General features: G+C 37.6%; 1 protein-coding gene across 4 annotated transcripts; it reads left to right on the top strand.

Annotated features, from left to right (window-relative positions):
- Positions 1 to 22186: 22186 nt before the first annotated feature.
- Positions 22187 to 71549, top strand: LOC119143050 (splicing factor SWAP). 4 transcript variants are annotated; one of them, XM_037376835.1, is made up of 19 exons: positions 22187 to 22748; positions 25226 to 25395; positions 25918 to 26055; positions 28141 to 28226; positions 32206 to 32431; positions 32893 to 33008; positions 33854 to 33989; positions 36593 to 36830; positions 37165 to 37296; positions 37672 to 37765; positions 40001 to 40178; positions 42724 to 42957; positions 44363 to 44553; positions 56246 to 56511; positions 62572 to 62712; positions 64050 to 64175; positions 68044 to 68214; positions 68799 to 68871; positions 71125 to 71549. In XM_037376835.1, exons 1-19 carry the CDS (start codon positions 22489 to 22491, stop codon positions 71188 to 71190), a joined length of 3042 nt encoding a protein of 1013 aa, XP_037232732.1. In that variant the 5' UTR covers positions 22187 to 22488; the 3' UTR covers positions 71191 to 71549. The 4 variants fall into 4 exon arrangements, with proteins under 4 accessions (XP_037232732.1, XP_037232741.1, XP_037232749.1 ...); XM_037376852.1 differs by having other exon boundaries at positions 22631 to 24851; positions 25226 to 25348; XM_037376863.1 differs by having other exon boundaries at positions 22636 to 22748; positions 24715 to 25348.
- The last annotated feature ends 540 nt before the right edge of the window (positions 71550 to 72089 follow it).

Genomic DNA, 72089 nt, shown 5'->3' with positions numbered 1-72089 from the left:
TTTGCTTCTGCTATTTTGGGGACCTGTACTATACAGTATTGCACCACCCCAACCTGGCTGGAGTTACTTCAGCGATCTCTACCAATGATGCATTGGCTGTGCTTATACCAGCTAGTCCAGGTGACCTTCAAGCCCAGACCCATCTGTCAGCTACCTCCTGAAAGCCTCAGACTTTAATCACCAGTCATACAATGGCCCACCTCTTCAGAAGTGTTACTGAATATTAGAATTTAAAGCCAAGCCTGTCCCTGTTGATTTTCAAAGCCAAGCCTGTCCCTGTTGATTTTCAAGTCTTGCCCCTTCCAGAGTGGCACTGCAAAAATGAACCAAGGGAGTCTTTCAGTTATCTCCCTCCCTTTGGCTTTCTGCTTCCTTGCCCTGCCCCCCCCCCCCTTTTTTTTTGTAATTTAAAGAAGTAGCCTTATTTCTATAGTCTTTCTACTGAGAAAATCCACACAGCTGTGTGAATTTAACACAGATCTCAAGATAAGACACAAATAAGGAGAGGACTATTCAGATGGCTCAGGTGATCCTACATACTCATTGTCCAAATCTGTTGTAAAGGCACTCTGTGCTTCTAGATGCCATCCAGTGGAAAAGCATCTGTCAGTAAGGGCAGGACTGTTAATACTTCGATTCGTCTCTTAGTCTACTTCACAGTAGCTTCTCCCCAGTGAATAGACTCAGGTAAAGCTTATAAAGTCCTTTGAATATACAAATGCTAAGTATCACAATTACATTTTTAGTGGACCTGATCTATTTCCCTCATAATGGCAAGAAATAATGGAGTGACTCAGCTGCTACATTCTCCCTTCCACGTCTTCACACACCCATTCTTTTTTTTTTTTATTTTTTAGAAGCATTGCCCTGGCATAGGGCACAAAGACTTAGCCATCAAAACTGAACCATAGTGATTATAACACAAACGCTGCTCCAAAGCTGAAAGCATTAATCACTCCTGCAAATAAATGACTGTATTTACTAACACTTTTATCTGAGCTGAGACAAAACACTTGTAAAATAGCCCTTTGTTTGCACCTCAAACTAAAGGGCAAAATGTTACTGTGGGTCTGCAATTTGTCATCTAGAAACATAATGAGCATCTGAGGGAACAGGCATGGTCCTGATTCTGCTGCTTTTATTACAAAGCACGCTGCAATATCAACCAGCTCTCCTGTTTTCTCAGCTGCTCTTACTTTTTAAATTGTGACTTTTAAAGTTACAGTCCTAGGAGGATAGGGAAGGTAAGTCAACACTACTGAGGTACAGCATAGCAACATGAGCAGTTTATTATAACACAAAATAGGCAAGTGAGAAGGAGAGTAGAGATATCACCTAATTAACAGCACATGAAGTTCTAAATCCAACTGACCTTTCATATGTACAAGATGCAAGAAACAAATAGGTTTTGGGGGTGTGGGGAATAGGACTCCAGCTATAGGGATCATAATATTTATTTGTTGATCTCATCTTGCTATTTCTGTTGTTATTGTAAGAACAGTTATTCCAAGAACGTAATTCAAGTGTTCATTGATTTTTTTCAACTCAGAGAAATTTATTTATGCTGCACTCAAACATGATGTCTTTCCTTTTGCTGTTGAAAATCACTCCATACTTTGACCAAGAACAAGCTATGAAGCCAAAGGGTAGCATGAGAGGAAATTCACTTTACAGAAAAAAAGCTACAAAACTTAATGCTACAAAACCTAAGTGATTTTTTTTTATGCCACTTTTCTAGGTCTTTTTCATTTGAGTACTACATATGGATGGGAACAGCTCAGCTGATAATTACTCTATACATAACAGAGGCACATAAAAGCACAGCAGATCTACCACTGACTCTGGGGGAGCTGAGAATTTAAGTGTCTTCATGCAATTTCAGTTTTGTTCATATTTATGTTAGTCCGTGACACTCTGTGTGCCTGTTCAATAGCTTCCCCCTCCACAGCTAGTAATAGGCTAGGTATACAAACCTAGCTAAATCAAGTTACTATAAGACAGGAAAATTAATAGTTTTAAAATTCAATTAATTTCTGTCTATATTTTAAGATTTTGCTGCCAGGTTTTAACATATTGTTTCCTGAATGCTGACAAGCAGAACAACTTGTATTGATTTGCAGTAGTCACCCTCCGCATGACATCACTGACAGATTAATTAAACGGGATGCTAATTTTTTTCCCATGTGGTCACCCTTAATGAGATTAAATACCCTTTATATTTTCAAGCCATTTATCTGGAAGGAAATTGAGACTGGATTGTCATCACATCAAGGTCATTTAACCTCATACACAGTAGAAAGAAAAAAAAACCCCGAGTACTTCTGAAAGAGAGGTCATCAACTGATGTTATGTAGAAAGTATATTACTCAAGGAATTTTTGTGAGGTATTTTATTTGCAATCCTTTGCCATTTGAGTTATCCAGAGGTGCTTTATACTACACACACTCAGGACAACTCATTTCCTATTTGGAATAAGAATTCAGGTCCCACTTAAGTCAATGGGAATTTTGCCATCAACTTTCATGACATCAGGATTTGGTTCTTACTATATATAACTCTGATAACTTCAAAGCGCTCCAAAATACTGGCATGAATTATCACTGACTTCTGCCCCTGTTGTAGAATTGCTAATAATCAGGCTGAAGGTGTAAAAGCAGCAACAGAGATAGACACTACAATTGTGAAAGGTGTCAGTAGCACTGCACCATTATGGATACTGGTTCATCCACGTTATTGTAGTCATCTGCATGAGTTTCCAGATTAATCCATTTTCTCTAATTTAAGTCATCTAATATGTATCCTGCAAGCATAGAACTATATTTTGTTGCAGATGAACATGCTGCTATAATCAGCCTGTTTTCAAGAAATTCATACAGATTTCTGACCCCTAGTCCTGTCATTTAGTCACAGATTATGCCATGTTTTTAGTTGCAATATGCAAGCATCTATACAGTTCCTTAGCAGTACAGACTAATGGAAGTGGGTATGTGTGCCTGTGTTCATGGCTAGAGATTATGTATTATTCTATCCTTCAGAAAAGCGTTGTAAACTCAATCCTACAAATCATAGAGTTCAGTATGTGCCTCATTTTAAGTAAACTCACAATAATGTCAAGCTTGCCTAATGCTCACACGTGTATGTTTCAGGATGAAGGATAGTAAGTAGACTAGCTTTTAGATTTATCTGGTTTGGGAGTATCCCAAAACTAGATAATAGAGAGAAAATAAGTAGGTTCTCAATAGATTTGCAAATTTCCCACCTGTTATTAGAAGCAGCACTACCTTGCTCAGCAGAGAACTCCCCTGCCCTTTGAAGATCAAGCAAAAAATCTCTCACAAGCTCTGGTGCTTCTGTTCCTCCACTGATGCATTGAAAATGAAGTGCATAAATTAACTGATAGCTTTTAATTTCTTTCCCTGATTACAAATCACAGCAGCTGTATAGTGGAAGAATAACAGGCTTCCTTCTTGCCCCCACCCCCCACACGCACCCCCCGCCAATGGAGGAAAATCCTAGGCTTGTTTGGTGCATATTTTTGTGCTTTTTTTCTTATGACACTACTACTTTCTGCAGACAAGAGCTGGTTTTGTTGTATTGTTTTAGCTAAGGAGAATAAGGCAATATAGTAAATAAGAGATAATCTGATACATCTGTCCCGCATTTATTAGTTACGGCTAACATAGGCAAGAATAGGCCTGGACCTCGGTGCTGTTAGGCTGGAAGTTGTACAGCATCTAGCTCTTTTGACCTGAAGACCTGCAGAGATGACATTCCTCAGTACTGCCCAAGGAACAAGAAGCCTATAAGGCAAAAAACTGTCTCATAAGACCTATCCCTGACCCGTTGTCTAAGCAAGATAATGACTAGAATAAGTAATGACTACTTGGGAAAGACACAAACAATCTGTTCTTCACAACCAACACTTACTTGGTAAAGCAGTTGTAACTAATCTGATCTGCCTATCAGTGGATGAACTGGAGAGCCCTTGACTCAAAGGTGTTCCCTACACAGAATTTGACTGGCACACAAAAAATTCAAGACACCACGATGGTTTGAAATAGGGTAATAACTAGACCCAAAATTTACGTGAAAGAGGACACCCAGGTCCAGCTCTGTGGTCAAGCTTGTGACTAGCCTTTCACTGCACTAAAAGACCAGGCCAAAATTGATGAAAGAACTATTTACTTTAAAAAAATATGTAAATATCTGTAATGAAAAACAAGATGTCAAAAGACTTTAAAACAGAGGGTGTTAATCACCCTACGAATAGTTGACAAGACACGGCCTTGTAAGCAGGAATAGGGTTGACAAGACACGGCCTTGTAAGCAGGAATAGGATGACACCCTAAATATATCCAGCTAGGAAATAACAAGATAAGCTAAAGAACCAAACGGCCAATTAGGCCAAACAGAAAACTACTTGAACTATGTGTGAACTATCCTAACTAATATATTAGAAGACCCACCCTTAGGCAGAGGAAAGCCCCCTACTAACAAAGCCCTTTCCCCAAAGAACACGTGCAGTGAAAACAAACAATACTATATCTTTAAATGAAGACAAGGCTCGCAAGAACCAGTGAGAATAAGGGTGACTAAACTTAGCTGTAAAAGAACTGATAATAGTTGATCCAAGTCTATAAAATGTTTTACCACGTGTGAACTGGCATGCTAGCTTTGTGGATTTACCACCTAGTACCCATCTCTTTGCAGACATGCAATAACAAACATCTCTGCTCTGTGTGTGGATCGGCTCTTGCACACCGAGTGAAGAACTCAGTTTGGGGATAACAAAATGATGGCAAAACACTTTTGTGTATAATTTTGCTTTGACCAGGATCCCAGTTTTATCACTCAGCTTCAGCTCACAGTTACATTAATACTTTCTGTGGGTTTTCTTTAGAAAATTTGGTATTTCACATATTCTTGAACTTAATAGTAACCAATGTAGCTTAGTTTAAAAAACTTCCTAGGGCAAAACCTTTACATGGATTCCACTGAGGGAGAGCTAGCTTTGAATAGTTTAGAAATTTGGGCATGAGCTCAAATACTGGACTAGGACTGAAAATCTGTAGCTGATCCTCAGTTTTGCTATACTCTTTGTCCATTGCCAAACACATTCTTCTGACAAGGGAAAACAACAAAAGTCTCCTTTCTTCTGGTTAGACCCTGCCCTGTTTCTGCAGAACAAGAACTCTTTTCAGTTGGTGCATCACTAATAGTAAGTAGGTGGGAGTTATCCAAGACAATATATTTATTTGCCTTTTTCTGTTTTCATGGTACAATGAGATTTCTCTGTACAAAGCATCAGTACCTTTTTTACAAGGGCTTAATCCCCACAAGTTGTGCAGTATCAATGAAACAAAGCTTAGAGGAAATTATATGCTTCAGCTATTGGCAAATTTGGGTTTTATAGAAGACTACAACATTTTCATAAGCATCTTAAACCATACATTATTCCTATATGAAGAACAAAACAGCACATGACCAAAGATACATCTGGCCATGCAGTATGGCTGCTACTATCTATCATTTAAATAGATGAGAAAAGTTGCCAGTAAGTGCTGCCAACTGCAGCTCCAATAAACAATATTTCTCTCAACAGAAAGCCAGCGCCATGTGCTGATTTATAGTAAATGTGCCATTCTTTCCCTGTGCTATCAGCACTGAAGACAATAACAAGTAGCTCAGAGCGCAAGAATACATTTTTATAAAAACAAAGCAATGGGTGTTGGCACTGCGCCTTATCTGCTATATATGAGCGCAGAAGCATTTGAATTGCCCCAGTGGACACCCTAAGATCCTTCATTACATTTATGTTGTTGGTCTCTTGAGCACGGCTTTGAGAATGAAGGCAAATAAATAGTCAGTTAATAGCGTTCTGTGATATATTTGACACATTCAGATCTATGGATGCAAAAGTCAAATCAAAGGCTATGAAGAGGTAGCAGAGGTTATGCCCTATTACAGAGGCGTGTCATACATACATGCTGAATTAGTCTAAACACACAACCAGGAGAAGTTAAGAGTTGAGCAAATGCTCTGGTTCACAGGTAAATCTGTAAAAATTCCTTATGCATCTTCTGCATGCCTGCCACTCAATTACCACCACTCATAAAGGGAAAAGGAGTCTCTAGAACAGTAAGATCCCTCTTCATCATTAACAGCTGATGAGAAACATCCTGATTTGGATACTGCATTAGCTTACACAAGTGCGAAGCTGCAATGTTCCCATCTCCCATCATGTTCAAAATGTTTTCACAGTAGGTTATTAGCCTGGTAGCTGTACTAACACTATTTCTGCATGGTGTGCAATATGTACATTGCTCAGCCTCCCCAAAATGCTCTTCAATGCTAATTTCCGTATACACAATACCATCCTGGGGCCCATCGCAATTTGCCATTCACATTTTACTCAAATTTAATATGAAACATGCTCTTCATTCAGAAACTTGCGTCTGCCTAACACCACAACTCCTTAACACCGCTCCCAGCCCCCCGGGAGGCAGTCATGCTCCATCCTAAGTCAGTTACCCAGAAGGTCTAATCAAATGGCTTTTCAAATGGAAAAGTATCACTCTTAGACCAAGTGCAATTATTTACATTTGACTAAAGCTTAGTGGGTTTTTTGCTGAAGTTAATCTTCCAAAAAGATACTTAAGCTTAGTTCAAAGGCATTTCAGGGCAGAGAACTATGGATTTATTGCAGCAGTTGTGATGTATGTCTAATCTTTTTTAATTGGCATATGTCTGGCTTCAGTTTCCATCTGCTGATTCTCACAAAAACACTATTTGGGACCTAACATTTCTTTTCCCATGAAAATACTACTTCCTTGTAATTGAAACTGCTCACAATCTTTTTAATAACTACGTACACTAAAAATTGAAAAGCTCAGCTCATTTCCAGTTATACTTGCAATCCTGGCTAAGCACATTTCCAAACCACCCTCCTGCCCCAAACGGGGATTATACAAAAACGTTTTGTTTTCCTTTAATTTCCCAAAACAATAAGGTTTCAACTGGTGCTTGGAAGCATTCACTGCAACCATCCAACATCTACTTTTGTGACTGGAAATAGAAGTGCACTAACTGCGGAGTGTCTGACTGACCAGATCTTGCCTAGAGCCGATAGTTATCCTTACAAGTCATGACAGGGTTGGTGCTCCTTGGCAGCAATTACTGCTCTGGCAGACACTGGTGAAAATTTCAGGGAAATCTTCAATTTTTTTTCTGTGTTTAAAGCTACCCAGAGACAAAGACAGAGTGCTTTCAAAATAGCTACTGATTAATCTACTTTTTTTCACTGACAAACATCCAGGAAGCGTAAGAGCACAGTAAATGTGTTTTGAAAAGATATTTTGTCCTACAAATTCCCACAGAGAGAAGAGGGCAGAACGCTACAGACCACCCACCAGACAGGACCACTTTCAGCAATCTGGTAGGTGCTGAACACAAGCATGTGTGAGGTCAGGTCTCAAGGCATAAGCAGCAGCTCCCGGTGGTGGGGCATGTAAACCCACTTACGTCTCAAAGCTCTGTATTATGAGCCTGTGCTTCCATAGCTGACAGTAAAAAGGAGGCTTTCAGAAAGACAAGGAAGAACAATTTTCACATATTGCATTTAAAAGGGAGTATTCCTCAACAACAGAAGCTTTTAACATCATAGTGCCAAGAGAGAGGTTCTGCCTTTTTGGTTAAGGCTTTTATACTGCTGAAACATGAACAAGCATTTAATTACAGGACAGTTCTAAACTAACATGTTAAGGAGAAACTTAAATGAAATTCAGTTCCATAAATCCAAAATCAGAAAAGGCCACAACTGGCTAATATGCTACTACTTCTTCCTAGTTAGGAACTTTTACCTAGTGTTTTAAGATTTTTTTTAAAGCAGAAAATTGACTACAATATGCATAAATTAAAATATAATAATGAAAAATTTGCTGTACAAATGTTAATTTGTTTGAAAACACAGTTGGTCCTTAAATTTACATATAATGGAAAACACAACAAATAACTAATTAATTACAGGGACACACATTGGTTTGGGACCTTACCCAGCTAACAGATCTGGGCAGAGAAACACAGGATCCTCTAAGTGAACAGTAAAATGCTGTAAATTAAGTTACTTTCCTGCTATTTTCTGTGCATTTCTTGGGCTGTTTTTGGGGGGGTTGTTTGTTTCTTTGGTGTTTCGGGTTGTTTTTTTTTTTCTGGTTTGGGTTTTTTGTATTTGTGTTTGTTGTTTTTAACTTGTGGTGCAATCCTGAGAGCTGGATGCTCCAGTTACAGGGAAGCTGGATCAAACTAGTGCTTTGCCTGCCCTCTTAAGCATCAACGATCAGCCAACAGTCAAGGCAGACTAACCCTCTAAGTTAGCAGCTTTCTCCACATTTGAAAAAGGAGCTGTTGATTTCAGAAGAAAAATGTTTCAGACATTTCTAGTTATCTAAGGGCTGGAGAAAAGGATATGAAGAACCTACATAGCCCAGAAATCAAGCAGGCTGCTCAGAACTCCACCAAACAGAAAAACAATGGCAAGCTCTTTCATACTTAACCTTGTGACACAGAGAAAATGTTTCTTTAATAGCTTTTCTCCTTCTGCAGTAAAAGTTAAGAACTCATTCTAGAAAGGTGAGTGGGTGCTACTTAAGAGCTTTACTTTATTTTTTAACAGTTAAAAAGAAATCTAAGTAGTAACTGATTCCTTGATACAGAGAAAACACCTTGCTAGCAGTATTTTCTTTATGCTGAAGACTAGTGTTACCCTTTGTTACACAGAAACTGGCTCTTATAAAAGTCGACTAACTTTCACCTGGGAAACAAAGAAAGAAAGAGAGGGGGGGAAAAGCCTTATCTTTAATTTTATCTACAGCTTTTGCCTTTTTTCTGATATTATCTGAGAAAAAAAATACATTTTGAGTCTTCTCTTATTGAAGCTGACAAAATACTTCTCAGACGTAGGCTTTTGGCAAATGCAGCTGAGAAGGACTTGGGCAATCAAACATAACTTGGAAAGTTATCAAAAAAGGACAATAGGTTGAGAATTCTTTTTAAATGGTAGAGTTTACTAGACAAATTTGGCCCTTTTTTGGGGTTTCTGCTATTAAATTGAAAGCAAAGCAAAGGCCTTTTCAATGGCCTTTATTGACCAAGGCTAAAATGAAGAAATACTGACTTCTGTAAGTAATCCCACATGAAGTACTAAATTACAGCAGCATTTCTCTAACATAATGGTTTGAGAGAAAAAAAAAAAAAAAAAACGGTTAACAGTTGGCAGCTACTTTACACAGCTTCCCATTTTTCTGGAGATCCAGCCAAGCTTTCCTCCTCTTCATGCAGGGGATTAAAGCCATCATGTTAGAAAGCATGTTTTACCAAAAACTTAGGAAGAAACAAACATTCTTAGGATTTCTATGCTAAACACAGAAGGAAAACAGAGTATTTATTTCACATGGGAAATATAGATAATCAATATGAAAGTTAAACTTTTTTTTTTAGCTAATTACTGAGCAGTGTCCCAGGGAACTTTAAAAAGGACAAGGCATTGTATTGCATGAAATACAGGGAAATTTTCAGAAGCATCTTAGAGATTCAGACTTACAGGTTAATTTTCAAATTCCATATGCTTTCTCCTCTTCCCAAAAATCTAACTTCTGCCCTTTTTTACTCAGGAAAGAGGAGCAAAAATCCCACAGTACAATGTGCAATGTATGTATTAATTCAGTTTGGCTGCTAACAGGCCATTTGCTGAGAAGGCATAAATAAAGTCTCAGGAATATTGCACCTTGCTGTCCAGACCAGCAGAACTTTCTGAGCACAGAGTATGTGAAAAATTGCATAGGAGAACTAAATTATACTTTTGAACACATAAGAAACTATGATAGAGGATAATTCCTTTTCCTCAGTCTTAGAAGACAGATTTTTCCTTCTAACATTACTGCACTGAACACAAAACCATCAGTACCATTGATCTTCACATTAGCTTGCGCTGTTAGCCCTGAATATTGTCCAGCATCACATTATTCTGTAATAGTTCTAAATGTGCAATATATTCCAATTACAGGATTTCACTGAGCTGTTCAGTCCTCCTGACATCACTAAGCTCCGCTGCTCTTTTCTTGAAGTCAGCTGAAAGAATTATCATGGAGTTTATTTTCCCTTTAGCCCGGTGTGGAGCATGGGCACATGATAAAAGGCTCACAGGATATTCAGGCAATTTTGCCAACAGGTGTTTTTCAAAGGCTTCTAATAGCAAGAATGGATGATGCTTACAGCAAAACTTTTTAGCACTTTCAAACACCACTGCCAAATTCGAAGTTGTACTTTTTCCAAAAACTAGGGTTATTACTACCCAAGAAAAATTGTTAATAATTAAAAAAAAAAAAAACACTTGCCAAAACATGTCACATGCCCCAATCTAAACCATTTTCTCTTCTAAAGCATTTTCTCTGGTAATAAAGTTTCAGACTGAAAATTTACACAGGAGAGGAAAATTTAAGAGGAGAGGAAAACCCCAACACTTAAAGTTGATAGTGTCACCGTTTTCAAAGCTGGAAATTATTTTTCAGGATAAACTTTTAGGCAGGCTTAAAAGAGCTACAAGGCCAATTTAACGTCTTTTTTTATTGTTTTGGAATTTTGGCCAGATCTGAAGTTTTTATACTCATATACTCATATGAAGTATTTATACTCATATTGTACTCAGGCTTCTCCCAGAAATACTGCAATAACATCAGAGATTTTTGCCTGAGGAAGGAGCCAGGTAAAAATGCCAGAATAATTGCCCACAAAATAATTAAATCCCACACTGCAGTCTCACACTAAGTAGTCACACTTTGTTGGTTCAATACACTGAATCATTTGGGAATTTTATTTTTATTTATTGTGAGTAGGCTTCATTACATCTGAGTAAGATATGTTCTTACAGGAACAAGTGGGTTGGACTGGATTTATAGTAGAACGACACAGTCCAGCAGAGGAAAGATGTATTTTAAGACTACTTCTTTTTTTTTTTTTTTGGTCAGTAAACTGCTTATAAAGAAAGACTAAGATCAGATGCCATGTGGAACTGATGTTGGAGGAGGGATGAAAAGATTATAATTTTCTGTGTCTTGTGAGATGATCAGGCCTCAAAGAAAGAATAAACTTAACCAGACTTCAAAAAAACTGTTAGAGCAGATTATCACACAAAAGAAAGGCACAGAGCAGTCATTGCTGGCATTACATTTCAGGCGGCCTGAATTTTAAGACTGAAGATAGAAAAAAGTCTTCCTATGGGATAACAAAACCTATTTTTTTGCTGAGTATAAACCTTTGAAAAACACTAATAAAATTACCAATAAAAACAACGAAGAAATGAACTTTGGGGAAGTTACATGAAGAACAGGTTGTTGTGGGGAGAAAGGAAACTGCTTTTTCACTAGCCTGCCATGACAGAAGTGTCCCAGGAGAACGTCAGCCTTAAGTAATCCTGCCAAGAGTATGCGTTTGGGAAAGGTTTGTGTGGCCAGATCCTGCCTAAGCTCTGTGAAGTGGTTTCTTAGATAAAGTGTTTCTGCAGACAACTATCCATTTGAGAACACAATGGTATTTGCTTCTTGCATTTCTGAAACACTGTGTTAGACCTGCTCAAGCTTATTGCAGTAACAGTGCCCACAGAAAACAGCACTCAAGTGTTACAAGTATTTCTGACGTGGCTGAAAGTCTCAGTTTCTTTTAATGATCACTGTTTCTTTTTCCAAATGAACTGGCAGCAACTAGGTAGGAACTAGAGAGTCATCTATAGATTTTTTTTTGTAATTGTGAGGACTAAAACTGCAAACAACACACTCCATTCCTAGAACATATTCCAAAACCACAGTGACATTTTTCAGATACAATTAGGCCGATAATTAATTAATATAACATGATCCAGAAAGAAATATTATGAAGACAGCAGGTTGTTAGGAGCCACCCAGAAGATAATCAACTGAAAAACTAAAGTGTCTGTGCCCTGCTGCAGTACAAAGATGATCCCACCCCATCTCTGTTAAATCCTGTGGCTTTTTTGAGGTTCCTTCAGCTTTGCTAAGATGACACTAAGTCTGACAGCATTAAGGTCTTTTTTCCAGTGTGGGTTCACTGGTGTCTGAGCTCAAAATGCAGAATTTACTTCTGGAGGAGTTCTAGGATTTCTCTAACCCTGATTTTCTGCTTACACAAACTGATATAAACTTATGTTTGAGACATCTACTCTGCTGTCAAAGTTCTCCTACAAAGGCTTTCAAAGCTTTTCAGTCAGCCTCTGTGTTTGAAAAGAAAGTATTTTCTAACTCTTGTTTTCAGCTCAATGTTTGAACTTGCTTAAAGTCTGCATCTAGAAGTTCTGTGCTGTGCATGGTTCGTGGCTCTAATCCTCAGTTCAATCCAGGTGGCCTCGATCATTGAACTGAGATCAATGCCACCTGGAGTTCATTTAGCTCAAACATGGTCATTTCCCTAGTCTCCACACTTGAACAGAAGTCTAACACAAGTCAAATAGTCAATAATTAATACAGGGTAATACATGACAACCTTCCTCTACCACTCCTTGACCAGAAATTCAAGAAAGTAAGTGCTCTTCATTCTCCCATTGCTAACAGGGCAGTAACACCCTCATGTACATGCGGGTACACACACACAGAGCTATTTAAAATTAGAAGCTTTTCATTGATCCACTTCTTGGCAGAAGAGTACAAGTGTGATTCACACAGCTGTATTATTGTCTGTCTTGTTCAATGAAATTATCACTAGTCTTTTGAAGATTGTCATCTCATCTGCTGAGAAGCACGAGTTCCCAGGAAATGCAACAGGGGAAAGAGTAACAAACTACATTGAAAAGATGGCAAAAAATGAGGACCCTTCAGCAGTGGCAGCTTCCTGCATGACATGTAATTTAAAGAGCCTTCATTATCAAGAGCAATGCAACCCAAGCCAAAATGCTGAAAAGCAAGTCAAACAGTGGCTAGAGAGGACAACTTAAAACTGAACTAAATCATATTCTAGTTTTACAGCAGCATTGTCCCTACTCTCTACCCATCGCTGCCTGCATCCCTGAAGGAGAGACAGATCCTCTTGAAATTAGTGGGATGATCTATTCCTCACACTGAGTACATGTCAGTGGAAGAGATGTACAGATTCACAGGGTCATCCAGATTAGAAAGGACCTTGGGAGCGGTCATCGTTCCAACCTCCTCTTCAAAGCAGATTCACTATGAAGTCAGCCCAGGCTACTCAAGGCTTATGCCAAATCCTTGGGCTGGGTACTGTATGTCTTTTTTTTAAATGTTAAAATCTTCTGAAGACAATTCCCCTTCTAGAAACCGAATTTGTGGAAACTGCATGAAGTGAAGCTTGAAGAAATCAACTTGCCTTTAAAGTGTCCTGAAAAATAAGAACTTTGCTATGAAATATCAACCCCGAGCCTCAGCAGGGAGTTCATTACTCCAGATTTAGGGAATACTGTATGTGGCTGATCCTATTGTTTCTTGCTTTTATCATTAGGACAAAGATATAAACTAGTTTCACAATATAGTGTTATGTGTGTAATTAACATTCTAATTTCACTTTTCATGTTATTGTTGTCCATCCTAACTTGAGTTCCTGTCACCAAAATATTGCTTCTTATGCCATAAATTAGATCTCAAAGACATTAATTCTATTTCCCAAGACATATCAAAAACCTATATTATGTTATTGCTTTACTTCCCTTTGAAACATGAACCAGCTGTCTGATCCAATATTTCAAACCCTAAAGTTCTTAAACAGAAGCCACCAAGGCACTGAATGTAAATTACTTCTACTGGAAAAAACTTCAGGAAGTACTGACTGCTGAGCAGCATTTATTTCCTTTCCATGTTAACACATTTAGGGGTGCTCTCCTTCAGTATGACACTTTTTTAACACAATGAAATATGACCAAGACTGTGCAGATCAGAACAGAAGCAATACAGTGATAATTATAGAGTCTTTCTGCCTTAGGTCCACAGCAGTAGAAACCCCGGGGCTTACTGAAGAGATTAGCACAAAGTGATCTTTAACACACCTATTGCTTGTAAAGTTTTTTGTTAAATGCCAGTACAATTGAATTATTCTGAGATATGATTTAATATTTCAGCACAAGCGTACTCCCATACAAAATGTGAATGAATAAAGATTTAGGATTGCAAACACTAGCAAGCCAAGAAGAAAACATTACTACAAGTCTGATCCTATGACTAAGATCAGCACAGGCACACAGACATGCCTGAGCAACTGTACTGATACACAGATCATTCTGGCTGCACAGAGCAGATACTAGGCTGAGACCTATGCCTCTGAAGTCTTCCTATATTATAAGGCCTACAAAACTAGGAAAAGCATCACAAGGCTTGGACTGCTTGTATGCTGAGACTTCAGCTTATCATGCTGATCAATATTGTCCCCTTACTGTGTGTACTTTTATGTCAAAACTGCACACAGTATGGAGACAGCAAATACATCTTGTCTGTCTTTACTAATGACAGCAGGTCTCTTCAACTTACCCAGCCCCATGAAACATTAGTTTGGGGTTCTCCTGTACGGGCAAGTTGTATTAATTGAAATGTCTTATGCAGTTCTGCCTTTCAATGTAAGAAAACAACAACCACTGCACTAGGCAGAGGCACATTTATGAGGCATCAAAAGATCCCGCAGCAGTTTGCTTCCACGTTTGGTAGCTCAGGGTTTTTCCCCTCGCAGCAATAATGTTCTAGGCCTTGGACATAGAATCATGTATTGGGAAAAGCAGCAACAAAAAACAAAGAAGCTGTGGGAACTGACATCAGTAGAGAAAGACAGCATAACAGGCACAACTTTGAAAAAAGTAAATTAATTTTAGAATAATAAATTCTAATATAGGATGTCTCTTTTCACACTTAGCATTTTCTACTTAGATCTATCTCAGATTGAAGTATTTGAAATAAATAATTGGATCCAAGTACATGCCTTTAAGTACAGGTAACTTTTCCAACCACACCCACTCTCAGAAATGGATGTTATCTCAATCACATATAGCAGAGGCTAAGGTATTAAAGCACACTTCCAATTAACAGTGGCAGTGAGCTCTTTTTTATTTTGGATTCAAGTCTTAGGTATTGCCATTATGGAAACACTAACAACTTATACCTAGCTGATCCACCATGAAGGAACAACAGCTCCACTGGCTTCCCCTGCCCCTCACCATCTCAGTCAATGTGTGAATGGGAAAGACAAGAGTTTTGCAAGTGATGATAGCAAGTTGCACTAGAGAAAAAAAAACCATGAAAAAACTGGCAGATTACATATGGCTTTACATTGACTGATTTGAAGGCACAGTGTATAGCACACTCTGAAAGCACCAGCTGTTGAGTGTAACACTTGACACTGCTGAGACATTCGGAAGCCAAACATTGAACACTGAAACAGAAACCAAGATTTTTTGTCAAAAAATTTTTGAAGTCTTAGAGGGAAGAATTAACTGGATTTGATTACTCAAACTGGCAATATCAATATGAAGGCACTTGAGCCTTCTTACTTGGCATCTCTGTGAATCACGTAGCCTTACAGAAAGGCAGTGTTGCCAGAGGTCTTTGCACAATAGTCAACTTCAAGATGCAGAGAGCCATAAGCAACAGCATGCAGTCTGTATGTCCCACTGTGCCATCTGGCCCTGGGTTAACATGTCTGTCAGTGACTGCTTTCACACTCCCGACAAACTATTACTCAGCTACATAACTGCTAGGTAAATTGCAGTCTGCTTTGATTTGTAAGCTGTCTACCCCAAAGTTACAATTTTTTAAGGTTATATCCTGACTCAAAGAAAGATTTATTTCAAGAAGCATTTTTCAAATATTTTAGACTTAAAAATCTTGCTACAGTGAGATCTCATAAAAAAGCACATATGAAATATCACAGTTGGAGCAACTTTTACTCCTAAGTTCGTATGATTACATGATTTTATGCATGCTATCAAGGGCCTGATAGCAACATTTCTGCCTACAGGCTTACTAGACAGACAGTCCATGTTGTTCTTGCAGCCTAGTCAGACTCCATTAGCAATCCTGAACGTAAACCTTTCGGAAGACAACTTCTCTCCCCTTCACCCACACACAGAGGTGCAGTGATGTTGATTTCTGTTTGACAACAATCAACATAACAGCTCAACCTAGTCAAACTTTAAGTTCATTTTCCATAAAACCTAAGCAATTCATAATTGTATTCAAGGTTCACATCCTACAACATGGGCTGAATGTTCTGCTTCCCAGTATGGATTAACAAAATCCCCACTGACATGAATAGCAGTCTAGCAAGCACATGACTTGCTGCACATATAGATTAACAGACCTATGAAATTGCTCTTTGTGAACATCCACAAGAATTGGAAAGTAATTGAGAGGCAAACAACAAAAAAACCCCAAAATTAAAAGATAGTAAAGCATACTCCAATATGTTCACAAACAGTATGACAAAGGGGGGAGGGGGGAATAATTTTTGGTGGTTTATTTAATCACTTTTATTTTTACACATTCCTGTGTCTCTTCTTATGGATTAAAGGTACCAAGGAACTAAGTTTATTGACATTCAACTATCAGCATTAAAACCAAAACAAGATCACTACCCAGCATAGCCCCTGACATGGGAGACTTAAAGGCTCCTCTGATGTCTCCTCTCTATGAAATTTTTCAACATTGAATTTCTAATTTTTGGTAAACCATTTAAAAATTAAGTGTGAAGAGAATGAAAATCTTCAAAAAAATAATTCTGTAGAACAGAAGATCATAGAACATTAAAGATGCTAACAGACAATACAAACTGTTGCTGCTCCACCTTTTTCCTCTAGGAATGATCAGCAGTCTACCCAGCCTAAATCTTCAGTAATTATTTCCACACAAGAGTGCAGTATTGATTTCTCTAAAGCACATAGAGGGCCAGGAGTGCTTTAGCATCATTTGAGAGAGAAGTCTTAAAAACACAGTGGCTGCTGAAGAACAATGCTTACTTCATTTGCAAAAAAGAAAACCCAAAACCCACAACGAATTGCCAGAGCCATGAAATTTGCAAGTAAGCCTTTCCCTAGCTTCTACATTCATTTTCTCATAAAAAATGACAACCATTAATTATCTGTATTTCCTTGTTATTATTAGTAATAAATATTGTCTTACAATCCATTAAAGCTAATGAATCTGTCTTGGGTTCTTTAAGCATGCTACTGTTATAAATAAATAACAGTGGCTTTAATACAGAGTTACACAAGGGCAGACTTTGACCTTTTGATATTTGCATATTCCCAGTGATGTAACATACAAAAAACCCCAAAACCCAAACAAACAAAAAAAGCAGAAAGCATTTACTTCTTTGTTTATCAAGTGGTGTTGTCTTCAAGCAGCAGATTAATGATTGTCAAGGTTTTGATAGGAATGCTATCACACCATTAGACAAATGGTACCACTCACAGGAAAAATAAGTCTACTTTCTGTATGCAGTACACCAGCTCAGCTATAACCTTCTCCTCTTTTGTGGAGAGGATTCCTCTTAACGGCTAAAAGGAGATTAAATAAAATTTTGTGTAAAATCTCCCTGCCCAGAGGACAGATACACTATCAGCTTTGAAGGTTGCTCTCAAACACATCAGTACTGCCTACAAAGTAGCAGTTAATTTTCATTACTTGATCTGCAAGACAGACTATTACTTAAAACCAAACCAAACCAAACCAATGTAAGTTACTATTCAGTGATACTACACTTGGCAAACAAAAGCACAACATATTCCTTATGGAACCTGTGTTGTCAGTTTCTACAGTAACAACAAAAGAAAATCTATGATGAAACCTGAATGTAAAGAATTTGATTAATTATAAACTGATTATATTTTAAGACTACTTCATTTTCTCTGAGTATTCCGTACAGTAACAGAAATTGCTTATAGCACAGTGAAAATGTCTCATACACAAGCACTTTTTTGGGGAAAAACTGTAAGAAAACAAAGCTACTGCTATAAGAGAATTCAAGAGCAAATCCAATATTGATTGTTAGTGCTACTCATAAGCTTTAATTTACCCTTTTCAAGCACACAGTAATAAAACGCCTTACAAACTACTACAGTGAAGATGGTTTTGAATAAAGAAAAGAGAAAGCAAAGGGAACAGAAAAGGAACAAGCTTTGTGTGTTTTTTGTGTTATATTTAATGCATTTTTGCGTCTTACAACCACCCTCAATAAAGGAGTCCTCTGGCCTAAAGACAATAATCAAATAATTAGTCATAGAAATTCACAGGCTGTGAAATACATACACAAACCCCAAACAAAACAAAGCTACCAAAGGATACATGGTGTATCTGTATAACTTGCCAGAATAAGGTGTTCAATAGACAAAAACACCATGCTAAAAAGAAAAGAGGGGATTTTACCTCATTTTTTAAAGAGGTAAATAGCATCTTTATACAATTTATAAATTCATAAAGAGGTAAGTAACTCTCTAGGTATGAAGTGAGCATCTCTATGAATTACAGCAAGCTTATAATTAAAAAGAGCTAGAAATCCTTAACCACTACTCTTCACCTAGTCATTAATGCAGCCAGTTACATACTGCAGACAGTAACATACTGATAAATTGTTTACCTAGCTACTGTTAGACAGCAATTCTGTATTTAAAATGTGATTCCACTTCAATTGGATTGGAATTACCATATGTTTTATATGTGGATGCTACAGTAATGCCAGAAATAACAATAAAATCTGCTCAAAAAGTCATGACAATTTAGAGAATATCTTCTTTAAGAGAATAATTATGTACAATTCCAGTGTTCAAGAAAACCTTGCAGGTTCCGTGCATCCCTCCCTAAAGAACACAGCAGCTTTTTTGTTAAAAGACACCACTGAGATAAAATAAAGTCTGACGACAGTGCAGTTTCATGCCAAGTTCCATAATGAACAAATGATGACCAAGAAACAAACTTAGCTCTTGGCTCCAGCTTGACCAAGCAGAGCATTTTCTACAAAAATAACAAACCTTCTTCAATAGTTTGAGAGTGCTAATGTCAGGATTAATATAGTGATACGCAAGCTTTGTATTTTTACTACATAAAACATCACACTTGCGCTGATCATTTAAATCTTTTATGATAGCACTCTCATATATAGTTTTGTCCCCTTACAACCAATACAGAAGAATACAAGCCTGTTCTTTGAATTTATATCAAAACCCTCTCCCAAATTATAGCTTCTTAATTAACAAAAAATTCCATGTTTCTCTACTGAACTGCTTACCTATCTCATGCTTTGTGTTCTGCAGAGTCCCTAACCCCAGAGCTTCAGATTTCGTATCGCCTGTGTGCTTGGAATAACATTTGACACATTCTTTTGGTATGCTGAATATTTCTTTATACAGCTGAAACATGATATAAATAGTATTTTACTTTAGAATCAGCACAACATACTTTTCTTTCAAACCTACTTCAGAACTAAAAAATAAATGTTATTGCACACTTTTAGCTAAAGATAAACTGCAAAACAATACTAGATGACTAGATTTCCATTAAGATAGAGAAGAAAAGACTGGTATACACCTAGGAAAAGAAGGCTTGTTTTTACTTGCTTTCCTACCTACAGCAAAATCAAAAAAGAGCGGGAGACTGAGAAATACTAATTTTGCAAATTTTTCCTGTTACAGCTAGCCTCTTCTCATCATAGCCAGGACAGCTAGGGCTAATCAAGGGTCTGAATGAAACAGCATGAGCATCCTACCACATAAAGACTTTAGAACACATAATATATCTATATATATAAACACATATAGACTTCTGTCTATAGTAATTTCAGAGTATTTTTTCTTATTAGTAAAGTTGGATTTGTCTTTAAACATGGTAAAAAAAGCATACCCTATATTACAATTAGCACCAAGTTTCCTTCCCGATGATGGTGTACAGTAAAAAGCACTAAAAAAAAAAAAATGGATAAAAAGTTTCGTTTTTTACACATACTGGGATAATAGGATGGGTGCTTTTTTATTGCAATGCAAATTCATAATGCGTTATGACATGCTTTCTTAAATACATCAAAGATCCCTGTATGTGGTCTGCTCACCATCCTACCTTTTTTCCTCAGGTACTCAATAATCTGAAGGTAACTGTTGTGCTCGAGTCGTTCCAGAAACCTCTCTTAATCCCTCTTCTGTTTACAGGCTAATTACACGGGAACAGCCTAGAACACCACATGCTGTAACAAACAGCAAGGTGCTGCCCCAGGCCTCAGGTTTCACACTGTCCCCTTTCTCAAAAACAGATGTGTGGTTCTCCTTTTCCATTTCTTTACATTATTTTCAAACCACCAAACACAAATTACTTTTTAAAGTCTTAATAATTCAGTGGGAACATTATCAATACCTGGTGCTTTATTGTTCCTGGGTGTTCTGTTGCCTCTTGGTTCTTCTACAAATGGCTCAGCTGGCTAGAAAATTGCTGTTTGTTCGCCTTTATCCATTTCACCATTAAAGAGATCATTAAAATACTCCCTCCATCTTTCTCTAATTGCATTCTTTTAACTAAGATTTCAATTTTTGTCATTCACCTGACTCATGCACAGTTCACGTCTTTGTCTCAAATGCTGATATCCTGGTAAAATAATCTGAAGTTATCTTATTACACTGCCACTTCAACTGCATAAAGCCACTTCTGTGCCATACTATCTTTTTGCTGAATCCTTTGCATTATCAGAAGACCTAAGGAAGGCACAAAATCCTCACCACATATTGCTTTATTATACACCCCAGAAAAAACTTCATTTTTTTTTCTTGGAGTTCTATTGTTTTCTCCTGCTCTTCTCTTTACTCCAAATGTTTCCCAGTTGGTATAAAACTTTTGCACAATGATCGAGTGTTCTGACCTGCATCCTTGGTGTTCAGGTCTTTATTTAGTTTCTCAAAGGTGAGTGTTACTCTTAGAACTTCATCAAACAACTCAAGTCATTATTTTTGTAAACCAGTAAGATATGTCTGAAGCATCTACGTTTAGCAGATGTTTACTAAAATCTTTGAAGTATCAGAGTTACCGGCAACTTCCATGTATTTGTTGCAAAGGACACGTATGTTCACTCCGGAAGATTTTTAACCATCTTTTCTAGGACATGGAGCAGCAGGTGGAACTGTATATGCATCACTATTACCCAAAAGCAGCATTACAAAGTTTACTCAGATTTTGTTGTTCACTTTGAAAGATACTGTGGAAACGCCATATACTGTTTTCAATTTCATGACTGCAGATGAGTAAAGGAGCATCCAAGCAAGTTTCTAGATTCCTCCTCCACCAAGTTTATGTGGTAGCAGGTATTTCTAAATGCTAACACAAGCTATTAATCTCTTTTCCAGTGCTTGCGCATGACTTTTCTCATGCTACTTCACATATTTTGTTCCTTTGTATACAATGATACCAGTAAGTTGCCCACAAAACCCCCGGCAGCTCTGCCTGTATTTACGGGTGCCCAAACCCCCCATCACCAGGGCGCTGGCCTCGCTCCCACAGGGGCTTCCTGACAGACCTGTATTATACACCACACAAAATGGTTCTTTACACTTCCAGAAAGAGTGATGAAAATCCTAAATCTGAGGTAAATGATACTGAGAATTTCAGTCCAGAGTACACAATTTTAGCAAAGAAAAATTTTATAAATTTTTTGGAAAAAACTTTCCTTAGCACTTCAGCCCTCCCGCCTTGGCTGACCGGGCCCTCTCCCAGCGAGCTCCCCAGGCGCGGCCTGAGGGGAACGCCGCCGGGCGCCTCCTCGGGCGGGCCGGGCGCCTCCGTCTCCTTGGGCTCCATCGCCGCCCACCTCACCGGCAACTCCCGCCATCAGGCCCCTGTGGGGCCCCTCAGCAGCGCGACAAACGTCGGAAGCCACGACTCCCTACCCTGCGCAGAGCCTCCGGCCCCTCCCTCCTTTTTTAAAGTTCCACATAGGCATTTTAGCGGGGAAAGCGCCCGAGGCCCCTCACCAGCCCCGAGGCTGCAGCGAGCCCGCCGCGGTCCTGCTCAGGCACGCTGACCGCCTCAGAGGGGCCGCCCCGCCCCCCCGGCTCCGCCCCGCCCCCCGGCTCCGCCCCGCCCCCCCGCTCCGCCCCGCCCCCCCGGCTCCGCCCCGTTCCTGCGTTCCGCACTTTCGTCACACCCGTGGCGTCACAGCCCCTCCGTGTTGCCCGGCTGTTGTCGCTGGCCGCCGCCTGCCCCGCCGGGACGCGGAGCCGCGCCGCCCTTTCACGTCGCCCTCAGGCTCCCGAAACCGAGGGCGAATCTGCGCGGTGCCGGAAGCCAGCCGAGCCTCCGCTCCGCTAGCGGAAGCGGAAGGCTCGCCATTTTGTTTCAGGTGATGGCGACTGTGGTGCTCTGGAGCTGGAGAGTTTAGTGCGGGCCCGGCCTTCTGGGGGACTCGCTTCTCGGACAGTCGTTGTTACTGCGAGTTTCCTCCTCCTCGCTGCATCCCCTGGTGATGTACGGAGGGGTCGGAGGTTCTCGACGGACTGCAGAAGAAGCAGGCCCGCCGCCCCTAATGTTGTTGTCAGGCGGGGGAGCGGTCCCCGGGCCCCCCGGAGGAGGTGGAGGAGGAGGTGGAGGTGGGAATAGCCGTGTGGAGCTGCTGGTGTTCGGCTATGCCTGCAAGCTGTTTCGAGATGATGAGAAGGCTCAGTACCAGGAGCAGGGGCGACATCTTATTCCTTGGATGGGAGACCCCAAGATCATGATCGATAGGTCGGTGTAACACAACCCCCAGACTGCTGCGAGATCTCCTGTTATAGCCTCTTTCTGTTCCTCCCCTTGTGCTGTGGGCAGGTGAGGGCGGGGGATGAACAAAGGGCTTTCTCTGGCAGACGTGTGGGGATCTTCTTCAGTGGCAGAGTTGGAGGGCAGCTCCTCCTGGTAGAGTGCTTCCAGTGCTGCTTTTGTAACGCTGCAGGGCCGCCCCCCTGGCAGCGGGAACTTGGGGTTCCCCGCTCTGGCAGTGTTGGGAGGTTCCTCTCCTTCTGGCAGTCTGTGTGTGTGGGTCTTTCCGCTCCACTTGTCAGGGTAGGGTTTATAGGGTGGAGTGGAGAGTGGGAATGATCTATTCCTTTTCAATGCAAACCAGAAACATCATCTTTTCTCACTTGGAAACCAAGGGAGCCTTATTGCATGGGAATGCTTGTTAGGCACTTTATAACGCTCTGTAAGTGAGAACTTAAGCGATGTGCGGAGTGGAAGGTTATTCATCCACCTTAGGGGAAATGGACTTTTCGTATTTCTCCTATGTAATCTGGCTGCAGGCCGTTAGTGGGATACCCCAAAAGCAGTTCTTGACCTAATAACTTTTTCCGTGTGCCGTGATTCACTGTCTTAGGCAGAATGGCTTTGATTTTGGGTGCTTGCTTTTCAAATTTTATGTTGAGGTGGCGGTTTTGGTTGTTTTGCAGTAGCCACAGGTTCATGGCCAGAGAGGATAACAGAATCTGTGTTGATGTTTCTTCTGGTCTCTTAAGTTTTTTCAGCACTGCAGGGTGGGATTTAGAAATAAATTCATTCAGAATAAATTGTCTGAACGTTTTCCTGGGGAGGGGGGAAAATGGGAGGTCAGGTTGGATATATTTGAGTGGAGCGCTGAAAGTGCAATTTAAGAGTTATGGCTGACCCTGAAAACCTCAGTGGGAAAGATGGAAGGATTTTGGTTTGAAAAGGATCACATGACATACTATAGATATTTGTTCCCTCAATTTCATCATTGCTTTGGTGCTATACATGATTTTTCTTGCTTTGATTTAACAACTGTGTTTGGCTTGGAACTACTATCAGTAAGGGGAGGTCTTTCCATTTCTTTCCATAAGACTGGAAAAGAAAGAAATGCCCTTGCGCTACTTTGGGGTTTATGCCTTTAATGATTTTTATGATTAAAATTAATTTCTTAAATAAGAATAAACGCAAAGACATGAAAAAAGCTACCATAAATATTTGTAGCTGTATTTAATTTCTTTCTTATATGAAAATAGAAGTGTTACAATGCACACTTCTAATCCAGATCACTTTCGTGACAGACTTCATTAATAGGTACAGGCTATTTTTGTGGTCCTGTGCAGCAGTAACCCAATTTACAGGTGTTACAGAAATTGCGGGGAGCAAAACCTAAGTATGTGCATGTATGTGCATATAATATGGAAAAATCTAAATAACATTACATTTGTAAGTTAAGGTAGCTTGCAATTACTAATCTTATAAACTGCTTTGGAAGCTTAGATTCTTTTCATCTCCAGCAGCAGGAAGTCCTCATTTTCACCATTTTAAGAAAAGCGTATTGCTATGAGAAGAAATGGGTTGAAGTTTGCCTGTGGACAGAACTTGATTAACCAGACCTACGTGTTTCATTAACTTTTTGCTATGAGACTACTTACTTTCTTTGGTTTTGGTCTAGCAAGTTGGCACAAGTCAAGAGTTGTGTGTGGGAAGACACCTCAGCGGAGTCGAGTTTACTGTCACTTTACTTTTTAATCAGTTTCTCTTACTGATGCATAAACATTATCCCAATGCAGTGCTTTTCCTGCAAATAAGATTATTTCTGCATAGTAGAAAGGAACTGTACGTCATTGATCTTTGCCGTTTTTACGGTGAACCTCCTTAAATTGCATGTATATGTTACTGTTCCTATGTATGTGTGTCTCTCTATCACATAACCCAGAACTTATTTCCTCAGCCAAATGGCTAGGGGCCGAGCCTAGCCATGATTTTACCTCCAATGGACGCAAGTTTCTATGGTGAAGATATCTCCTGAGAGTTCGGGACTAGCAGAAAGAAGCGAGGAAATTTCGACCGTTTGGTTCTTACGGATAGGTATTTATGTATTCGGGTTTGTGTGAATGTAAGCTATTTGACTTTGCAGAAAAACGTATTTTGCAAGTGACATTGATTGGTTGGTTGAAGCACGTACGGTAAGAGCTGTTAAGGAAATGGATCCCACTTAAACTATTAAAGGATACCTTTGCCTTTAATTGTAATAATTTATTATTTGAGAGGAATGTAGACTATTAAATTTTCAGTAGTTGGTGACAAATGATTAGCAAAATTAAACGTAACTTCTAAAAGGAAGTATGCTTTAATGTATAAGTTTGTGTTTTTTTTTTTCATTTTTAATGGGTAAGTATTTAAGTAGTCGCATAAACACAAGCCCTAAGTTTTTTGCATTGACCAGCTGTTTCATCTTGCAGGTACGATGGGCGTGGTCACCTACATGACCTTTCTGAATATGATGCTGAATATTCCACGTGGAACAGAGATTATCAATTGTCTGAAGAGGAAGCTAGAATAGAAGCCCTCTGTGATGAAGAGAGGTATTTAGCCTTGCATACGGACTTGCTTGAGGAGGAGGCGAGGCAAGGTATTGCTCAAGGAAACTTCCCGAGTTTAGCACATGTTTAAATAAATAATTATGAAATTAAATTTACTCCTAATTTTATACTCTCTTTTTCTGATGTTATCTTGACAGTACCCAGTGGATTCGAAAAACAGGAGTCTTTGCGTATGTGAGAGGACCTCAGGATAGTTTAAAAATAGATCAACAGAGAAATTGGCCAGATTCTGAGGGCAGACTGGGATTTCAGACCCAACCCCCCCCAAATAAACACATTCTGCTTCATTTTTAGTGTTCTTAAATGAAATTCTGTGCTTTTGTATGCATAATTACATTAGAATGTTTTAACCCGCAGCCTTTATCTCTTCAGGAAGAAGTGGTCAGCATATGTACATGCTGTCTTTTTCTATTCAGTTTTAAATCAAAGCTAAAACGATTAGATGAAAACTTCTCATTTAAAAACTAAAGTAAGATACATTATACTTTAAAAAAAAAATAAATTAGCTTTTAAATGTGTTCTAATGATCGGTAATTGCATTTTTGTTCAAGAGGAGGAATATAAAAGACTGAGTGAAGCTTTGGCAGAGGATGGTACCTATAATGCAGTGGGATTCCGTTATGGAAGTGATTATTATGACCCTTCAGAACCCACTGAGGAGGAGGAGCATCAGCCTGCAAAACAAAGAGGTAAGGGGTAAAAACAGGAGGGGTTAATTGAGATGAAGAACATAGCACCCCAGTCTCTCACTTGCAGTTGAAGGTTGAAAATGTGTGTTACATTAAAATGCAAGTTAAAAATCTTGAAGCATTTCAGGAAAGTTTTTATGGAACTGCGTTACTGAGTTTTTGCAGACTTTGCTCTTGATGTGCTTAAATGCTGCTACAGCACGTTTTTTGAGTGTTTCTTGTCATAGGGGTGTATTTCATGTTGTGTGGATCTGCGTATATAGAGGGAAAAGCCTACTGAAAAATTGGAGGTGATAGTGAAGAACATGTTTGTACTTTTGCTCCCCTGTCTTTCTCTACTGCATAGTGATTAAAAAGGTGAATGCCCTCTCTCTGTTGGTCACTAAAACTGGAATCTGTCAACCCTTAAAGGCTGTCTGTATTGTAGGAAGCCTTTGCAAGACTGTGACAATGTGCCATAATGTTACAGAATCTACCTTTGATCAATTATATAAGGAATAAATAAAAAGTCCCGCTTCATTTGATAAGAGAACTGCATTCAAGTTGTGTCTGGCTTGCCTCACTTTTGTTTTTCTTACCAAGAATGATGAGATTTATAGAATAATATGCTGCTGGGTGAGGTGGGTGCCCTGGTGACAAAGGATACAGAGGAGGTGGAATTACTGAATGCCTTCTTTGCTTCAGTCTTTAACGCTAAGGCCAGCCCGCAGGAATCCCAGGCCCTAGAGGCAAGAAAGCCTGGAGACTTTCCCTTGGTCAAGGAGGATTGTGTTAGAGATCATTTAGGCAAACTTGACCCCCACAAATCCATGGGCCCCGACGGGATGCACCTGAGTGCTAAGGGAGCTGGCAAATATTATTGCTAAGCCGCTCTGTGTCATCTTTGAAAGGTCATGGAGGACAGGAGAGGTGCCTAAAGACTGGAGGAAAGGCAGTGTCACTCCAGTCTTCAAAAAGGGCAAGAAGGAGGGCCCAGGAAACTGCAGGCCAGTCAGCCTCACCTCCATCCCTGGAAAGGTGATGGAACAGCTCATCCTGGATGTCATCTCTAAGCATGTGCAGGAAAAGAAGTTTATCAGGAGTAGTCAACATGGAGTCATCAAGGGGGAATCGTGCCTGACCAACCTAATAGCCTTCTATGGTGGAAGGACTGTCTGGGTAGACAAAGGGAGTGTGGTGCATATTGTCTGCCTTGACGTCAGCAGGGCTTTTGACACTGTCTCCCATAACATGCTCATAGGTAAACTGACCAAGTATGGGTTGGAGGAGTAGACAGTGAGGTGGATTGACAACTGGCTGGATGGTAGAGCTCAGAGGGCTGTGATCAGTGGCACAGAGTACCTGGAGGTCTGTCGCTCCTGATTTATCCCAGGGGTCAGTACTAGGTCCAGTCCTGTTCAACTTACTCATCAGTGACCTGGATGAAGGGACACTGTGTACCCTCAGCAAGTTTGCTGATGATGCGAAAGTACAACAGAAGCGTGTGCTGCCGTTCAGCAAGACCTGGACAGGCTGGTGAGTTGGGTGGAGAGCAACCTAATAAAGTTCAGCAAAGGAAAGTGTAAGGTCCTGCCCCTGGGGAGGAACAACCCCATGCACCAGCACAGGCTGGGGCTGGCCTGCTGGGAGGCAGCTCTGCAGAGAGGGACCTGGAAGCTCTGGTGGGCAGCAGGTTGCCCGTGGGCCAGCAGTGTGCCCAAGGGACCAGTGGGGTCCTGGCGAGGCATGAGGAGGAGCGTGGCCAGCAGGTCAGGGGGGTGATCCCCCCCTCTGCTCTGCCCTGGTGAGGCACATCTGGAGTGCTGTGTCCAGTGCTGGGCTCCCCAGTGCAAGAGAGACGGGGAGCTGCTGGAGAGGGTCCAGCGGAGGACTACACAGATGATGGGGCTGGAGCATCTCCCTGGTGGGGAAAGGCTGAGGGAGCTGGGCCTGTTTAGCCTGGATCTTATGTGGTTATAGTTTCATTTGGTAAATTTCTTGATTGCATATCCTTTTAGATGTACTTTTTTTAAAACAAATTTTTATTAGCACTTGGGTACTTGATGTATTTTGTCCTATAGTATTTTATTCTGTCATGTCTTGTAGAAACAGCTCAGACAGAAAATGTAGAAGAAAATGAAGAACCTTTTGTTGCCCCTCCAGGACTGAACGTACCTTCTGATGTGGAGCTGGTATGTGTGTACATTTAGCGCCACTTATGTTTCTGTTAGTTTTCTAGGTGTTCTTTCTTGAATTCTTAATTTCTATAAACTCTCTTGATAGAACGCTATCAACTCTCTTGATAGAACAGTTTTTCACACTGAAATTATTCCAGTCTCATAGTGAGTGCATTCAGTATCACTTGTGATATTATTTTAGGTAATGCAGAAAAAAGGCAGGTGTTCTTGGAATGAATACTTACTGAGATGTCAAGGTTGACATTCCAAAAGTAAAGGACCATCAAACCAAATGATTGCTTTTGTTCAAAATTTTTTTCTGGATTCTTTTTAACTGAGTCCCAATCTGAAGGGGGTAGGAAGTGATCTGATATAAAGACTGTGTTTAAGACTAGCCTATTCAAGAAGAAAAGCAATAGTTTATTTCTAGCAAATTCTGAAATAACTTGAAAGGATAAGCATGTAGAAGCTCGCTCTTTCATGTGATGTTGTGAGAATTTTCTACATAGTAAATTGTAAACTTAATTGAAACGTGTATTTTTCTTGAAGGGAGCTGAACAGTTGCCTGCTTAAGTACAGTTGTAACCATGAGGATTTTAAATTTATTTCAAGTTTCCTAAAAGATACTGGGAAACAGGATAGTACTCTTTTCTCCTGTATTGCGGTGGTGAAAGTGTTAATTTATATTTGGGCTGCCTTCTCAACTTCATAACCTCAACCAGTAAAGCTTCAAAGCACTCTGTTAGGATAACTAATAGTGAACACAGGGTATTTGTGTAAGAGTTTTTCTGCTTCATTGGCTTTTAATTGAAAATGTTTATCCTGTTCTGGTTTTAATATGAAATAAGAGCTATATAACAAATGTAATGCACAACTTGTTACAATTTTACTTCCTCTACTTTTCCTTACAATCTTACAATATATTTTGTTAGTGAAGTGCTTACAAACCTACTTATGAGTTCAGGGAAGATTTTTATACAATACTGCCTTTAAATTATGAGTTCTACTTTAGTCTTGGAGTTAGAACATTGAGTGCTCAGTGAGAAGCTGGTTATTTAGCATTTGAATGCTGTTTCCAAAAAGTAACTGCTGGTGAAAGAATGTTTGCTGGTTTAGATAGCTGCTTTGCTTGAATTTTGTTCTGAAACTTAAGGTATATTTTACATGTAAGTTGCAGAATGTAGTGTGGGGCTTACTGAAGTAATTCATCAGCTATTGAACTCTAGTATGTTCAAATGAACAGAAAGGAAATGTGGACACACTTGGTTTTGATTTAAAAAAAAATAAATCTAGACAGCAGCCCTGAAAACAGGGTATACTTCACCTTGGATTTGGAATTGTGAGAATTTTTTTTTTGTCAGCCTTGAATTGTTGTTCAGTTCAACTGAATGTTGTCAGTCGGTTTTCCTATTGAATGTATGTATTCTGTATTTTGTAGTTCAATTACTGTGAAGGATAGAAGTCTGGTAAATTATTGGTGGGGTTTTACAGGCATGTTTAATAAAAACTACTCACTCTACCCATTAAAAAAAAAAAGAGAGGAGGAGAGAGAGAGAGAAATAAATCAGAAATTCTGTTGCCATTATGTTGATACACAAGTGATTGGAAAAGGTGTAATACGTGGCTGATCTGTGGAACTACCAGGGTGGTGTTCTAGGTCTCTCCTGAATTTATTGCTAACTAACGTTCAAGTTAAAAGACACGGCACTTGTTGATGGTCATGTCAGGGGAAGGACACTTGTGGACTCTGAATGATTTTGGGGAAGAAACTGCAGTGCAGTGGAAATAAGATGAACTTTGAGAATCAGCTTGCTAACTTGGAGACTTTATTCACAGTCTGCAAGGTGCAGTTCGATAAAGACAGATATAAAATAGTTCCTGTAATACAAAGCAATCCAAACTGCAAATGTGAAATGATGACGTAAGTACCTAGGCAGTACTACTGCAAAACAGATCCAGAGGCTCTAGTGAGCAATAGAATGTTCAGTGTATGGCAACTCCAACTGCAGCAGTAATGTCACTCAGGAACTTAAAATACAAGAGTTGTGTCAAGGATGCAGGAGTTCTTCCACTGCTTAAAACTGTTGATGTAAGGATTATGGGCGAAGATGACTGTTCTTGATCGTTGCATTTTAAGAAGTGAACAGAAATGGGCTGCAAGAGGAAATAATCAGTTAAATTTACAAGGAGAGATTGAAAATCGCTTTGTTTTCTCCAGATGAGAATATTGAAAAGCAACATAAGACTTACTTTCCAGGCTTACTGAAGATTGGAGGATAGTTGCCTAACTTGAAGGAAGGCAGACTTGGTCATGAAAAACATCTAATTACTATACCAATTAAAGATTGGAACAGAATATCTGACTAGATGATAGCACTTATGTCATTGGGGTATTTTTCAGAAGGGTTTTTTCTCTGCTCTGGCAAGTACTGTTACTTTCAGAAGTTCTAACAGTTCTCAGTTAAAATGGTTAGTGTCTTTATTAAACAGCAAACTGGAGTATCTGCATGTCTGTCATTTAATGTTTTTCACTTTGTAAATTTTTCTGAAGTTTTGTAGATCAGTGGTGCTGGTAATCTTAGAAGTCAATTAAAATCATATTATTGTTATTATTTATAGTGCCTGTTTTCCAGAGCTTACAGTGATCTCAGTTTCAAATTCAAGACCAGATAGTAATTTCAGATACAGTCTTTTTTGAGCTTCCTTGCTGATTTGCAGCTTTGTGAATCTCTCAGCCTTAAATGTATTTTGTGTTTCTGCGTAAGAACTGTAGAAAGAGAAAACTTGATACATTATTGAATAGTGAAACTGGCAATGCACAGAATGTTTTTAGTTTATGGAGAACTTTATTGCCTCTAATTAAAATAATCTTTGGTAGTACTTTACAGGGACAATTAAAACTTGGAATAACTAATTATTTTCCATATTGAAAATGTTCCTCTAGAAGGGGATCCAATCAGCTAACAGTGTGCTGCTTGATCACATTCAGATATTTTTTCCCCTGAATAGAGCACCACTGTCTCATGTGCTTCCAATCTTCTGAAAAAGGTTTCCTGAGGTTTGCAACATGCTTCTGTACCTAGACCAATAAAAATGAAGAGCTAAAACTAATCGTTAATGTGATACTTAAATCTTTATAGGCACACAGAGTATGTGTTTCTACAGTTTATTGAGCACAAGACAAAACAGAGCTATCTGAGTATGAAATTAAAGACAGCGAATGGCAAGGTTCATTCTTTAACTATATTCTTGCTCTTTTCACTTCTTGGGTTTGATACAACAGTGCTCCTTAGATGAGATTTCAGAGTGGAAATGCATGGATGCTGCTTGACTGTATTAATTTTCTTTTTATTGCTGAAGTGTTCAATGGCTCTTTATGGGAATGTGACAGCACATAGGAATTACAATTCTTATGTTGGTCTTAAGATGCAACATGTTCCTTCTAGGCAAATGTGTAGTAACAAGGTTTTCTAGTTAGGAAACAATATTTGCACATTTAGTGATAACAGAATAAAAGACAGCTGTTGGGAAGAAGACTATACATGTTGAGTCTTCGGAGCACCTTGAGGTATTGTATAGTAGGGCCACTTTAAGTTGGCACTGCTGCCTCAAGAAACTCGTCTCTTGTCTTGCACCAGAAGCCTCTGTATGGCTATGGAATGATCCTGGCTTAAAATAATTTTTGTGCTGCATCAAACGCAGACAGGATTTGTTCCCCTTTACAGTTTGGTGTGCAGTGGCAAAAATAGTTGTGCAGATGGGAGAAGATCTTGCAAAAGGAAATGAAAGAGCAGCTAGGGAAGATCAGGACTGTTTGTTTTTCTTTTAGTGCTGATAAGCTTTCACTAGTTGAAATTGATTATGAAAATGAGTAGCTAGAGAAAGCGGAGAAGAGGGGCAGGGAACTACTGCTCTTTCTAATTCCCTCTGGAGTTCTAACACGCTTCACAAGCTGCTTATGAAAATACAAATATATGTTATTTTACTCCCACAGCCACCAACAGCAAAAATGCATGCAATTATAGAACGAACTGCAAACTTTGTCTGCAAGCAGGGAGCACAGTTTGAGATTATGCTGAAAGCCAAGCAAGCACGCAACTCCCAGTTTGACTTCTTGCGATTTGATCACTACCTCAATCCCTACTACAAATTCATTCAGAAGGCTATGAAAGAGGGACGATATGCTGCTCCTTCTGAAAATAAAGCGGACGAGAAGAAACGTAAGTTGTTGCTTGTCAAATGGATGGTTTCAGGATGTGAATCATTGAAACATGCACTGGTCTTTTTTTGTAAAATAGCCACATCGTTTTGGTGTGTTGCAATAGCAGTGCAGTTATCCTGCAGCTGAGATGGATGTGGTGATTCAAAATTTTGCTTAAATTGGAGGAGATTCTTAAAATAAAATACTGTTTTGGGAAGCTTTCAGATACAAGAGCTGCTATGATCCTGAAGCTTTTAGAAATACTTGCATAGCTCGAGTTCAGCAGAGGGTTGGTCTGTGCACTTAAGCTTTAGTTTTATCGATGACTAGCAGTATCTTCTTATATGTATGTTTTTGTCAATAAGCACGTTTATGAAAACAGTAGTTTCTTAAGAATGCATGCTTATCCTGTACCAACTTTCCCTCCCAACACAAATTCATAGCAAACCCAAATAAAACTTAGACACTGCTTCTGTTTAGACTCGAGAGTCAAATCTGAGGAAGAAGATGATGACGATGACGATGATGATGGAAATTATCTGCATCCAAGTCTCTTTGCATCTAAAAAGTGCAGTAGGCTTGAAGAGCTCATGAAGGTACTCAACCCTAATAAAATTACTTTCTACAGTGTAAAACATCTGATTCATGAGCACAGAAATTCTAACATGCAAATGTTAAGATTTTCTGCTAACAAAGTTGGTTTGATTTTATTTCCACTCTGTCTTGGTAATTTAAGTTTGTTTTGTTAACTGCCAAGTTACCTTTTTTCTAGTACATAAATTGTTTTTCCATTTGTAAAGAATTATATTTCTGGTTTTGATGCCCTTTGGTATTGAGGGCATCGCTCAAGGATTTCCCCCACAAAACCTGTATCGAAGCTGGAAAGATTAAGATATTTAATGCCTTCTGTATATAAGCTGAGAATGTTTTCTTTTCAGATTTTAGTAGATAAAATGTTGACATGAAGTAATAGTTTCAGCGAATAATATTTCAGCAGAATGTAATATTCATTAAATGTAAATGTAGCTGGATTTGTTGTTTTTATTTTCTGAGTTTGATCAGTGATGGAATAATGGAATGACTGATGATTGTACATATATGAGACTTTCAGAGGAATGGCAGTGTTGCTGTCTGATAATTAGACAAGTCAGGTTCTGTGCCTGTGTCCCAGCATTGGCAGTAAATGAATAAGAGTAATACCCACTTTTTTTTTGATGTCATGAATTTCTGTTCACTTTAAAGTATATTTTTGTTTTCCACTAATTTTTAAAGTAGTTGTTGATTCTGCTGTGAGAGCTACAAAAATGGTAACTTCAGTGTTTGGACAATATTATTGTTGTGTATTAACTTAGATAAACTTGCTTTCCAAATCAGGTTGATGCTATCATGCTTTAAATACATAGTTCAAATTTTAATCTTTCTATTCTCAAAATGTTTACAGCCTTTGAAGGTAGTAGACCCTGATCATCCACTTGCAGCACTAGTGCGCAAAGCGCAATCAGATAATAACTCATCTACACCACAGTCAACAGATGGGGCAGCTGTACAGACATCACAAGCAGAATATTCTTCTGATTGTAAGTGCATTGTGATTAGGCAGCTGGTGATGTGTTGTGATGAATTGTATGTAGATGCTGGTGGGAAGAAAATACATTAGCTTCATACTTGGTCATTCATAACTGGTATTTCTTCTTCTTCAATCTCCTGAATTGTTGAAAGTGCATTCTTCCCAAGTATCTGTCGAATTGTTAGCTGCTTAGGAAAAACAGAAATGGGGTGGAGGGGGTGGGCAGGCAGGAGGCCAAGTCTCCAGTCTCTGAGAATGGTTAGCACAATACCTTTAATATTTTTTGATAACTTCCATCAGTTTCTATTAATGAAGCTTAACGAATGCCTTCACTGTTGAGTATAAATCTGTCCTATAAAGTAATTAATGAGATTCCCCTAAAAAAAAGCTTACTATATTAAGCAAAATGCAGATGGAGAAGAAAAATCTGCAAAGGTAAAATAGTGTAAATTGAAGAATCTTGCTGAAGTGATAAAACCAGGTTTTAGTAGAATATTCTGTTCTAAAGCTGGAATTAGTTTTATGGTAAATAAGTCTTTTATTATACAGCCAATTCCCATGATTTTTCACTATTTTGCCTTTTATTTTGTGTACCAGTGCAATGCTATATGTAGAAAACGTGTAACGTAGAATAAAATTAAGGAATATGCAAGATTCATGGTTAAAAATTGATCTTTTAAAATTACAGAACTCACTACAATATCTGAGAGGGAGTACTAACTTTTAAGTTCCATAGCTACAGAGGGCCATCCTTTAAAAAGGATTTGTTACTCTGTTGGTTTTTTCCTTAAAAGAAAAGTGGTAACATATTTACATTGTGAGTGAGTGATGTGGACAGTTGTGTGGTCAACTGCTTTTTCTGTGTCTGATAGTGAAATACCAAGACTTTCTCCTATCTCCAAATTATTATTAAATCTTTAATCTTGGATTTCTCTTGAACCATTTCAGATAAATGTAAATACTGTCCTGTGTATAACTTCTTTTAAGAATCAACCTTGCTATGGAATCTTTAGCACCTTTATCTTAAATTTTGTGGATGTCTCTGGTTTCCATTATCTTTGAAGCTGCTTAAAGCAATTAAGCAGCTTCACTGTAACTTCTGTTAATCAAAAAGGTGAAGTCAAACTTATTTGGGTTTATATGCCTCTGACTTTTCAAATTTCAGGATTCTGAAAGTCCTTGTTTCCTTAAGTATAGAAATGAAACTTGGCCTTTCATTTATGGGACTTATAATTTGATATTATTGAGCTATAAGAAAAGTTACACTGCAGTGCTCGCTACCGTAGGGTTTCAGGATATTATAAATTTGTTGGTAATGAGTAGTGTTAATTCAAGGTGGTGGTGGTGGTGGTGGTGGTTTTGTTTTTGTAGTAAAGTTGTTGCAGTATATAAATATCACCTTAAGATTACAGGCGTCAGGGTGTAATATGTGGAGAGGAATATGCATGGAAGTAATTTTTATTTAAAAGTGAACCTTGAGAGAATCTTAACAAAACTGAAATAATGTTTCTGTGGAGAAAGTGGAAAATTACTGGTTATTTCAAGAAAGACTATACTCAGAATAAGTATCTCCAGAATAATGCTTGTCAGTTTTCTGATTACTTTTGTCAGACTTAAATCTGAATGTATATGATGCAAACTGGGAGGTTATAATTTACTAGCAACACAAGTTAAGTTTGTAGTTTCTCTCCCTGTCTTTAAAACTTAACAGACCTTTATTCTGCTCTCCTTATAGATAACTTATTCTTAGAAGAAAGTAAATACTGCCACACAGGAATGCTTAGGAAACTTTTAAGAGGATAATTCATTATAAACTAATGCACTGATTAAGCTTTGCCTCCAGAAATGTAAACTCTTACTGTAAATCCTTTGAAATATTTTACCTGAATGCTTTAGTTTGTACGTCTTTCTGCAGAAAATCTTTGTATTTACAAGAAGTAACTGCTGTTTAAAAGCATTAAGCTTATTAAAGTATTATAATGTATTGTTCTTAAAGAAAGCAAGCCATATGCCTTTGCACTCTCAAGAAATACATATTTAGAACTGGAGAAGCCTCTAGTGTGGAAAACTTGCTTAGATTGGTTGTTCATTGTATTGGTGTTAAATTACAAAACTTGTCTACTTTTTGAGGTTTCAGTAAGTAGGTATATGTGTATGATGATGTAGTGGTTTAATAGTGATGCTAGTAGTTTAATTTCTTGATGTTAATTTTGTATATATGCACATTTTTTTCTTAATGCGTGCATAGTTTTACCTGAGTTAAACTGCCAGAGGTGAATTGTATTAAGAGGAATGATTTCATATTAGGTCATTTTTTAATAGACCTTCTCTGGTTCACTTCATTCATTCATTGTTACCTATTTGGTTTCTAGCTGACCTTTAGTATGTTCTGATTATGTCCCTTAATCTACATATTTCTTATTCATTCTAAGTGTTTTAATATGAGCATTTGTCGTTGTCTTTGGGTTTTTTACACAAGAAAATAGACACCATTTCTTGGTGTGTTGTGTGAATCTGCATTCTCAATGTGTTTGTACTAATGCAATATCGTTCTTTTTAATTGGGTCTTTTTCTTCTAATTAGAACATGGTTCTTAAATATGTCTTTTTATAGCAACTGTGGCAGCCATGTATTACAGTTACTATATGCTACCTGATGGAACCTATTGCCTCGCACCTCCACCTCCAGGAATAGATGTTGCCACCTACTACAATGCATTGCCTGCAGGGGTGACTGTATCAAGCACTACAGGGGTAGCAACAGTACCTCCACCCCCTGGTACAACACCTCCACCTCCCCCAGACACAACCGATAGTAGCAATGGGTTGTCTTCTGCCACAACATCTACAAGGTACCGCATATAGATTTGCTTGTTGGTTGGAGGGGTGTCTTTGCTGCTCTTCAGTATCGAGTGTTTAGTAAGGGTGCTGTTATTGGTGATTCCTCAGTAGCGTTCGCCAGTGGTTATACAGCTCTGATTCCCTCCACTTTGGTCTTTGATACTGTACATGGTTATTGTTACTCAGCTACTATGAAGTCTTTGCATGATGGAAAATCAAGTAATTTTAACTGCATAATGAACCCAGAAAGCAAACTTCTAAGTAACATATTTTTTTTGTTAAAGCAAGTGTCTGAAAAATATTTGTGTTCTGTTTATAAAATTTACATACTTCTGATGTTTTCAGCACAATTGCTCCAGTGGTTGCCATTATACCTCCACCCCCAGATATCCAACCTGTTATTGATAAGCTAGCTGAGTATGTTGCTAGGAATGGAATAAAATTTGAAACCAGTGTTCGTGCCAAGAATGATCTCAGGTAAGAGAAGACATTATTTTAACTTCTATTTTTAAAGCTGAGGTTTTCATTTGAAAAGATTATTACCGGGACATGTGGGTCTCAAGAAGAGGAGTACTGTCTTTTTTTCTTCTTTTTTTTTAATTGAAATTCAGGGACCTGTTTAATGGTACTTCCAAAGCGTTATTGCCCAAATCCTCAAAACAACCAATATAAACAAAAGCGTCTCTTAGAAAGCCTGCTCTGAATGCATATCCTCTGGAAGTTTAGGCATAAGTTACAATGCTTCCAAACATAAAATAGTGTACCATTTGCTAAAGAAAATTAGATGGCCAAGGGTTGTTGGTATTTGTTATGCTCTTGTGCATTTTCATATATTCAGTTTTCTTTTAACAGATTTGAGTTCCTGCAACCATGGCACCAGTATAATGCTTACTATGAATTTAAAAAACAGTTCTTCCTTCAAAAAGAGAGCAACGACAACTGTCAGGTATGTGTGCATTTGTGTTTGTAATATATGTGTATACACTGTTAGTGAGAAAAGGACTTGATTATCTGTTGTGTTACCATGAGAGGTTTTAAAAATGCACCACTGAATTAAGGAGAAATTGTTCAGGAAAAAATGTGAATGCTTTTTTGTTGTTGTTGCTCTTTAGTTTTGTTTAATATTTAAGTAAGGATATATGAGGTGGTGTGATATTTAGTTCTTGCTTTTTAGTATAAGTCACTCACTGTGGTTGTAATACAAAACGGCAACCTGAAAATCTTTCTGCTTTCTTACAAGGGAATGTATGCTTTGTGGAAGTTTAGAGCTTTGTAGGATTAGGATTAGTGTTATGTTGTTGGAAAGGTTAGTTATAGCTTTTTAACAACCTTACCTTCTCATATGCCTTGTGGTTCTTAGTAGAACAGTAGCACAGTAGATTGACTACTTTTCTGAGATGCCTTTTTCTGAGGGAGGTTTTATTAAAGAAGACTCCTGTCGTGATTGACTGAAAAAATATTGGAGCTTTAAAATCTTACATCAGTTTCCTACGTGGTTTGCTGCTTTTAGTCCATTTTATTAGAAGATGATACCCAGATTTAGCATCCTTGTTTTTAACTAGTCTCATTTGATTGTTCTTTTGCTGAAAAGAAAATTGCAAATGGTATCAGAAATACATTATCTGATGTTAACTTTTCATGGGAAAGAGCTATTTTTTTTTTAGGCCCTATGTCATTTGTCATCTCAAGGCTTAGATTGGGGAACCTTAAACTGAAGAAAGGTAGGCCTGTGGGTAAACTCCTCAAAATCGCTTTGTGGAAAATGAAGGAATTCAATACTAGTTGCTGTTTGAAACACTTGTCTCTAATATTTTAATAGTGAAAAATGTTTTGAAAACACTGTTTTTAAAGATAAGCTGTGGTAAATGTGATCTTACTCAGTTGATAAATTACAAACAAAATTGTCCTGTACCACAATGCTGACTGTTATTCTGTAATTTCTTATTTGCCAACCAGTGAGTTGAATTCATGATACTTATCAGAATTATTGAGGACTTGTTAACATTTATTTTGGGGGGAAATTGTACATTAACCAAAGTGTAATAAATTAATTTTAAATTTTCAAATGCATACAGCTAAGAAGCAAGCAGAAACTGGTTTAACTCCCTTGAGGTCACATGTAGCAATACATATTTTCCTACTGCATGGTTAGATAGAGAACGCCACTGTCTTTAATTTTTCTAGAATAATGATTTCAATATTATTTTTATGCTTTAGTAATGTACATATAGGCAACTAATGCAATTGATTGTTCTCCTTTTGGCCATTAAAGTTAATAAGAAATGGTGCTAGTGGCTTCAGTAAATACAGGATGAAGTCCTTGATTTCCTTGTGTTTTTACCCTTCGAGGATTTTCAGAAATTAGTTCTGTTGGTCAGGGAATGGCTGCAGGGAGCGATGAAAGGATGTCTTCAATACTGGTATTTCAACGTTAAGTATACTTAGCAGCAACCAGTGGAAAGCAAACAAACTATTTATTGAGAAGTTCGTTTAAATGTTGTATTACTTTATGTAATCACCATGTAAAGTTCTTTAATGTTCTGCTATGTCCACCTTTACAGCCTTCATACTGTGAGTTTAGAGTTCATCTTGAATGATTCAGTCATGTAATTCTTTACTGTTCTGAAAATCTCAGTACATCTGAGTGTATCAATTTCATGCCACAAAAACCTTTGATAGGCCCAACATTTTTCAGCAGAATGTTGAAACAAATCAAGCATATTAACCTGTGTTGATCCCTGTAAAACCTGATTTTATATAGACGGTGTTGTGCAATTGCACATTAGGAAAAATATGTCGTAAGTTTTCATTCTGTGATTTTAACTTTAATGGATTTTGTCCTAGACCCTGGAGATCAAGACCTATATACTTTCAGGGTCTAATTTTAAAAATACATTTTTTAAAACAGTTGTTGGCAAAAGTGTACCAGCTGAAGAACGTTTTCTTTGCTGTAAAATAACAACACATTCTTATTGTAGGTCTGTAGTTTTTGCAGCCTGTGGGTTTACATGAAGCAGTGCATTATTTATAAGAAGCAGACTTTGGGGCATGAGTGCTTATTGATGTAAAACTAGCTTTTAGTGATTTTTGAAATGGCTGACAAAATTACAGCTCCACAGACACTGCAATAATTCTTTCATGAACTACCCAGTTCGTAAGCTTGCATGTTTCTTTTGAAAAGGGAGTATCTTCATCTGAAGATGTTCCAGCAGATACTGCCGGTGATACACCAAGTGAGACTCAATTTGCAGATGAACATGCACCTGAAGATGCATCTGAGCCAAGTGCTAAGGGAGTTTCAGGAACTAAAAAGGATGTTCCTCCTTCTAAAACTGTCAGTGATGGTAAACTGGTGAAAGGTATGTTAGCATGATTTGTTGGGTATGAAAATTTTTGTTAGCACTTAAAAAAGAAAAAAAGGTGGGGAGAAAGGCAGGGGGAAGGTAAGGAAAAGAATTTTATCATGCAAAAAATATTTTCACTGGAAGCATCAAAACCCAACTGAAGTAATTTGATTGCTTTCATATTTCTTTCTTATCAGACTGTCAGGTATTTATGGTCTGACAGAATAAATTGCTTTATTTCAGTTTTGTGCAAAGTTGAAGGCTTTCATCAGTGACCCCAGTAGATTCCTATTTTTGTCATTTTAAACTTGACAGTTACAAGCTCTGTGCAAGAAAGAGGTTATTCCTTCTGAATAAAAGCAGTAGTCTTATTTGAAACCATGCATATGGAGGAAGTACGCTAGGCTTATTATTCAGTTGCTTAGTCTTCCTGTGTTGGATGTTAGTCATTCTGTAAAAAAGACCATTTTTGTGTCCGAGTGGAATATTTTTCCTCTTGTAGCCATGGCAGCAGAGGGACAAAATGGGAGGATCTCTTGGAAGCCTGTCAAACAAAGTCAGCTAAAATACTCTTAGTGTCCTGAGTTGGAGAAGCAATTATTTATACTTGGGAACCACCTTCCTAGTGTATGGGGAAAAGATACCCTAAAATTTCTTATTCTCAATAAAAACTAGAAACTTAAATCTTTTCACTAGAACTGAAAGCCACTGGTAAAAAAAAAAAAAAGAAACAGGAAAAACACTCTTGACCTGTGTTCCCATGGATAGGTACTGCCTTCCTGCCACTTCAGTGGCTTTCTGAATTGCTGATAAGTTTATCCCCTGTGGTTCCCTGGAATTCTCTCCTGCTCCTCACTGCAATTTCTTTCCCTCCATGGGCTGCAAGCTCCAAGCTCATTGCCATTGTTGCCTGGCTGTCCATACTCTGCAGTTTCTTCTCTGGGCAGCTTGAGTGGCTTCCCCAGGGAAGGAGCAATCTTCCCTATCTTCAAAGATGCCCTATTAAGATAATGTAATATGCAATAGAAAATTATATCATTTCTTCTTGTTGTGTTATTAATAAACAACACACTGGAGCCCGTGCTTTAATAATAATAATCTGCTCAAATTTAGATGATGGAATGTAACCAGTGAGTCATTTCATGACAATCCTATTTCTATAAACCTATTTTCATTTCCTCTAATATGGTACAAATCTCACTTTCTTGTAACCTAAATACAGTACTTGGCTGCAAGACAGACATAACATCCACACTAGATTTTTCTTCTGCCTCTGAGGGAGTAAAATCCCATTTTAGGATTTGTTTTGTCATATGAAGAAGTTGGAAAATCACTATTATAGTATCTCTTTTCTTGGAATTCTGGAGTTCTTAATTTCTGAGCCTATTTCTTTACCCCAGAATTACAAGATGCAAAGCTTATATTTTATAAGCCTTGGTATGTAATTTAATTACGGTATTTAAATTTCCCTGACTGAAATCTTTTAGGATATATATGCAAAAGACATCCTGAGAAAGATAAATGTTGCAGCAGACCATATGGTTGTAGGTTGCATTGCTTGAGATGTGTGAGAAATTCCACTCTTTATTCTTAGAAGTTGCATTTTGGATAAATGGATTAGAGATTACTTCCCCGTTTTGTTTTCAAAAAATGTTTCAAGGAAAATTCTGTGAGGCAAAAAGATTATTTCAGACTTAAATATTTTATATATTAGCTATGCTTAATATTTTTTTGAACATCCATTAATACAACCTAGCTTGAAATATCCATAATTTTCTTTTTGTTGTGGTATTCAGTGTTTCTTACAGGCATCCTTTTTCCTTTTGAGTGTGCTGGCATGAGCGTGGTGTGCTGTCCTTTTGTGTTAGAATAGTAGGGGCTGCTTGGAAGGAATAGTTGACCACCAATCTTGCTACAGCAAGACTAGCTAAGACATTTGGGGAAAAGTACTTAGCTTTTGCCTTTTTATCTCCTGTAATAAAATGTTGTTAACTCCCTAAAGTAATTAATTTTCATATAGATGGAAATGAGTCTTTAAATACTGTTCTGTGAGCCTGCCAAATGCTATTGTTGTGCAAAACATCTATTTAACTTAAAGGAAACATAAGGGACTGTTTCCTACTGTCGTGTGTCAGATAGGAGCCTGAACACAGAGTGTTTTCATCCTAGGCCTGAATGAGTAGATTGTTCATTTGGGAAAAGAAATACTGAAACTAAAATTTATTTGGGACAGAATATGAAATTATTTATTTTATCTTAGGAAATGTAATTCCAGAGGTGGTTTGGAGTACCTTTCTTTATCCCTAATGGTACTGAAGTACTAGAAAAAGACTTCGAAATAAATCTTTACAGGGCAAATGAAGTTTCCAACATTTGTTTAAAGAAAAAAAGCTTGTGTTGTCCTTTTCCCCAGAATAATTAGCATAACATAAGGATGATATGAGTTTCTTTTGTGTGTGTGTGTGGTGTAGTCTGCATGGGTAATGGATAAGGTCAAGAAATTAAACCTGTTTTCTACTGTAGTCTAATGATGTGTACATTCTTACCCATTCATTCACAGCATCATTTGCTCCAATAAGCTTTGCAATTAAGGCCAAAGAAAATGACCTTCTTCCTTTGGAGAAGAACCGTGTTAAATTAGATGATGACAGTGATGAGGAGGAAGAAGAGGGCAAGGAAGGCCAAGAGAATGCTAATAGTGCTTCAAACCATACTCCGACTGTTACCACTCCTTGTACTGCTGCTGAGGAGAAAAAACCTCAACTTACACAGGAGGAGCTGGAAGCTAAACAAGGTATCCCATGTTACACAGCAAACAAAGTGAAAGATTTGAGTCCTTCAGGCAAACTACAAAACTGTCACGTAAATAAGTATGGCATTTTAGCTATTTTGAATCTTCACTATGTCACATGGACAGGAATTGGAATTCTTTTCTTTTCCCACAATTTCCTGCTTATTGTTAAGCATGAAATCTTCCTTGGTTGCTCAGCTAAAATCAAACTCACAACACACCAGAGTTGAGTACTTTGCCCTAATGCATGATCTTTCAGAATTTTATTGTGTTTTTCCATTACAACCTCAGAGTAAAACACTAAACTTCTGGTTTCCAGATTGCATTAACAGAGCCCAGAAAAAGGCATGGCCATTTCTCATTTTCTTCAGAGAACAATGAAATGCTTCAAGCTATTTTTCAGTTGTATAGCATTCCCATATAGACCAATATCAACTTGTTGATGTGGGCAGAAGGGTATGCTCTGTGATTTTGAATGAAAGCATATTTTAAAGGGATCAAATTTACCCCATTCCTCCCCAAGGCTGTGTAACAGCAGAGAGTGTATAATAAAGTGGAGGCATTGTCAGTGTTCACCAGCTTAAAAAATTATTTCTCTTCCAATATGAGTATACCACAGGTATTTCATTTTTCATCTTCAAAATATTTTGGTATTTTGCTCCTAAGTAGCAGTTCCTTTTGTGAACTTTAGTAGCACAGGGTATGCTATGGTGATACAAATCTAAAGCAAATACAAAATACTTTGTATGTTAATAAAAATAAAGTGTAAAACATGTTGGGGAAAAAACTGTGAGTTGGAAAAACTGTGCAAATGTTTTGTCTTGTACATACACAGAACACAAAAGTAGAAGTGTAAGATGGAAAAATTAGACAAAGTATCAGTTAGGTGCATAGTTAAAGAAACTGGCTTACTCTTTCTGTAATCACATAACAATAACTGTTGGTTGTAACAATGGTGAAACAGTTTCTGCAAATTTCTGGAGCAGCCCTTGTGTAAACATTTTAAGATGTATGTGAATAGGGCTGGAAAACGTAAGGTAAGGATCAGATCTGTGGAAAGAGCAAAATGGAGAGTTTGCATCACTCTTAACAAGCACAAGAAAAAGCTTCTGAATATACCATGCTACTTTCTGTAGATAGCTTTTGTAAATAGAAAAGGACAAGTATCCTGGATTTTCAGGATTGGATTTTCATGTAATTTTCTTTAAGCTTAAAAATGTTTACTTCATCAGTACTGCTTTTCATGAAGCAAGTGATGTATCTGTGAATTAAGATCTTTGAACGGATGTACTACAAAGGTTTGAGAATGATTGGAGGGCTGTTTGGTGGGGGGTGGAGGGTGTTTAAGGAAACCCAAGTTCCCCAAGCATGTCTCACTCTACACTTCGCGCTTAATTGTCCTTCTTAGCAAAACAGAAACTAGAGGATAGATTAGCAGCTGCAGCAAGAGAGAAGCTTGCACAGGCCTCCAAAGAATCAAAAGAAAAGCAGCTACAAGCAGAGCGCAAGAGGAAAGCTGCACTGTTCTTGCAGACCCTGAAGAACCCTCTGGCAGAGGCAGAATCTGAGAAAATTGAAGAGAATTCCTTCAGTAACGAGGTAAGCAGGAAATAAATTTCTCGTTACCATAAAGCTAGCAGAAAACTTAGCTATGGAGCGTGAATCTGACAGTAGGTTATGAAGCTGACTGAAGAGATGGAAACTTTTCTAAATGGGGAGAAATTCGAATTTTAAACACTTAAATCTTTTTTTCAGTCATTTTACATATGTGTGTCATCTGTTATTAAAGATCTGGTAGAGAAATAACAATGGATAATTCAGAGGTTAGTTAGCTAGTTAGAGAATGGGAAGCTCTCTAAGTTGAGCTTGCAAGTTTAACTCTGTACTAGTGAGTGGTCCATGAATTAGAATACGTATCTTTCAAGAGTATCTGGATATCTGTTTTGATACTTACTTAATGTGCATGTTGATGTCTTTGAGTTCAGAAAAAAATCACAGGCAACTGAGCTTTAGGACTTATTTTGCACCTGTTTTGCTGGATTTTGTTGTTTGGTTGGGATTTTGTTTGGGTTTGTTTTTTTTTTAATTAAACTGGCATGAAACTGAGGGGAATAATTAGTGAGCTCATCTGTGTGATTTAAGGTTTATAGCTGTACATCCTTAATCAAGAAAACAAATACATAGGTGGGAGAAAACTAGGCTATATACTCGTTGCACTCCATCATCTTAATGTTAGTTGTGTATTTCATGTAAACTCCTTGAAAGCTTAGAATGCTAGGATGCTTTTTTCTCTTTTAGGCCCAAGTTTAGTGTAGGAGTTATAAAAGATTTTGTTTTATTATAAGGATGTTAATTTTAAAATAAAGCTGAATTTACAGGTAGTGGCACAAAATTCAGACAAATATATGTATGCATGTTATTCACTGGGCATAGGCGATGAAGAGTCAAAACAAGAAACTCACAGTGAAATAACTGAGTGGGCTAATTATACTGCTAGCTGTCTTCCAGAGAACTGGAAGTAGGCACGCTGCCTGTGCCTACTTGATCATGAAGTGACCTAATCCTTTCATTCAATTCAGCAGAATCTCTTATTTTAGAGAGTAGAAGCAAGTATCTTTCTGTAGCAAATCAATTTGGAGTGTTAGTATTCTTGCACTTCTTTCAAAGAACAATTTTTGATAGATGTTAGAAACTGAAATCCTCTGCTTTTTTGTAGACTACTAGGAAATAGTCATGTGGCAGAGGCAAACTGTTTTCCATGTTTCTTCTGCCTTTTAATTCTCTTTTCTGTCTGCATGCATTTTCATTCTTTGGGTAGTCAGCCACCTTAGGTAGTACTATGGTAATAACAGCTTGAGGGTTTTTAGAAGCTCCGAGTGGGTCATCGTGATACTGCACTCTTAGGCCAAATCTAAGAGTAACCTGGATATTGATGACGACCTATTATTAGGTTTTAGGAACACAATAAGATTGCTAGTAAGTTCCCTTGCCATTTGGCTGTTTGTGATAAATTCTAGTAGTTCAGTGCATGGCTATGAAAAATCAGCTATGAATTTCCTTTGGAAACAGTACTCCAAAGACGAGAAACAGGATTTATCTTGCAGAAGTAATTGTGAATCAGTTAGTTGGCATTATCTTCTGGAGTGAAGAGAACTATTACCAGCCAGTCTGTTGACGGGTGGTGATAATAAAAGCATCTTTTTTGGGTAGAGTCTCTAGAAGTCACTTTAATAAGATTTAGAATTTTTGAGTAGGCAAGGGTAAAGCAGAATCTTGGGCCAAAAGACTTTAGTAATTAAACTTCAGTAATGAAATATAAAACCAAACTCTAAAAACCTGTATTGATCAAAGCCACACATTTGCTTTTTTCCCTACTAACAGACAATGCTGTTTAAAATAGCTAAGAAATAATTGTTTCTCGTAAACCCTTTCTGATTTGTGTAAAATAAATACAATTTTAAAAGCCTAAATGAGGGATTTGAATTTATTATATAGGAAAATCCTTCAAGTATTGATTTGTTCCTGCATCGTAATGCTGTCCTGAAGCTTTTCTCTCCATCTGCAGGTTTTGGCAACAGAGTATGTTCTCTATCGAAGAGTCACATTCCTATTTACATTGTGTATTGTCCATTTAAGTTCTTAATTGCTTAACTTCACCCACAGAGGAGATAGGCTATTTTCCTACTTTGTTTCTGTTTGTTCTGTTTTCTTTTCCCTTTGTTCCAGCTTTTTCGCAGAGCCAATCTCCTTCTGCCAGTATAGTGCTTGTCCTAGCTTTAGAAGTAGTAATTTTACTTCCAGGAGTGTCACTCATTTTTATTCAGCCTAAGCATCATTTTATCCATAAGCACATGCCAATCTGGTGTGTTCTTATGCATGCTTGCTAAAAGATGGGGGAGCCTGTGTTTCCAGTACTTGTATGGACACCTCCAGCAAGTCCAGACCATCTCCCTTCATAATGGAAGAAAAACTGTCAAAATCCATTTTCGACAAATTTACCTTTGACATTCGTCTTCACTGCAGTAGTTGTAAACAGCTGTGGGGAAAATGTCGGAATGGGATTTGTTGTAGACTGTGTAGTTTCTGGAAACAACCTAAATAGGGCTGGAAATTTATGCAGCTTAGGGTGTGTTTGCAGGATCCTTCACTAAGCCAGATTGAAACTACTGCATTTGTAAATGCTGCAGGCTTTCTGTGTACATTGCAAATACAAATATTGTTGGGAAGTAGAACCTGTTTCCTCATTTTGAAATTATATTGCTTCCACAAAAGTCAGTAAATCATTCTTGGTTGTACTAATCAAGCAAAACTTAATCTCTGGATACTGACAGAAAATTTCAGGTATTGATTGTTACAGACTTGTTACAAGAATGAATGACACGCCTTTTCATTGTTTCCTTTCCCACAGAAAGAATTCCAGTACCTAACAAGTAATTCGTTGCCCCATTCTTGATTTTTTCCAAATAAATAATAGATTAGCCCTCAAAATGCTTTCAAGAGAACAGGCAATTGGAAGAGATACACCTGTAGTTCAGGTGATCCATATCACCACGGAGTATCAAATATGTGAATTGAGTGTGGTCATATCCCAAAGAGATGCTGTTTGGGATTCTCATTGTTGCTCCTAACAAATTTTCCATGACTGACGTAAATGATCAGTAGTTTTTTCCAGTTGTATATTGAAGAGTGACTGCAAAGAGCCAGTGATAATGCAAAGCTCCCCAGACTTGCAGTTCTGCTCTCCTTCTCAAGGGGATTTGTCAAGGACATAAAAGTTGCTAAGCTGGGGTTTTTTGGTTATTTTTCTTTAAGAGAATGCCTGAAATAAGGAGTAACTCCTCAGTAACAGCTGACCCTCTTTCAGAAGAGCAGATGGGTGTCCTCACTCACATCTGTACTTGCTGAAGTTCTAAGCTGAAATAGCTAAAAAGCAAGTGAACTTTTCAACAAAAACTGCACCCTAATCCCACTTCTCAGTAAACTCATTTGCTAAGAACTTCTTTTTCCTTCTCCCGTATATGTACAGTTTCAGAGAAGGCATCTCTTTTTCACACAGAAAAAAATTCAGTGTATTTAAGAATTTTAAAGTAACCCATTGCTCTGCTTCTTACCAATAGAAATAGTTTGGAGATGCTTTCTTTATAAAAGGGATTATTTAGGATTTCAAATACATATTTAAATGTTACTGGGGTTTTTTTTTTGAAATAAAATTGACTCCTTTATTGGGAATGCTAGTAATGTGTTAATGAGCAGTCTAAAATGCCATAATGTCTTTGGAAGTAATATTCGTCCTAAGTGTAGTTTGCTTATTGACATGCTTGTCTATGTTTATATAGATACATGCATATAGAATTTCATTTTGAAACGTGAATGTTTTTCAGTTTTGTTTGCCTTTCCATTTTGCTGTATTTGAAAAGGCTTCCATCTGTTGCGACGGAGGGAAGACACAGTCACTCAGTATGAGTGATCAGCAGACTTCGTTTATTGTCCCTTACAGTCACCTTTTATGCCTTGTTATAATTAGCTCATACATATTACAAAAGTTAAGCTCATTATTGGTTAGTTGCCTAAATACCAAGCCCACCCCTAGTTTCTCTTCTGTAGTTTTCTGTTCCCACCTGCAACATTCTTTTCCCACCGAAATCTTCCTGTTATTGTGTAACAAGGACAGCCAAAGACAGTGTATTTTTGCTTTACTTCAGATAAGCTGAGAGCAGTGTGCATTTTTGTCCAGCCAGCTGGACTATGTCTATGTGACCCTTTTCAGCTAGCCAGGTATCCACATCCATCTACATTCATTCCAATATGTAATCTGCCTTTTGCTCTACTTGCCTGGTTTGCCTATTGGTAACAGCCCATTTGATTCAAGAAATTTTATTGGAAAAAGATAAGTGAAATCATAGTGTGGATTTGGTAGCCTCTGTTTTCTAAACACTGAGAATATAGTAAATTGCATCATGATGTCTAAATAAGTTTATAAATAAATACGTAGCATGGGGGGGGTTAAGCTCTTTCAGTCATGTTTCAGAAACAAGAAGATGCATTTAAAAACACTGATTGCAATTAAAAAATAGAAATGTGTGTATAAAAAAAGGTTGAGAGAGAGATGTAAATTTAGTTTTGTAGTTGGGTTAATGGTGCTAATTGGGGAAATTTCAGAATTTAAATATTTAAACAGTACTATTTAAATATGAAAGTCCGCAGAAATGTCACTTAATGTATTTCATCTCCTGTTTGGGGGGAAGGAGCATCCAATGAAGAGTCCAGGAAACAAACAATTGATTTACAGCGGCCATAGAGTTAATGTACTTGAATTATTTTTGTAGCTTAAAATGTCTCAAAAAATGGAGTAATGACTGAGATGTGTAATAAAGCATGAAGAGAAGTTGAGAATGTTCGTGGGAGATGCATAATTCCTCTGAAATTGCCCCTGCCTAACAACTATATAAAAACCAGTTGATGCTATTTATGTGTATACACAGTGTATGTTTGTGCTGAAAACCTGCTTATCACACTGCTGTAGAGATGCATTAAATGAGCAAAGCTTTTTTTGAGCTCTGTCAGATTTTCCTGATACCTAGTATTTCTTGAAAGAAGTGCTAGTACTGAGTATATGTTACAACTTTGAACAAAATTGATTCTACTAACTGCATGTAAAGGACAGTCGATACCACAGAACATAGCACTTTTACGATTTTTTGGCTTCAGCTGAATCTTAAAAATAGTCAGATCTACTTTTTCCGTAGCTGAATTATTTCTTTTATATGGTTTTCTGTTTTTCCTTAAAGTGAAATCAAGCAAGAGGAACAAAAGGCTGAAAAATGAGCTCGAGCAATGGAGCAGCACAGCTTTTCATAATTGGCTCCTCACTACTCTTGTATGCATTACAACAGTAGAGTTATGCATCGTATTTCCTCAGCAGTACTTGGAAAGTACGTAGCTTAGTTTCCACATCTGATCAGCTTCCAGTAACATGGTAGTGAAGTCTTTGCTGTTTTTCAGGACGTGGGTAAACAATGACTGAGTGGCACTTCACTTCTTGGTGTTTACATGTGTAATTCACACAGACGCTTTTATAACAAGAAAAATCAGGCCAACTGGCCCATCTGTCAGGCAGTGTCAGTAAAGAGAAATTGCAATTATTCTGCAGTGAACATAGGTTCTTTGTCCTGTAACAGCAAACAACCTGCAGTTCTAACAACTGCAGTTCTTCTAGGTATGCAGAGCTGGGGTACACCAGGTTATCTGGAGTGCTGCATTGAAGTGCTTTTTTATTTTTTAAAAAATAAAGTAAGGCGTTTCATGGTCTGAAATGCAAAGTTCATTCCAAAACTATTAAAATTAATTTAAATTTTAAAATTTAAGATTACACGTATATTTATATATAAGGAGAATAAAGGCTTGTGCATGCTCTTATAGATATTTATCAAAACCTGAATTAAGTAGATTAGACATTGGGAGAGGTCATGTTAAGATGGTATGTTTGTCTTGTTTTACTTATACCCCCACCCAGCTTAATAAAACAAGCATGCTGGCTATTGGCATGAGTTGAATTCTGAATACAAGTGTCACCCTTGGTAGTAGGGCTTGCTACAGCACACTTGGTATGGTAGGCCTGTAACATTTTTCCCAACCTTTTTCAGGAGTCAAAATGTTGTTTGTCTGCAAATCTATCCGTTCAGGACTTTTGATTATCCCTAACCCTGTCCATCTGAGCAGCATTGTTCGTGAGTGCATCGGGGAGCAAAAGGTTGAAAAAGAAAAAGTAAAAGAATCTGTGATGGAGCCCTGGGTCTCCATCTGTGTGCAGCCAAGCCTGACAGATGAAAATTGTCATAGTTCAGTGTCTTGCCTGTGAACACTTGCTTAGTGTTTTTGTTAACAGTGGTTGATAATGGTAGGAGGTTATAGGAGTCTTGCAGAGGGAAGATCTTAAGCTGCCAAATCATTGCTTCCAGCAAAAAGTCTTGGTAAATATAATTTGCCTTGGTAAAGTCCCCTCCCTGCTGCCCTTGTCAAAGGAAGGCCTGCAGACTTCATTTTATGTCAAAGAAACTAGTCATAAATGACCATTAAAGTAATATAACTGATAAAATTTCTCCCAGAATCTACTGGTGCTGATAATACCTGAAAAAAATAGAAGGGGCCAGCACTGGTGACTGGCTAGATGAGGCAGAGTGTATTTGACTTCTTGAAAGTAGTGACTTGATGTAGTGACAAGTGTTCTGCAAGTGTTGTACTGTCCAGGTTTTTTCTGCCAGGCATGATTTAACTAATAACATGTCTCATGGGCTTCTAATACAGATTATTCTGCTAATTCTCTTGTATTTTATCCTATGCCAGAAATGCTTTAGGGGCAATAGTACTTTGATACACATGTAAAAGACAGTTGGTTATACCGAAACTGTTACCGATATAAAACTTAGTATGTGATGTAAACAAGGAGAGAAAGTTGGCATAATAATGCTGCAAAACCAGACAGGCATGTGATTTGAAAGTAGCTCTATTTTAACGGCTTGTCCCAAATGTCACCTGCCGTGTGCCTCTGAATATAAAGATTCTATAGCACAAAACAAAACTTCACTTCTTTTGGCTTTTTCATCTTCCTTGGTTTGAAGCCCTCTTTTGTTATTTGTTTCTTTACATGGCTTGTCTTTGGTTGTTGTGTACGTAACAATTTTTATTTTTATTTCCTGTGGAAAATAGTCTGTTTACAAGTGCAATAGAAGTGTGCCATGTTTAAAAATGAGATGCTATTCAAGTTTTTCCAAGCATAACAGAGTTATGAACAACCGTAGACAATGTACGTCTTCCACACTTACTGTTGTAGTTGATCCTACTATTTTTAGCAGTGGACTGACTGTAGATATTACTGCATGTCTCTCTGGAATAATAATGTTATATTTTATGTTTACATATTTTCTTAATGTTAATTTGTGAGCAAAATGTAATTGTCTGATGAAAACTATCCAATCAGTACTTAATGAAAAAATGCTTTAGAATATTTCAGGACCATTAATTTCTTTACCTTTTTTTTTTCTGAATCCAGGTATCTGTATCTTCTGTTTAGCATGGAAGGGGTGTGTGTGTATGTTTATATTTCCTTTATCTTGCTTTTTCAAAAGGGACAGATAAAAACATAGAACAAAATGTCACATACTAATGTGGCATTTGGGGGGTGGATAGCTTGCTGGCACTTAGAAATTTTTCATTGCAAGAACCCTACTATAAAAATACACTTGAGTTTAATTCCTGATACTGTAATATTTTTATTAATATTTAATAGTGGGGAATAAAGGTAAAAATCAGGAACTGCCATCTTAATTAAGATAGGTGAGGGAGCTAAGAATGTTCTATGCCTCGATTTTTAGTCTTCAGAGTACTCAAGATACAATGCCATGTTGATTGTCCATACACAAACAGATTCACAGCCACTTATTTCTTTACAGTTGGGCGTCCAAAATTGAAAATGCAAAATTCTGACTGTTTTTGGAGTACTTAACACAGTCAGTGTACTGTTAATAGCTGTGTTTCAGTGCAGCAGGTAAACCTTGATGAAACTGTTGAGTCTTATGAGTATTGAGTATTGCATTTGTTCAATAGGAACTTATTCTATACAAAATGTTTTTATCACTTCTGTTTAATCATTTTGGCCCAATTTATTGAGGCTAGGACTGACAAACTTCTGAAAGTGGTAACTGCTCGCTTTGATGTGCAGAGCGATCATACACTTGCATTGCTGGTGGACAGTTGCTTATTAATTCTCAGTCAGGGGATACTTCACCATAAGTTTTGGGGAACCTGCAGTGAAAAAGGTACAGTAGTAGAAAAGAATCTAGGGTATTTTCAGATTTTAATGAAGTAAAAGAATTGTTGATTAACTTCACAGTTCTGACATTCCTCGCTTTCCAATTTTGATCTAACATAAGATTCAAATTACTGCAAAATTCAGCTGTTCAGAACAGAAGAAATACTACCCAGTTGTAAAAGTGTTAGTAACATTATTGATAATGTTCTTTACCAGTAGATTTTGTTTGTACTAGGAACAGTGCTAGTGTTTTGTTCTGTTGCAATAAGCGCCTTTTGGTTCCCTTCTCATGTTGGCTTTGTATTGCTTAAGTAGTGTAACCTCAGAATACCCAGTCTGTGTTCTGGTCTTAAGAATACTGCAAATATGCAAAGGTCTTGTGATGAACTGAAGTGCTCGTTTCTGTGCTCATAAAGCTATAATTTCTTTATGATACTGAGCTCTTTCCTAACCCATTCCTGCTAAACAAGTTGTTGAATCATTTTTGTTTTCCAAAAAGGTATCTCTGAAACATTTTTTTATACCAAGTGTTTACTGTAGGAAGCATTATTTTAGGCAGATTTGCTTCAGTCATGCAGATAAAGTGTTGAAGAGCAACTCTGTCAGTGAAATTGTCTGCCACTGTAACATTTAATAAGGGCCAAAAAAATTGTGGTGTTACCCAAAATGGACAAGGAAGTGAGATTAAGTGAATGCTTCCTGAACGTTTGCAGTGTAAGTCCTTAGAAGAGCTCTCAAAAAATTTAAATCTCTCATCCTTTGAGATGCATAATAAAATTCATCAGGTAACCAGTTTGTTACCGTGCTTTCTAAGACTGTTCTACTGTCCTGCAGATTTGCAAAGCCAGGCCAGTTTTGGAAATGCTGAATAATCTGTCAGTATCTGCTTGCTTTGATTTCACCACCACCACTCTACCCACACACCCACTCCCGCATTCTTGCTTCCAGTTTTAGTTCCCATTACCTTAGTTTGCCTAGATCAGCTTTCACTAGTGAAAACACAAACCCCTGACAGCTGCTTCTATTTGCCAGATGCTAAGACAGGGGGTTTGTTTTTTTCAAATTATTTTTGTTCAGCAGCATTACTTGCACACCCAGAAATTTTCTTTGTGGCCTGGTAACTTGTGGGCGTTGAGTTCTTTCACTGAGCTCTGTGCTGTGCTCTGATGGTGAATCAGGTCATTTTGCTGATGATTTTTTTTTTTTTCTTGAAGGCAACCAGGGTTGCCACTGAGGGAATCAGCGCATTTGTTCACAGTTGCGTTGTGCCCTGACAACGATCAGCTGAGCTGCTGGTTTGCAGTGGTGCATTGCGTAGGTTCAGATGGATAGGTGACGTCTCCCTGTGTGTTAGCTGTTGTATTGCACTCCAGAGCCTACATGCTCACCTAGGGGTAGCTAAAATTACTTCTGTATGGCTTTCCAAACATGATTCATTAGTAACCTGAAGCAGTGGTGTCTGAATCTACAGCCAGCCAGCCTGCAGCTGTGCTTTTCTCAGAGGTGTCTGGACAGCACTGTCACCCCTTGGTGTAAGCATCCTGAAAGTCAAGGGGAGTCCACGGTTCAGCATCCAGTGCTTTTCGTGGATACGTAGAGGGGCTTAGCATTGTGGGGTTCTTCATTCTGGTTTCTGAGAGCACCTCTGTGTGAACTCAAAGTGTGTCATTCATATATTAACTTGCTTTTTGGCAGTGGTATGACAGCTTGTATTTTATGCGGCCAAATGAACTTGGGTGGTGAAAACCAATTCCCCCCCACGCCTTGTTCTCTTCTTAACTCTACTTTGCCTATAGCTCCTTTGTTTCAAGCTGTTAGAGGAGTCTACTTCAAGGCAAACCAGTCTGTTACATATTCAGTAGTGTTCAAAGCCAAGACTAAGATACTGTATAAAGAGATGAATAACATTGTCAAGGAGCAAAAGTCAGCTGCAGTGGTCTTTTAGCAAACTCCAAAGTTTGGGCATGCGTTGTCTGTAATTAAATGTGGATTGTGAAGTTAGTGAGATTGGAAATGGACCTCTGGTAAACCAGTCACTCAAATGATTGTGCTATAAAGTGTTTATAATCCTTGAAGCAAAGGTACTGCTTTATTGCTACTTTTGTAAATACTGCAATAGCATTTATCAGTTAAAGCTCAGAAAAGAACTATGGTGCTCTAACTTGAAGCAAAGCTAGATTTCCAGTTATTCAAATGTGGTCAGTTACTGCCTCGACATATTCACAGTAGGAGATGGGTAAAAAGAAAGGAAAAGATAACCTGAAACAACCAAGTTAGGAACAGGCTTCAGTGTATTATGTTTTATTCCAATCACGGTAGGCATCCTTGTATCAGATGGTGGAAGTGTCAGACCAGGTGGAGCAGAAATTATGACAGAGGGAAACTGATTTCTCCAGTTGCCTTGAAATGGCAGCTGGGGGAATGACAGGCTTTGAAATCAGGAGTATATCTAGAGTGCCTGACTTGAATTGTTTTCAACAAGGCATTGAGCAGAATTCTCTCAGGTGCAAGCTGATAATTTGAAAATTTCGTGGAGTATGCTATGTTTTGCTTAACCAACTGCAGCCAGAATCACTCACTGAACATAAACTGTGCATGGACCTGTTCTGTCTTTGAAATTAATAATATTTGTGATCTTCCTAACCCTGTCAATGCAAAACACTTATTTTGCAAAGTACAGAAATAATTTTTGTCGGCACTAATTCATCTTGTTGTTTTCCTTGGGGTTGTAAATTAAACAGCTCAGTTCAGGGATGAAAGTGACACTAGAACTTAACTTTGGATGTCAGTAGTTCCTGATCATGTTTCCAGATTTATCCTTTTTTAAATAAAAGGGATAAATAGATGAAAAGATACCTGATAGTACCTATTTTTTTTTTTTTTTTTTTAGAGCACTTTTCTTCTAAAAACTGGAAAAAAGTTCTGAAAACTTCAGAACTATGTCCTAGTTAAGCTGACAGTCTTAGCATGCATATCCCAACTTGCATGTATATCTTTGGGGAACTGTATACCTTCATTAAATACTACTAGACACATGTTCTTGAAGATGTCAGACCTACTTATGCACGCTTTACATAATGCTGATGCAGCACTTCAAGTTTTTAAAGCATTCGTGGGTGGTTAGATTGTTACTGATTAAATAACTACTTTCTTAAGATCGATGTATTTCTCACATACTTTCATGAGTCAAACGATGCAAGGTGATTGTTAGTTATTATTTTCCTTGCTGTTGTACTCATTAATCGGCATTTCTGCAAAAAAACCCTGTATTGTATATTGGCAAGACTACCATGCAGGATATCTTAAGTTTCTCTGTAAAATTTGCATGTATGTGGCATGCAGAGGAGTAGATGTAGCTCTCTGTTTAGTATAAAGGACTGGAGATGCTTATGTGTTGTCCATACTTACAGGGTTTTCGCAAATTAAAAATTTGCATGAAGCTTTGAAAACTTAACACTGATCTTTGTCTACCTTTGATTTCAGGGTGTCAATAGTACACCATGTCCTGTGACTGCAGTCAGAGCTTTACCCACCTTAGAAGTTAAACAAGCAGAAAGGCCTTCAAGCAAAAGCAAAGATCCTCCTAGGGATGAAGAAAAGGAAAAGAAAAGAAAAAAGCACAAGAAAAGATCTCGGACACGATCTCGATCACCATTCAAGTACCATTCATCATCTAAATCCAGATCTAGATCACATTCAAAAGCAAAGCACTCACTTCCCACTGCCTATAGAACTGTCAGGCATTCAAGGTGGGTTTGGAAACCAAACATAGGCTTTAGAATTCTGTGTGGGCTAACACTTAAAACATTTTTGCACTTCTTCCATTATATAAACATCTTCATACCCATTACAAAGGCTACAGTCACCTTGAGGACAGTAAATATCAGAAGATGTGGAGGGTCTTAGAAAAGAGTTTTAATGAAATAATGAGTCTTTAATTTCTTATTGCATAGTGCAAAATTTGTACCAGTAAATGCTTTTTCACTCTGGTCTGTGAAATACCTGACAATAATCTGTAGGAATGTGATTCTAGCAGGAAGAAAACTTAGAAATAAGCCTGTGGCTGTTCTGTTGCTGGAGTAAAGTAACCGGATAATATTAAGATACGAAAGAGAGGTAGAGAACCAGGTGGTTGAATAGCAAAGCTCAGAAGGAAAGCAAGCAGTTAGGTGGTGTGTGAAAAAATATGATGGATAAATATAAATGGCAGGAGAGATATGACAGGAATCCAAGAAGGGTGAAAAGAGAGTTGATGAGGAAGGGAGACCATGCAATAATGTAGCCCAGTGCAGTTAACTCTGTATTTAATCATTAATGAGATTAAATTCACTATCTCAATTATCCAGCTATAAGATTATCTATATTGTGTTATATTAATGCTGTTAATTATATCTAAAACATTTAAATCTAGGCACCTTCTACAAATTTGTCGTATCTGAACGCCTCGCCATACAGCAGTTACTGTGGTCAGTAGGAAGGGTTTATTCTTGAAGTTACGTTCCCTGGATCATGCTACCAAACAGTGTTTAAGTAACTCATAGTTCAAACAGATGGTGCATATAAATACTACTACAGTTATATATGTGATGCATGCAAAATTATATAATCCTTTATCTTTGTGGCCTTGCCTGTGACATATGCTTCTTCCTGGAAAACACCTTCTAGCCCTTGACAGCGGTGTGACAGAACTTCTCGTCTTGTATTTTCCATGTGCATTTTTTTTGTGTAACAGAGTGTCTTAACTACACTAATATGAGGAAGTGTTAACATGTTGCAACTTTTTATTTTGTACTGTATTTTTAAGGTTAAATACAGTACTTCGCTGTAGACTTCTCTGCTATTTAGAGATGCAAGGAATTAGATCAACGTAACTTGGCCTGAAACGGTCGGTTTGACATGCTGCTTATTTGACTGCCTTTGACAGTAGGTGGTCATGATGCTCTATGTTATAAGGCACACTCCAAAATACTGTGTGCCAGTCCTTTTCTGTGCTTACCAGCGTGTAAAGGGTTTGGTGTTGAATGAAGCTGTCCTTGTTTAAGAAGTGAATGCAAATCTTCTCAAAACCTAAGTCTTCTCAAAGTTAAGGATATCTTGGGGACAAGTCTCCACTGGTGAATTACTGATCTTTTCAACTCCTTGTTGAGCCATATCTTCACTTGAACCTCCCACATCGCTTCATCCAAGCTATGCTGCAAATATTTATCCATGATTTGGCTGACATGTGGTAAAATCAAGGAGAAAACTTTATACTCATGCTAAAAAAAAAAATTAAGTCATCCTCTGTGATACCTTGAAAAGGACAAAGAATCATCTGAGAAGATCCTTACCAATTCCTGGGTATACTACTCTATACGATAAGGATAATCCTGCATGTTGCTTGAGTTTGCATTGGACAGTAACCAAATCAATGGGAACCTGCAAGTTCAGTTTGATGTATACTGAGATAAGTCTTTAGGGAGGTAAGATATCTGGTCCTTTAAAGAGGCTTGAATACTTCCACCATGGTCTACATAGCAGATAGTCTTACTATGTTTTGGTTGTTTGAAGGTTTTTTTTGGTGGCTGTAGTTCAGCCGGTAGAGAAATTACACAAAGAATAGCTCATCTACTGGAGCTAATCTTTGTGTGCCATCTTCAGTGTACCTCGTGGCACAAATCAAATAACAGACACACAGAGCCTCAATTGTTTCAGAAAAACTGCACCACATCTTGCACTGAAAACATTACGCACGTTATAAAACTTGACAGAAGTTAAAGCTGAATGGGAAGGAGCTTTCCATTCAGCCTGTCTTTCTGTTCTGCAAGTACTAGTTTAAACAAAGGTCTCTGAAGGGTCTCTCTCCCCTCAGTGGATTCAGAAATCCATTGTTTCTGGGAGCTTAAGGCAGTATCATCAGTGGTGAGTGGGTGCCAATTCCATATGAGCTTTTTGCAGGTCATATGAAATACTTTTATTGACAATTATGTCAGGTGGGAGACCTGTTAGAAATCTGAATGTACCTTCCTGTCCGTAGCATTCCACAAGAACATGGCTAAATCTGAACCTCTTGTAATTCAGCTGCAATGAATACCTTTCTTCTGCATCTGATAATATAGAAACTGTGCTGTTTTACTTTAATCAGTAAAGACAAGCAAGTCTTATGCAGGATGCATCAGATATCTCCTCATCTGGAAGCTGTTGTTCTGTTGGGCCTCACCTAGAGTACTGTGTCCCGTTTTGTGCATCCTTTAGAATGAATTAGACCAGCTGGAGGAAGTTCAGAGAGAATCATCACAATTTTTGAGAATTAAAAAAAAAAAAAAAAAAAGAGTTGGAATGACTGCTTAAGAAGACTGAGGGAAGATGAAATGAGTCTTCACACCAAAACAAAGAGGGAATAGAACATTCATCTTCAGTCCTTGGGGTCTGGACAATAAGTAGTGGATTTAAATTGGTAACAGAGTGACTAGAAAGCTTTTCATAGTGTCTCAGTGGTAAAGGTAGTTAATACAGCTTGTGAAGGCTCCATTGTGGGGAATTTCTGTCTCAAGAATTATGGTTTGGAGAATATTGAATAGTCTTATTTCTTAAAGTCTTTTCTGGCCCTGCCTTTCTAATTGGGGTCTACATGGTCTCACATTGTACAAGAAATGGTGATGATTGAAGGTTTGCTTTATTGAAGGTGTTTGATGTGCCTTAACATACTCGCTGTATTTCCAAAATTAAAGCTTTTGCTCCTGAAACCAGAAAATGTATAGAGTAATCAAGAGTGGGAGGCTGATTCGTAACCCAGTCAGATACTGATGTGTTTTGTTTCTCAAATGTTTAGGCAAAAACAATACCTTACCTGAGTAATTGCCAAAAAAGGCAAATGTTGTTGCTTAGCTAGAAGATATGACTGGGGGGGTTTATTATTATTTATTTATTTAGAGTTGATTCAGAGAAGATTATTTCCATGCATTGTTTTATCTCATTCAAAACATGGCACGTTTCACATCTCTTCGCTCTTTAGTTTTCCCAGTGCTTCACCTAGAACAATATTTTTTTCCTAGATTCCCACAATATTGGGTGTTACAACTTACTGGTGAATAGTTACATGAAGAGTCATACCCTCCTGGGATAAGTGTAAACTGTAGAAGTTAATGCATTTGTCTCATATTAAATGGGTGGTGCTTAGAGATAGCCTTTATTGTGTGGACATCGATGCTGAATCATAGTAGAACATCCCTTTTGAGTAACTATGCTTTATTCGAGTGTCTCAGTCTAATGTTGCATGTTTGAGATTTTGTTGCCTTGTTTTATTCTGTTCAAAACATATTCTAACCTGCAAATCTCAATATAAAGTGACTATTGATGCTTTATTTTACCTCAAGAGTGGACTGGAAAAAGCTGGAATTTTTCTTTTCTGTAGTAATTACTGCTCTAGTTGCTGTTAATCAAATGATTTAGAATAACAAACAATTCTCTTTCTTAAGAAACAAGGTTTCATAACTTTCTTAGAGAGTAGCTTATTACGTTTGACATACCTGCACAGTGATTTTGGATTTGAAGTTATTTGAACTATTATATTTAAATTAACTATGATAGCCAAAAGATGAGCCATGCTTATTTTGTAACTTTTCGTTACGCTATATTGCATTCAGATGATAATGAATTTTAATCTCTAAATTTTAATAATGGCACTCAACACATACCCTGCATTTGGGGGAACAATCTTAAAGCCTTAGATTTTGTGAGGTTCCCATATAGGCATTGGTTGACCTTTTGTTTAAAAACTCAATTTTGAGTATTTATTATTTAATTGTATAAGTTGTTTCAAAAAGTAAGATTAAAAATCACCTTTACCGTATAACTTATTGTGGCAAATTAATAGGGAATGAGATGTGGGAAGTGAAGTTAAACAGAGATTTGCAGTAACTTACTTTGTTCTTTATCCAGTTGATGTTCAGTGTACTTTTCTAAGCTCTCTCTTTTTGGTTTGTGCATCTTAACACACACGCACACACACCCTTGCATATTGTTCTTAGAAATCCTACAGGTGAACTTCACAATATACTTTGCTGTTATACCATTTAATATCACTTCTTTATTAGTTATTTTTGCATTGTTAGAGGTCTAGAGGCTCTGCTTAATTTAAAAATAGTCTTTGGTGGTAAAATGCAATTTTTTGTACTGTTGCATTTTTTTGTATTTTCTAAGGCATCTTCAACAGTATTAAATTTGAAAAATTCTGTTTGAATAACGTGAAGTTGATTCAAAGCATGTTCTGGATATTCATTTTTCTGGGTAGCACAAGCAAACCTGTTTTACAGAAGCAACTTTAAAAAACTGTAGCTACATAATGAACCCAGATGTATTGGCTTAGTTGTGGCATGTGGTGTGCTAACAGTGGTTCTCTGTATAAATGCATGTTATTTTCTGGAACAAAATTTCTGTACCAAAATTCCTTCCATAAAGCTCCTGGTATCTTACAGCTTTAATTCTAGACTAACATGACAGATTAAAGTTAAAAAAAGTCATGGAAACAGTAAACCATGTCCAAAAGTGCTGTAAGGTATTGCTATGTGGACTGCTTTGGAGCCGTCAGTCCCAAAAAGATAATTAGTTCTTTCCAAATAAGTACTTAGTTAGCCCCATCTTTTACATTAAATCTGTCTCGGAAAACAAACAGCCTTTGGTACCTTTTGGTCATCTGTAGTAAATGCTGCATTTTATTTTTTTTTTTCTGATCAACTTCAAAGCACCATTAAAAATGATGTGAAATGTACCTGACAGTGCCCCTCTTTAAAGGAGCGTAGGTTGTCAGTCACTGGGGTTTTCAGTGTGCGGTTCTAGCTGAGAAGTTAGGTTTCACAGCTGGTTGGCAGTAAGTGTAAATAATGACAGTGTTGATCTGAATGTCTGTTTTCTACCAACAGATATTTGTTGTACATGATCTAAGCTAATGATATATTTGTGAGGGTGGTTTGTGCGTGTATGTGAGAGGAGAGGAAGGGAAGCAGATGCGCTCGTTACTGAATGATTTCGTGGTTTGGTTAGATGAAATATGGATGCTCATTTTGAACTAGAGTAGAGATGGAAAGTCTAAACTTGTCTTTGATAGCAATTGATTTATATTTATACCATCTAGTAATAGGGTAGTAATAAGCCACATAATTTATTCAGTTAATGTGTTGTAAACCACTATTAGTAGTGGTGTACTTCAACAGGTTACTTTTCAGTAAGTTTGGATAGAGTACACTTGTGTGTGTGTTTGTGAGACTTTTTGCCTCAATGTTAGGAATTTAAGAGATGTGGAAGTAGCTGTTCTTTGTAAAAAAAAAAATAATAATAAATTGTTTGGGTGTTTTTTCTCCTTCCAAACTGATTTTCTTATTGCTGAGGCAACTCACGTAGTTTTAATTCCTATTTTGCAGTGAGATATGCCAAGCTTCGTAACCCTTTGAACTTCGGGGGCCCTTCTAAACACGGGTGATACTGACTTTAAAGGAATAGAGTGCCTTTTGAAATAACAGTCTAATGAAAGTAATAATTGATGTATTGCAGTAAAACTATTAAGCTGGTTTTAATTGTTTGAAGCTAACGGCCAAAGTTCTTAGAAATTGGTGATTGGAAGAATGTTGTAGAACCACAAACATCAGTTCATAAAAATGAAGCTAATGCTTTTTTTCTTTCTGATTGTTTGGACTTTTTTTAGGCTGGTCCATATAGGCATGTTTCACTAAGGTTCAGCTTTTGGTTAAGGGACTGAGCCTTTTCAGGATTCTAGTTAATACCAAAACTAGGACTTTTATTCTGAATGTGAAGTGTGTGCCTCCGTATCACAGACTCACAGCATCCACAGGGACACTGAGCATGGAGCCGGGTCTGAGCAGCTCATCAATGGGAGCAGCAACAGAGCAGGAAAATTATCAGGCATCTTCGACAACGAAAAGATTTGACTGCTGGAGCTCTTTTGAGGGAAATCGGTAAAATGTCAAGGTGTCTGACTGACCCCAAACTTTATAATCTGTTGTTTTTTTTTCCTTTTTTAATCCTTCTGAATGGCCTGGTAAAGATCAGATTTCTAAGTGACAAACCAGATAATTTGCAACACTTAACTGCCATTATGATTACTTCTTTCATTTTCAGTTGATCTCTTTTGTTGTAGGTTTAAGAGAAATGGCTCAGGAGTGTGTGTTTGTGTACATTATATATATGGTGTGAGTCCACAGAAGATCAGTGATTTTGCAAATGACTTGTCTTTTAGTCACTGAAAATTAGGTATTTTCAAGAACATGAATGTTTGGTGTAGATGGAATGACATACAGTATATAAATAAGAAAGGCATTAAAATAAATAAGGAAATAGAATTAAAATTAGTAGAACTATATATTTTATTGAGAACAAAACTAACTTACTGTCAGGAATTTTGAGTGGATATAGGGATTGGGGGTTTTTTTTCTTTCATTTTTCCAAACTGTGTCCCTGAATTGCCCCCTTCTCTCTCTTCTCCCCTCCCCTCTACGTCTCAGGAGTTTTCTCATTCCATTTATTTTGTTGTTACAAAATACTCAGGTTTTGCACATCCACTTAATTCCAAATCACAGAGAAAAAGAGTTAAGCTTTTAAATTGATCTCTGATCTTAACTGGGCATGCTTTCTTTTTTTCCCCTCTTGATCTTTTTCTCTGTCTCACTTTTCTAGGAAAAAATACCTCAAGTCAAAGTGCTAGTGCCAAACAATACCAATCGTGGGTTGTTGGTCACTTGCATAGGTGAAGATATTGGCTGTGCTAGATTATCCTGCGACATCAGGACAAAATTTCCTGGACTTGTCAGTGTTGGAGATGGGCTGAAACAAAAACTTGTATCTTATCTCTATCTATGCAGCAGTTCTAAAAACATACCACTAATTTGAGAAGATAGGGTCAGGCCTGACAATTCCAGGCTTCAAGCCAAATTGGACTTCTACATACTGATGTTAATAGCTCTGTTGCCACAAAAGGTAACTGGACTGAAGTAAAACTTTGCCAACTACTAATACAGAAGTTGACATTAGCAGACAATAACAAAAAAATTAATTGTCGTCCCGTCCCCCCCCTCCCCCATTGGGAGTGAAAAGCAATGGATAACTACATCCTGAATGTCTTGGTATGGGTAGGAATTTGTATGCAGCTGACAAGTCTTGGAGACTAATACCCCATGTTGTTATAAATAACATTTGAGCAGTGTTATATTGCATTTGGTGACAGCACAATTCCATTGAATTAAAAGTAATGAAATAAGTAACAAAAAGCAAACTTTTGGATTTTTTTTCCGCTTAGGTCACGATCAAGGTCACCTAGGAGAAGGACTGCACACACAGAAAGGCGGAGAGATGAAAGAAGTGTTCCAACAGCTTATCGCATTAGTAATAGTCCTGGAAATAGTAGGAAACGCCCACGTTCCAAGTAAGTATGTCTGGTCCTGGAGAAGGTGATGTCCTGGCATTGTACAAGACTTTAAGCATTGCCTCATGTGATGTATACTCACATTTTTTTATGCTCCGGAGCTTTATTTTAACAGACAAATACTACTGTGGAGAAAAAAAAATAATAATAGAAGCAATTGTTCTTTTTCTCCCATTCTTCCGTGCATTTGAACGCTAAATGTACAACCAAATCAGTGAATGTTAGTATGTTACTACCTCCTAGCTGTGAGAGTTCAGATTGTATTTAGACTTTCATATTTCCTTCTTGTGGGGTCATTTTTCATGCAATGCTTGTGCAAGCTGTATGACCTTGGCACAGAGGTCGTATGGTGGTATTGATGTTATTCCTACTGGCATTGCTTGACATCACAGCATAACTGCATAAGTAATGGGAAACTCTGGTTTCCAGTAAAATAACTGCTACATGTAAAGCATGTAGCATGTTACATGTGCTTTACATGTAGCGGTTATTTTACTGGTAGAGTGGAATATGAAATGCGAATAAAGAGGTGCCATTTTTTGAAAGCACCTTGCATATAGTCTCTCTGAACCTATTATAATCAAAATGGGATACCAACCATTATTTCAGCTAAGCAATTGCAGAAGTAAAACATCTGCAAAGTGTGTGCCCGAAGGCTTTGAAATGTTTAGTGTCTCTAATGTTTTATGGTGTGTTGTGTCTTCAACATGCAAGGAAGTGAAAATGTTTCATGCTTGTATGTATGTGTGCACAAAGCTCAACACATTGAAGTTACTAAACTGAGCATACAGATTTTTTCTGCTCATCAGTGAAGATTTAGTCTTTAACCTGTTTCTCCATATCTCTTGTAGAATAAGAAGCAAAGAGATCGCTTTCAACTTTATGATTATTAAAAAATTTCTGTTGTTTCTTAAGATAACTTTCCATCTCTTACAGCCTCTATATTAATTAATGTGTAATTGAGAACTTCATCAGTGTGTGCTTCAACTGATTCAGCTTTTTGCATTCAACTCGAGATAACAAAGGCATCCGTGGAATTCAACATGCAGATTTGGTTAAACAGAAAAGATATGGAAGCTCATAAATGTTTTTCTTCCTATAAACACAAGCAAATTTTTTTGCATGGCCCTGTGCTATGTGGTGTGTCTGCTGCTTGACGACTCAGTGTGTTAAGCTATGAATTATTTTTAGACTTACACCACTCCACATGGGAAATTATGATGATGATTGTGAAACAAACTAGATTCCTCTTTAGACAGTGTTGTGTATATAGGTGGAAACTGTAAACTGTTAGGCCTTAAACAGGAACATAGAACACTACACAATAAAATATGGCTGGCAGTAAGTGCAAAAAATGTAGTCAGAAGAAAGAATGTTGTAGTTAAACATAGATAAGGATATTTGCAGTTCTGATTGCAAAGGCTACTGTTCAGCCCTGTTAGGACTGACATGTAAATTTTCAAGTAAGGGTGTAGATGCTGTGGTAGACCAGTTTTTCATCCATCAGTTATGGAGTGGATTCTTCGCAGTGGTGTAATGGAAGCAACATTTGGGTTTAAGGGCTGTTAAAAGCTGATTAGCATACTTGGGTCTATGAACGAGTAATGTATATTTTGCCTGACGGCTGAGAGCAAGTTTCAGTCTTACATGGCAGCAGTCAGCTGAGTGGTGTTTATTAACCATAGTTACACTAAGAAGTAGGCAAGCTTTAGAATCCAGTACTTTCAGAGGACTGAAAATTAGAATTAACAAGTACTCGCAATATTTAAACTTTCTCAGGGCATTGACCTGAGATCAGTTGTGGATGCTGAAGAGCGGCATTGCTTGTAAATTTTAGATTATATTTCCAAGAAGAATATGTGGGAACTAGGAAGCTGTGTTTTACTTTGTCTTGTCTGGGAATTGCTGGCCTCACTGCTTGTACAATGAGGTGTACTTCAGAAGAAATACACAGTGTTTTTTTCTTCTGACTTATCCTGTATCTCTCATCCATCATAGTCACTTTAAAAGAAGTCTAATGTAAATTAGCATTTTAATCTGACTACAGTGAATTACTTTCTGCAGAGAGTATCACAGGATCACAGAATGGTCAGGGTCAGAAGGGGCCTCTGGAGATGATCTGGTTCCACCCCCTGCTAAAGCAGGTTCTCCCAGATCAGGTTGCACAGAGTTATGTCCAGGCAGGTTTTGAGTATCTTTAGAGAAGGTGACTCCACAACCTCTCTGGGCAGCCTGTTCCCGCGCTCTGTCACCCTCTGCTAGCTTTTGTACCTAGAAAAATATTAAAAAGTAAGCCTAGAAATAGAATGTTTGAAAAATAGAAAATTGATAGACACGTTTGTTCAGCTGTTACAATGTTTGTTCATCATAATCTGAGATGAAAAACACTGAAAAAGCTTACGGTAGAATGTTCTTTTTTGCATGATGAATGTTTGCTGAGATTTTCAAGAGTGAAGTATGAAATATGTTCACAGCTTGATTATATTATGATGTTTTAAGAAACTGAGCAATTACAGGACATAATTAGCTAGTCAAGGAATAACTAGCTTTGTAGCTGATGTTTTTTGTATAGTCATGAAAATGTTAGAGACTAGTAGAGCTGCAGGGTTTTTCTTCTACACTTAACGATAATTTATGCAAGAAAAGTTTAAGGGGGTTTTGCAGTCCTGAATGTTAAATTCCATATAAAAATCAGATATTTGTATGATAAATCTTAAGCATCAGAGGTGTATGTATTTATATGGGAATTTAATATGTTATAGCATAGCTGCTTTTAAAGTATCACATTCCTAAAGAAAAATAAAAATCAAAGTAAAGGAATGAATGATGGGGTACTTCAAAAATGGATCAAAGTTTTACAGTGTTTTAAGATGTTCTAGAAGCTTCAACAATGTTCTTCTGAGTAGACTTCTAGCAGTGCATGCTAGAGAGAGATGCCTACAATGAGGTATAGCCTAACCCTTAAGGCATTAACAAGTAATATCAATACTGGTATGTAAATCATACAGACATAAATTCACAATCATATATAAAGACTTGATAGTTCTGTTTCTAGTATATTACTAAATTAATTCTCTTTGAGCTTAATATTGCATATGAGGAGGCTACCTCTGTTTTCCCCTTCTGTCAATAATGAACATGTAAGGTACTCTGAAGTCCTTTGTTCCAGCTTTCATAGTGACAAATATTTGTGTATCTAATTTTCAAGTCATAATTATTTGCACTTAAAACCTGTTGCTAGGTTTAGGTTTGTTTGAATTGGCATAGAAGAGCTTTTTCTATAATTTGGAGCCTGCAGTTTGTTGCAGTATAGGTTGGGATCACAAGGAAAAGAAAGGGTGGTTTCTTGTAAAAAGCAAAAAAAAAAAAACCACACCATGGCTTTGCTCTGTAGATCTTTCACATAACTATGATTCCATGGTTTGCTCGTTTATGAGCTAGGAAGATTGTAAGGGATATAAACTCTTAATGTTTCTCATTATGTTCTAAGTGCCTGATGTTGTTTAGAAAGGAACTTCCCTCTAGCAAAGCTATTCTGCAAATCTCCAATGAAAGACTTTCCATTAATATCCTTCAAGTGATCAAATACTGGCCAGTGATTTCTGTGTACCCATGAAGCAGCATTCCAAGTGAGAACCTCGGGTACTAGTAGTTGCCTAATGTAGTATGTCATAAAGAGCTGCTGAGAATGTGTTTTGCACAGCCATAGAAGTGCAGTATCGGTGTAAGACTAATGATTGCTGAATGCATGAGAAGTATCCTGTGGAAGAGGGCTGTATAAACTTTTAGAAGTGTGAAAAGTAATTTCAGCTGAGCTAGTGTAATATTGCTCCAAATAATCCTTCAATAAAATCTTTTCTGCTCACAGAAGTCCCCATGAAAAGAAGAAGAAGAGGCGGTCTAGATCACGTACCAAGTCCAAAGCTAGGTCTCCTTCACCATCCATGTCACCAGGCAAACCATCCACACACAAAAATTCTGTACATTCAACTAGTGTCTCTCCTGTGGAGAGCAGGGAATCCAGCCAGGAACGCTCCAGGTAATACACTTATTTATTATTATACTGCAGTGCTGATGTCTCTTGACTGCCAGCGTATCTTTTGACCTAACTTGTGGGGTAAGGAGCTCTGTGTGTGTGTGACATGTGGGCATACTAAAAGTAGAAGACACTAAGAGGACAGCACTGTGTGCATCAGTCTGATGAAGAAATTTGATCTCTGTTGCTTACTGGATTAAACATCTCTATTATACTCTTATAGTAAATATGGTGCAGGAAATTCTGCAACATAATTCTAAGTTAGAAATTGGAAACTCTCATTAAAGGAGTACTCTCTGAAGTAGAATTTTATTAATAGTGGTTTTAATTGTGTGTGCAAGATTCACAATTAAATTGTTTCTACAGAGCAGTCGTGTTAAAAGATCCCTAGGCTGCTGTCCTGATTTCTCCATCAGCTGTAGAAGTGACTCTTCTGACTGTGACTGAACATGGCTTCTAGTTGAATGAGAGAAGTGTTGACTGACATATGAGAGACTTGTACAATGAAATCCAAAATCATGGTGATGAGTTAAATGCATTTTTAAAACATTTACTATAAATTTCTTATTATAATTTTATTTTTTCAGGGGAGTTTCTCAGGAAAAAGATGGCCAAATCTCTTCAGCAATTGTGTCTTCAGTGCAGAGTAAAATTACTCAGGTACAAATAAAACAGATTCAGAGTCTGGTTTGTTGTTTTTTTTCTAATTAACTGTGTCCATCACATTGTTTTACTACCTTATACAATTCTGAGCTTTGCCTGTGATGTAGAGACATTCTTAATCTGTTTGCTTATGAGAAAAACAATTTTGTTGTTTCTCTAGCTGCTGTCCTTTCAAGTTTAATCAAGCTTTTAAAGACAGAGCTAAACTCACTGTTCTGTAACATATCCACTGTTAAGATATGAAAGTCCACGTTATGCTACAATACCCCAGTTACCCATAGCCTATCTTACCGTGTAGTGCTCTTAACAAGTTTGATGGAGGAAAGGAGGAAGGAGGAATACCTTGGCAAAGGTTAAGTTTGTGGGGTTGGCAGTAGAGGAAATCTATGTCCTCTTGCAAACTGAAGTGCATGCTTTGCATTAAGCAGTATCTTCAGCTCACTTATCTTACCCTTGTTGCTGTTTATGTCTCTGAACTATTGGTGTTATGATTTTGTTGATATATTCAAGTTTGCTGTGAATCATGGCATATCAGGTATCTGCCTGATATATGCTGTGCAGTAATCTAAATGCATTTAGCTTCCCTAAGTTTTAAGATACCTAACCTCTGTCAAAATAATTCCATTCCCTTTTGAAAAGCTACTGCATGGTATCACTCTTTAACATTTTTAATTTCACTCATCCTTTTAGAGTCTTCACGCTTTTTTTTTTTTTCAATTGAATAGGCCAAGTTTAGAGGAGGAAAGCTTTTAATCATGCTTTGGAAATTTTGCAATATAATACCAGAGTTGCTTTTTTATATTCTCATTTTTTTCAATGGATAGACTATTTTTTCAATAAATTAATATTGTTCAAAGATTTAGTTTTGCTGGGGACTTAGTTGTAGTTGGGAATTAAGTCTAGTAGATTAGTACCTTACATACCATATTTGATCCATTTTCAATGAGAAATCCAAAACAAGAATATTCAGGAAAATAGAAAATAGCAAGTATAGACACCAGAGAAAGAAAGTGGAGTACTAACATCATAGCACTTGTTAGGTTACCAAACAATACATGCAAAAAACCTGGTATGAGAAATGAGATATGAACTACATCCTGGTCTTCAAAGTAGAGCAAAAATCCCACCCTTTAAAAAACACAATACCTTTCAGACAAAGGTAATTGTTTCTTGGGTTAAATATTGCTTATGGCATAGCATTTGCTAGTTTGATATTAGTCTGCTTGCTTGAAGTGCAGCTGTAAGAGGAGGAAAGATTGCTGTATTAAAATAACAGTTCTTAGTTACTGTTTGCAAAAAATAAAAAAGAGGAATGAAACTGTTATGAATCTGCAAGGTATTTCCCAACATAGATTAGTTCAGCTTTTTTGTAAGAGGCCAAAGAAATTTAATTTGCCTAATTATTAGTAAGATCATTTTGCTGCCAGTGTGCTGGCTGACCCTGACTAATTCAGTATCTTTTCTCATTCAAATCCTTCCATCTGTAAAGTGGCATAATGATGCTGAATTCCCCTGTGAAGTATTTTGAGAGCTTCAGATGAAAAATGCTTTAAAAGAACTAAGAATTTGTGAAGAAATGTTTTAAGTAACTTTAACTCATTACTGATAACACGCTTCTTATTTTTGTGAACATTTTTTGCAATCCACTTACTTGATGCTGTTTATATGAGATTTCATTTCCTTTTTGTAACGCTGTTCCCACTGGATACTTCGGCAAGACTGAGTTGCTGTTTGGTTTCACAACAGCCTTAATGTTTCAGCCGCTCTTGTCATATGTGAAAATAGCTCTGCTATGTAAATTTTTGGTTCAGGTTTACAAAGCAAACAAAAAATCCTTTCTGTTACAGAGTAATTGTTAGTGCTCTCTCTCTTTTTTCCTCTTTCTTTTTTTTGTGAACCTTCAGTGGTTAGTAGTTGTGTGTTCATTACAGTTTTTGTGAAGATAACAGTTATTTATTTCCATTTGAGTTGACATGATTTCTGTGTTTCGTTATATAGAAATTGCTCTAAACATTTATGCGGAGCACTTTGTAGCATTGTAGTAAAAACAGACTTCAGTTGCTGTCATAGGAACTTTCTCCAAATTATTTCATTCATTTAGTCCAGGGACTTTTCATATCTGATGATTGTGAATCTATTCTATGTGACTGGAGCATAAGCTAACCCTTTCATGCAGGTTTTTGTAATCGCATACTTTAGCTCTGGTCAAAGCCCAGACATGTCTGATCATTGTCCTTTTATTTTCTACAGGACCTTATGGCCAAAGTGAGAGCAATGCTTGCAGCTTCCAAAAACATCCAAACTAGTGCCTCCTGAGACCTGTTGAACTGACCATCAAGAAATTGTGTGAAAAAGAACAATATTAAAAAAAACAAAACAAACTGCCTCATCTCAAATGTACAGCTGAGCTTAGCTCACTTGGTTCACAACTCGTCTAATGTTACCAGACCTTGAGGAGCTAAACCCTGTCTTTCTGTACAGAAGCATCTCCTTGAAATTTCATTAAATTTTTCAGCCAGAATATCTTTGGAAAGTTTCTGGGTTTTGTAAATTGATTTTTTTGACTAATTCTTCAGTAACATTTTATGATCAGCAGTCTATATGTGTATATTTGTAAATACCATGTTTCTGTGAAGTATTACACAGTAATAAAGAAGGAAACATCTTTCATTAGCTAGAGTTTCTGTGGAGTCCTTAATTGTTTACAGTTGACTTTTGTTACTAATTAATTTTCTTTAATATTTTCTGCTTTTTAAAATAACAACTGTCTAGCCTGCCTGACCACCTTAAGCTGAAAAATGCTTATCTTCCCTCATATATGGAACAATCTAAGAATGCTTGGTTGCTTGGGTGTTAGTAGTGGACAGTTTTTGGACAAGGGACATGGTTTCTGTCCATCATTTTAGAAAAATCATTGAGCTTTCATTGGAGGAGTTGACCTTTTGAAGTCAATAACTAATGGTCAGTAGTCCTTGCCTTAATGTGCATTGTCCTTTCTAGTTAGCTGTGGGAAAGAGGGTATATTTTTGTGGTCATTGAGCAGGCATACTTTACAGAAATCAGCATTCTTCTGATTCAACGTCTTTCATACAGTTGAGGAAGATCATTACTAACTGCTGTTTTACTGACATACAGTTTTCGAAAAGTGTGTGGCCTCTATAATTGCACCTTTGTTCATTATGCGTTCTTTGTAGTACAGTGAGACTATTATTTAA

Source organism: Falco rusticolus, chromosome 1 (assembly GCF_015220075.1).
Source record: "Falco rusticolus isolate bFalRus1 chromosome 1, bFalRus1.pri, whole genome shotgun sequence".
Taxonomy (NCBI): Eukaryota; Metazoa; Chordata; class Aves; order Falconiformes; family Falconidae; genus Falco; species Falco rusticolus.
This window is presented reverse-complemented; position numbering and strand designations above follow the sequence as displayed.

What these genes read in the sequence shown, in the direction of transcription:
- LOC119143050 (XM_037376835.1), top strand. Translation starts at nt 22,489, where the DNA reads ATGTACGGAGGGGTCGGAGGTTCTCGACGGACTGCAGAAGAAGCAGGC. An exon ending in TCAGCCTGCAAAACAAAGAG is followed by an intron (nt 26,056 to 28,140) that starts GTAAGGGGTAAA and finishes CATGTCTTGTAG; the next exon opens with AAACAGCTCAGACAGAAAAT. An exon ending in TACCTTCTGATGTGGAGCTG is followed by an intron (nt 28,227 to 32,205) that starts GTATGTGTGTAC and finishes TTACTCCCACAG; the next exon opens with CCACCAACAGCAAAAATGCA.